At 40.1% G+C, this 72089-nt stretch overlaps 2 long non-coding RNA genes across 2 annotated transcripts; both read right to left on the bottom strand.

Annotated features, from left to right (window-relative positions):
• Positions 1-18375: 18375 nt before the first annotated feature.
• LOC307224087 lies at positions 18376-54099 on the bottom strand. The gene is made up of 3 exons (XR_013842416.1): positions 53865-54099; positions 20655-20745; positions 18376-18448 (listed from the first exon to the last, which is right to left on the bottom strand). It is a non-coding gene; the product is annotated as an uncharacterized lncRNA (long non-coding RNA).
• On the bottom strand, positions 43741-46338 carry LOC307224143. Its single transcript, XR_013842440.1, has 2 exons — positions 46129-46338; positions 43741-43866 (listed from the first exon to the last, which is right to left on the bottom strand). It is a non-coding gene; the product is annotated as an uncharacterized lncRNA (long non-coding RNA).
• Positions 54100-72089: the final 17990 nt, after the last annotated feature.

The raw sequence follows: 72089 nt of genomic DNA, 5'->3' as shown, positions 1-72089 counted from the left end.
AGTGCATTCCCCACCAGGGAGAGAAGATGAGGCAGGGCTGACCACGCCTCCATCAGAAAGTCGGACAACGGAGGGGAGGTCAGATCCGGCCAGTATCCCGGAAGAGGGAAGCAGTGACCGAAGTAGTGTAACGGTTAGGAGAAAGGTCACTGGGTTGGCGCGAGAGGCAAGTTCAAATGTACAGGAGCGCGGGACAGCAGAGAATGAGGATTGGGAACCGGGTCCTAAAGCCCGCAGGAGGGAGGGGGAGGAGCTAAGCGACTCAGCGTCGGAAGAGTCCAGAAAGGGCAATGCCCCAGCGGGCAGGAGGACCCAGAAGAGGAGAGAGCAGCTGAAAAGGTGGAGCAGGGCTAGGATCTTAAACTGGTGTCAGAGGGGAGGAGACTCAGACGGGACTTCGCCGATCTAGGGTTTAAGATGTAGGGCTGCGCGCTGCGGCTTTAAAATGGAAATTGAACTTCAATAAAGACTTTTGTACATTACGACAGCCTAGCGTTGGTCCTCTGTGAGCTGGGACCTAGAGACAGCTCTGACAGCAGTCCTTTTGCCCCCTGCCCCAATACCTGGAAAGAAGACTCATGAGACAAGAAATGGGATGATTGTTGTATTTATTAAAACATAACAATTTGAAGGAACCATAAGACCAACTAATTAAATCATCCACATTCAGGTGATGGGGAAGGAAGGATCTCAACTGTATGAGAAGGATCCCTCCAGACCCATGGGCATGTGATGCAGTTGCTAGCTATGGCTGTCTACACAAAGATGGGAAGGAAATGCTTCCCACTTGCTAGGCAAGCCTTGGGTACAAACCTCAAATGAACACCCAGGTCTTGCTGTCTAGCATCAACCCAAAATGTTTGTGTCAGGCCTAAACAACACCCAAGTCCCACCTAAAGGGTCTTTGCCAGGCATATTGCACAGGTGGATCCCCAAAGGGTGTCCTGAACCAAATAATGCCTCAGTATGTGCTTTGAAGACACTTGAATTCGGGATGCAAGGGAGAAACGTGCTAAGAGGAAGGCATGCTTGGCAAATCCTCACCGTGATCAGCTCCCACCCAGAAACCTATGTCCCCACTGTGGAAGAACGTGTGGATCCAGAATTGGCCTCCACAGTCACTTATGGACTCATTGTTAAAACCGTGTTTATGGAAGACAATCTTACTCAGCTATGAGGATCGCCAAGGGAGATACTGACAGCCATTATGGAGCAGTGGTTAGAGTGCTAGAGTAGGACCTAGGAGACCAGGCTTCAACTCCTCACTGAGTCATGAAGCCCAGTAGATGGCTTTGGGCTAGTCACTGTCTCTCAGCCTAACCGACCTCACAGGGTGAAGATAAAATTTTGAGTGGCAGAAGTGTGCACACCACCTTGGGCTTTCTGGGAAGAGGTGGGATATAAATGTAAGGAGAAATAAAATATTTTCCTATCCCCACTGATTTACTTGCCCAGATGCCATTTCAGACCATAAAGCATGCTCTGTCACTCCAGAAAGCCAATCTAACTGAGCAGAAAACCTCAAACAAGGAAATCAGGAAGAAGCAGAAGCTGATGCTGCTTAGAGGGAGGGAGGTTGAAGCACCTTGAAAGGAAGAGGATTTAGGGGAAGGAACTGGCTAAAGCCAGACACCAACCCTTTTCCCAACTGGCCAAAAGGACACCAGGGACCTCACCTCTACCCATTCTCTTCAGGAGCCATCTCTCCCAAGTTGTACTTCCGAAAGGGAAGGGGCAAGGGGCCAATACACCATCTCTGGAGGAGTGGCAGCAACATTAGCCTCAGCTTCTGGATTGACCTGCCTATAAACAGACCTCTTAGCATAAGTTAAAGACCTTTGGGCAGGCACTCTTGTCACTTCCCATAGTCTCTACAGCAAGTATATTTCTGTTGTCCAGTCTGTGGTAGTGGTTATAGTGTGTTGCCTTAGAGATCCAATTTCAAAGCCTGATTTATCCACAAAGCTGGGTGACATAGGGCTGGTCCTTATATCTCTCAGCCTACCTCACAAGGTTGTTGTGACAATAGACTGGGGATGGAAGAGCTCTGTGTGATGCCTTGGGCTTCTTGAAGAGTGGAGTTTAAAATGCCATAATAATATCTGCTTGTAAATATTCTGGAGTCGGGATTAGTTTAGGGAAATGGAAGCCATCAGGTTTCACCCCTGTACCACACAGGAATATTATAAAGAAAGGATAAGATTACTAAGGCTGCACTTTCTCTATCTACACACACATCCCTCTGGTATAGGAATGGGGAATTTGTGGCCTTCATGTGTTGATGGATTCCTAACTCCCATTAGCCCCAGCCAGTATGGCTAATGGGCAAGGATGATGGAAATTGTAGTTCAATAACATATGGAGGCTACAGGTTACTCATTCCCGCTCTATCCCACAGCAAGGTATTCTGAGGACCATGGGGGCAGGGAATGTCCTTCCTTTTCTGTCCCACTTCCTGAAACTCCCAAGGTAGAGCAATACTATCATGCTCCTGTTCCAAGATTAACAGAAGAACCCCTATTAGGTTATAGAGATAAACTGACATTTTGTTGCAGGTCCCAATTGAATGAATCCTGATCACTAGTTAGCTTTCTGGAGAATAGCAGGATCTCTTTCAGCAAGATTCTGCAATAAAACCTCCCTCTTATTATGCAGTCCAATTGAATGAATATGAGTCCTCTACAAAGCAAGACATTGAAAACAACAGGAAAACCTGTCACTAGATTATTACTTTCTAAATCCAAGTATTATTTATAACTTGTTCTCTGCTATGTGGCCTCATCTCAGAGTGCTGACATACGGTGCCTGACATAAGGGCTTTCACTTGGTTTAGATGCAGTGATCAAATTGCTTTGCCATTGCAACCTACCACAAAAATAACAAACTCTTCAGCAGCCATACACTGTAGATTATTAAATGGAAAATTTCCAAATAGCATATAAACTCAGTGGCAGTCAGAAAGCATTAACTCAGCTGCAGGAGGGCGAGTGGTGAAATAAGAGCAAGCATTTTATGTGTACATGTATTTATTTGGACAATTCAAAGATTGCATTTTCACTTTCTGCTTAGGTGTAATATTACGGGCTGCAGCGTAGTTTCCTTTGTTTACTCTTGGCCACATTTTTGAAGCGCATATTCTACAGAAATAGTACAAACTGAAAGGGCCATTCAGGGCCATTTTAAGAGATTTGAGAGGTGTTGCCCATGTTAATCATCATCATCATCCTCCTCCTCATCATTCACCATAAAGTCCCAGGGCAGATTACAACAGTGTACAAATACAATATTGAAATCAGGTAAAACAATCTACATTTGTTCTAATATATGTATCTCAAGTTCATATCTACCCCTCCGCTCTCCCCAATAATTCCTGAGCTCATTCACTGTAGCTGAAATTAGTGGTGCTGAAGCTGTAATTGTTTGATTTATAATAATATTTATCATATATTATTTACTAAACTTATATAGTTCTCTTCATCCTAGGATCACAGAGTGGCTTACAGTATAAAAATTCAAAAATGCATAACATAATAACAAAACAATACCTCCCATAATACATTTTAAAAGATTGTTTAATTCACCAAAGACTTGGGTAAAGAGGAATGTTTTGCCTGCCGCCTAAAAACATGTAATGAAGGGACCAGGTGAGAGAAAAGATTATACAATAGTATTTTTTTTACCACAAAGCCTTAACCAATAACCATATATTTTGTTAGTTAACTTGGCAACATTTTTGTCACTTTGGGACACAGACTAACCAAACATATCTTGATTAAAAAAAACCCATTTTGAGTGCCATCTGCCTCTATTTATTAAGAAATCTCCCTTTGATAAAAGAAATGGTAGGACTTAAAAGCAGAAGTGCTTTCTAAACCATCACCAACTATCTTTCCCCACACATCAGAACTCCTGTTAGTTATAGAAAGTAAGGCAGTGTCAAATATATTTTTACTACTTCATTTTGTTTTTGGCTTTGCCAACAGTTGCCATTGATTTTTCAGTCCCGTTAACTCCCACTTTCAACTGTTTTCAGCATTTTCATCCTTACAAAAACCCAGAAAGCCATGGTCCCATTATGAACTGACATCATGGATTATGGCATTTCATCACTATTAATGTGCACTCACTGTGATTAGCCAATAAAATAAATTATGATGGTGTTCATGGAAATGAAAGACCATCCAGCAGAAACTGAATCAGCAGTCGTGGTGGGAGAGCTAGTGGAAACAGCATTTTAACTATCCTACTGAAAACTGAAAATTATTGGGACTGTGGCAAGAAGTTAGTGCTGGACCGAAAGGTTCTTCTGTGCTTTTCCAACCATTCTCCATCATTTAATGAGAAAAGAACACAGAGAGGTTACCTGTCATGTACCTGACATCTGTTCATTGATGTTGAATTTACTTTTTTTTTTTTACTTTTAGTTAATATCAGACCAGAAAGTTTTATATAAAAACAGAAAAGAAAGGAGTCCCATGGAAACTCAGCAAGCGCATCAACTTCATATCCTCTTTCAGGCCCATGTAGATCTTGTCTGAGACCTGGGGAAGGCATCTTGTTAGAATAAAGTCATAAACTCAAACAAGAAGGCAGCTGGTCTCTGGTGCACTCTCCCTGGCAGGCTTAGCCCTCTGAGGCCTGGGGCAAATTCTCATTAGCCAGCTGGCCTGGTTCCTGTACTTTAGTTCACAGAACAGAGGGAAGATGTCACGAGAACTGGTCCCAAAAGGCTTTTTCAGATCAGGAAGTGGTCAGGGAGGCTGCAGAGCACAGGAGAAATGTCTCGTGGAAGGAAAAATGCACACAGCACCCTCAGTGTCTGTACAATGATAAGGGAAGCATGACCAAGCACACAGCAAAATCCCAAAGAAAATCTACAGCATCCTCTGAAGGTGCAAGAAAAATGGAAGGCTTTTTTTTGGAGGAATAATTTTTTTGAGAAATTGGAGCAGAGGTTAAAGCATAGCACTAGTTTGAAATTTCAGAAAACTGGGTGAGGTTAAGGTTTTTAATCCAATTTCCTTCAAGTTTCACCAGGAATGTGAAACCATTACTTCTTTCTCTTTATTTGCTCCAGCTCTAGTGGGAAGGGTCAGCGACCATTCTACCCTTTTAACTTGGCAATGTTGGTTTTGTCATCAAATTTTAAAATAGTAATTTTCCAACTGTTTACCTCTAGTAATTGATTCTGCCTGAAGTTCTGTTCCTTGTTGCATTTTTCTCATTCAGCTTCCTTCTACCCCAAGTTTGCACTGTACCAAGGCCCCTAGAAGCCTAGGGTATTGTTCCTCCTCTTCTCTTGCTTTTCCACTCTTTCCTCAACAACAGAGGCGGCAACAACAACAACAAAACAAAAAAAGACTTGGCTCTCTGTGCACCCATTAAAACTTTTGGAAAAGCAAGGCAGAGTTCAATCACTAAGCAGCATATCAATGTGAATATAGTAAATGCAGAGCCAAGGTATCATTGGAAACAATTGAAAAATATCAAGTAAATTAATGTAATAACTGCTGTCAATAGGTTACGGGAATTGTAGCTGGAAGGCTACCAGGACATGCAGTTAATACTTGTTTTAGCTAAACCAAAGCATAGGCAAAACAATGGAAAGAAAAACCAATCCATCAGCAGCTGCCAGATTCACTAATGATGAATGGAATTTAGTAAAAGTTGGACAATTTATTTTTAATACACTTTGGGAATTTGCTTGAGGTTAATTGGAGAAAATGCTGAATATGATCCAAAATATGTTTCTCTGTGCTTCATTTATTTTTATAGAATATAGCAGAGGCACTGGCTTTACAGGCTGCTGAAACTGCTTCTATGCAGGAATCAGGCTTATAATGTTCCTGCATGCATATTCTTTACTGTTAGTGATACTCCCAGTGAAATTCACAGACATGTAGGGACTCTCAGGCATTAGGTGGAACATAGGCCCATGGTTGTAATGGGTGCCCTAACGTTTGGAATCTGAAAGGTTGACGGCTTCAGAAGATAAGGACCAACAAGTCATTAAGAACCCAGAGACAAACACAATTCATGACCAGGCAGCATTCAGGCATGATGCTGTGGAGGAAAAGCAAGCAGTAGGCAGGAATGTATAATGGGGCTGGAGGAAATGAGGAAGATACTGGTGATGAGTTAGGAAGTCAGGGATATGCTGAATGGAAACTACAGCACAGCAGAATTTATTGATCAGACCATGAATAGAGTTGTCAACTTGCCAATACTGGTGTGACCAGTTAACTGTGATCTGGCAATTAGGCTCTGAGAACTCAGTGACCTTTAGGGGCACCTTGCTCAGTGAAAGAGCACAACTTTCCATGCATTCACAGGTTCAATCTTTAGCAGCTTGTTAAAAAGATCCTCACAGTAGAAGGGTTTTATAACTACTAGTTCCTTCCCTGAGACCCCTGAGATCTACTCCTTATTAGGAAAGACAGTAATGGGCTAGATCCTGGGGAATGGCTGGATCCTGAGTTTGCTCATCCTCAGTGGGGCCACCCACCTGTCTTTGTCTGACATCACCATGATGGCACAAGACCCATTTTTTCCTTGACAGCAAGGCTTGATCTCCAGATACTTCAGAGTGTAGCCAATCCCAGCAGGGCTGACTGTCATTGTCTTTAACTCCCACTTTCAACTGGGATTGGCTCAACTGAGGCACTTTGACTGGAGCTCCCAAGAAGAACCAATCCCAGCAGTGTTTGCATTTGGCGACAATATTTAAAAGGCACCCAATATAAGTCCCGCTTGTCAAAGAATAATCAGGAGTGTGTTTCAGTGTTCCCAATTGTTCACTTGAAGCCATGGCTGTATCTGCTGCACACTCCTGGTGTCATTTATGTCAGGTAGAGGAGTATGGCTTGGGGAAAACACCCTCAGAGATCTAATCAAGGTTTGTTGAATCAATGGCTTGACTTGATACATGTTTCCTATATTTGACATGCAACCCAGACTCGTGTATATATATATCAGACCAGCCAGGTTCTATCCATGAGAACTGACACATTAGAATCTTCTGTAGGCCCTGCCCAGAGGAGAGAGTCAGTATTTTTGAAAAGAAAGCTTGCTGTCTGTAAGCCTAACTGAATATTCCTGAGGGGCTGTGATCCAGATGTGGTAACACAAGATGCCTCTGCCTCTTTTTGATGCCCAATCTTCACATGACATCCCATAAGCAGAAGAAAGAGGAAGGCCCAGGAAGCCATGGTGTTATTTCTAGTGTTATTTAAGTTGCTAGGCTTCGATCTAGCATTTCCCAGTTTGAGACCTCCCGTTATCAGCTTTGGATTCAGTGTGCAAATATATCTCCTTCATTTAATACTTGTCCTACTGAAGTGACATGACAGCTTGTGCATTCCCAGGAAATGATTGAATGCATCTGGTTCATTGTGAGGCAACAAGCCCAGAGGCTGAATTATTTCAACTGTCACAGAAATATATATCCAGGGTGTCTAATTGCAATTAACGAAGAATGGAAGCTAATGGGAGAAATGGTTGTGCTTATAAAAGTATTTGGATTTACTGACCTTACTCTGACATCATAATTAACCAACTGGGTAACTCAGTTATGGTCCATCAACTTCTCAAGCCAGTTAAACTTTCTCTCTCGCTCTCAAATATTGTCTTACCACATGAAGCTGGCTTCAAGCCATTTACCAGCAAGACAAACTGGGCTAGTAAAATCCTTAGGTTTAGCAGAAAGCAATAGGCACTATTTTTGTAGAATCTGACCAATAAAATACAAAACACAAATCTACTTTAATGGGGAGGAGGATTTTGGTTTGTTTTTTTTTTTAGCTAAGTATCCCTTTCACTTTTTGTGGATTTTAACTATTATGAATAATCTATTGTACACATTGTGGGTAAGCAACTCATGCAGAAACACTTTGACCATATTAGAGCTGTAGCAGAAGCTGGAGAATTATAGCTCACTTGCAACATTGCTGTAACTGCACAATTAATACGACTAACACAATTCACATTGCAATGCTGATAACCTTTCTATAATTTTCATGAAAAATTAAGTACAAACTACAATCAATGGCAGTTTTGCATATCCCACCCTAGCTCAATGGTACAGCATCTGTTTAGCATGCTCATCCTCATTGAGTTTGGTGCAATGAGTATATCTGACACAAATGGATCCAACCCAAGGCTTAGACTACATGTTATATTGGAGCAATCATGTGTTTAAATGAACAGCTTGTTTCTGTCACCAGCTAATGTATTCCTTTGTCCAAAGCGAGGAAGACTACACATTTGCCAGATTGGAAAAGAGTTGTCAAACAATATCATGGGAAAGGGAGAAGTATTAGCTTGTGAAAAAAATAATAATGGATTTATTTTGGGTTTTTCACCCACATCATTTCTGAAGGGTGAGCAACAACAATTTCAAATTAGAATCAAAACACTATAGAGGCAAAACAGATCTAACATCAGTGACCTGTGTCAAAAAAACTCATTTTCCCTTTTCCATTTAAAGCAGTCTACAGAGTTCTGAATTTGACTAAAGCAGAGGCACTGGGGAAGCGGATTAATCCACCATCCCACTCCATTTCCTGGATGTAAATGATCCCCATGAAGCTACTATGAACCCAGCAGCAGAATTGTTTTTACAGGTATCTACACTGTACGTGTATATTTTCCCACTGACGGATAATAACAGCATGGAAGGGGATTTAGATCTGGAAAATAGTATGGAGATATGTCTTACCACATTCTCACAGACCTCTGCCGCACCAATCAAAGCTGGAGTTCTGTATCACTGCTTAAAAGTGTTTTTTAAAAAGTTGGGGCAATTTGACCATTAATCTCTTGCATCATGCCTGTTTCAATGGTCAGCTGTTAAGAGAACCCCCTTTTCATTCTCCATCACAGAAAGCTTTGTTGCAATAAATAGGTGATACATATCCTGAATTGTTGCACAGAATCAGATTTAGTTAGGACTCTGAAAGAAAGGCATTCCAAAGCTGGGAAACATTTAACCAGCAAGAACACTTCTGTCCCAGTATAATCTGATTTATGTCTGCTGTGAAGGAAGTCCCACTTAATTCAGTGGAACTGACTCCTACAAAAGTGTCTCGGGACTGTGGCGCCTATGCATTTAGCCCAACTATAAAATGGTGATCTTCATCTTTCCGAGGACACTGCCTTTCGTGAGCGACATCAAATGAACAAGGCTATAAAAACAAGAAAACACCATACCCAGAGATTAAACTCTGCCGCCAAAGTATTTGTTGCCAAGTTGTATCATCTGCATGTGATTTTATCAACAAAGTAAACCACAGGCGAGAGGCCATTTACACTTGGATCAGGTCTTCAGGAGATGCTACGAAATTGTTAAAGAGAGCTCCCCCAACCGACGCACTTGTGCTTTTCTCCTTAGCCTTTCCTTTTGAGAAGCCGCATCTCCAAATTCAGAGAGAATAAGAATAGAAAGGCAAGCAAAAGGGAGAGGCGGGTGAAAAGAGAGGATATATATTGACCTTCTCCCCAATGCAGTTAGAACTGTCTTTCCTATTTGTATCAATGGGAAATAGAGATTGGTGCTCTTATCTCTTCATCAGAATAAGATAAGAACTGGTTGGGGGAGAGGATTCAGAGCCAAGCTTGTGTTTCCCTTAGCAATAGCTGCTGCCTTTGTAAGCAGGCCAACATTGCCCTTTGAGAACAATGAAACAAGAGGAAGTCAAGATCTCTGGCTGGCGTGAATGGCAAACTTACACATCTTCCACAGATCAGGCAAAACACAAGAGGTGGGTCAACAGGGTAAACACCATCTGACCTGAAGGTTATATTAGCACTCAGCTTCTTGTTCTGGCAGTGGTTTTTACAGTGTGGAAATTGCTGATGCACAAGGGGAGTGTGGGGGAGAAAGTGTGACATATTCCCACACTGCCAATTGGATGAAGCCAATGATATAATGTGATAGAGCTAAGAACAGGCATCCTGTGATGATGTATAAACCATTTGTTTATTTTGGGTGCTGATGGAAATTGACAACTGTATCCAGCTTCAACTCACAATAATGTATAATACCTTAATCTCTTTGTATGAAACCCTTCTAGAAAGCTGCTATTACTATTTGCTTTTTAAGTGATTTTTCTATTAGTACCGAGAGTTTAGGCTTCATTGTTGTCCTTAATTCATGAGATAATTTACAGTGTCAGTTTGACTTATTGTTGTCTACAATCAGACCTCCTAGGACTGTTCTGCTTCAGAATGCAGGGGTGGGGACCACAACAGGATGTCGCCCTGTGGAGCATCCCTTTGCTATGCCCCAAATAAACAGTCAGCCTTCCCCATCTTCATTGTGCTTCATTCCATTGCCCCTCCTTCCCATTCAGGTAGCATTCTATGGCCACTGAGCACTCTCAGTCCTCATTGGACTGCTTTGAGGATTGTTCACTCCATAGGGCTTTTTCCTAAAGATTTGTATACTTCTGCAAACTCTGGCTCCCCTCCCTGCACCAGATTTTGGACTACAACTCTCATTAGACCCAGTCAGCATAACATACTCCTTTCCCCAGGAATGTAGTAGGATTAAGTGGATGATAGAAGCAAATGCATGCCCATGAATGTTAAGGTTTCATGTCATCTAAAGGTAAAAGGTAAAGGACCCCTGGACGGTTAAGTTCAGTCAAAGGCGACTATGGGGTTGCGGCGTTCATCTCACTTTCAAGGCAGAGGGTGCCGGCGTTTGTCCACAAACAGCTTTCTGGGTCATGTGGCCAGCATGACTAAACTACTTCTGGAGCAACGGAACACTGTGATGGAAACCAGAGTGCACGGAAACACCATTTACCTTCCCAGTGCAGTGGTACCTATTTATCTACTTGCATTGGTATGCTTTCGAACTGCTAGGTTGGCAGGAGCTGGTAAAGAGCAACGGGAGCTCACCCCGTCGTGGGGATTCGAACCGCGAACCTTCCGATCGGCAAGCCCAAGAGGCTCAGTGGTCATAAACTACAGCTAATGAGGTTTATTTTGAATTATCAATTAACCCAAATAATAAATACCACCTTGGTTAAAAAAAATCAGTGGTCAGGGGAGGAACAGAGACTTTACCAATGTGGAATTGGTTGTGTATGCACTATACATTCTTTTTCTAAAAAAATTCAGGAGACTTACACCAAGATCCTTTGGGAAAGTGATGTGTGTGCGTACTTTCTCCCTTTATGTCTCTTGTAGGGAATAAATGTGACCAGAGGTAGTGGCACCCTTGGCATTTGCTCAAATATCCAAATATGCTCATAAGCTTAAATAGGTTGACAAAACCTGATCTTCTTGGTTCAATTAACATGCCAGTGCACTAGCTCCACCCTCCAGTTACTATCCATATCACTTCCATAAGTTGGAGGGTAACTGTCTACATTGGACAGTCTCTTCTACTCATGTAGGCTCCCCGAATGATGTAGAATTCCAATTTTCCAGCCAAGCATCAACTCATAGAGTTATGGTGGTGGGATGCATGTTGATTTAACCCACAATACAAATGCCTGAATAGGGCTCTGGACTTCAGCAGAGCTGATTTCCAGGTAAGTGTACATAGAACTGCAGCCTTAGCTAAGAAACTCAGGATCTTGAGCCCAGAGGAGCAGGAAGTGAGAATGCTGAACAATAATTCAAATATAGTAATTCAAATTCAACAAAGACATCTAATCTACAGGCAGGCCCATTGCAGACTGTGTGGTAGGCTTATCTTATATAAATAAACACAGCAAGCACTGCTGATTCACAGCGGTATGTAAATTCATATAATAAGGAAGACATGAGTTTGATGACATGTATAATCCCTCTGTGAATATACTATTCACCCAATGAAGAACTGCAGCTATTTTTCAATTATACCAACATGTAGTGCATTCAGAAAAGGGAAGGGTGGTTGAATAAAAATACAATTAACTCTGTGTCTGTCTTTGCTAATTTATACCATCTGAACATATGGGCCTCTATTTCTTTGTCATGAGTGAGATCTCTGTAGAAAGAGACATTATTCTAAATATCCTATCTTTTTCTCACTTTATGCCTTAATAAGATTACAAGCAGCTTGTGCTCTTTTCCACATAAAAATATGTACTCTCCCAAATCAGTACATATGTCTATCATAAACATGCTACCATACTATATGTTCCTTTTGGCCTGATCTTCAGAATGGCAATTTAAAAATAAATAAATAATTTATCTGTCCTGCTCCACACATGAAATACCATATTTTTCGCTCTATAAGATGCACCAGACCACAAGACACACCTAGTTTTTGGAGAGGAAAACAAGAAAAAAAATATTCTTAATCTCAGAAGCCAGGACAGCAAGAGGGACCACTGTGCAGTGAAAGCAGCAATCCCTCTTGCTGTTCTGGCTTCTGGGATAGCTGCGCAGCCTGCATTCGCTCCATAAGATGCACACACATTTCCCCTTACTTTTTAGGAGGGAAAAAGTGAGTCTTATAAAGCAAAAAATGCGGTATCTCATAGCAAAAGTAATCATAGGTTACCTTGAAAATGAAAAGAGGGAAGGGCTCTGAAGAGAGCAGAGGAGGATTCTTACAACTCTTTTTTCCCATCAGGGGAGTGCAGAAATGGAATGGAATGGTGAGTAAAAACATGCAAAAGAGATATGGATTAGAACTCAATCTGTAAATTCATTCTTCAAACACTGTTTATTTCTTATGTGTTCAAGGATTCAGTGGCATAACAAGGTAATTTTAGACTCTGTACTTAATGTTCTTATGTGGGTATCCTTTAAGCATCCATGTGTCAACTACAGAACACACCACTAACATGTAATATGCCCAGCCAACTTCCCCCTGAGGATAAAACAATAGTACGGAACGTGTAACCCATCTGATGATGCTGGACTACAACTTAGAGCTGCCATATGTCCAGATTTCCCTGGATGTTACTGGGATTTCAAAGCCGGAATTGATGTCCCGGGGGAATTTCCGAAAGGTGGCACTTTGTCCTGGATCTTAGGCAAGTCAATTGGAAAACAACTTTGGAGTTTTCCTTTAAAAAAGCTCCATGATTAAAAAGGCTCAACAACTTTTGGGGTGTCCTGGTTTTTACTTTTTGAAATATGGCAACCCTACTACAACTCCCATCATTCTTGATGTTTGGTCCTGCTGGCTGGATCTGATGGGAGTTGGAGTCTAGTAAATCTGTAAGACTACAATAATTATTTTTTAAGGTTACTGTTCTTTGTTGTTGTTTAGTCGTGTCCGACTCTTCGTGACCCCATGGACCAGAGCACACCAGGCACTCCTGTCTTCCACTGCCTCCCACAGTTTGGTCAAACTCATGCTGGTGGCTTTGAGAATAATGTCCAACCATCTCGTCCTCTGTCGTCCCCTTCTCCTTGTGTTCTCAATCTTTCCCAACATCATGGTCTTTTCCAGGGAGTCTTCTCTTCTCATGAGGTGGCCAAAGTATTAGAGCCTCAGCTTCAGGATCTGTCCTTCCAGTGAGCACTCAGGGCTGATTTCGTTAAGAATGGATAGGTTTGTTTTTCTTGCAGTCCATGGGACTCTTAAGAGTTTCCTCCAGCACCAGAATTCAAAAGCATCAATTCTTCAGCGATCAGCCTTCCTTATGGTCTAGCTCTCACTTCCATACATCACTCCTGGGAAAACCATAGCTTTAACTATACGGGCCTTAGACTGCAGCAATCAGCATCAGCCCAGAAGGGACACTGGGGAGAGCTGTGCTCCGCAACTCTGTTCTTCAGCTTTAAGTCCAGCAGTAGCACTGCAAAGATTGTGCCCAATAGGACTAAAAGATTACATCTAGTAAGCGGTCCAAACTTGAAACATAACTAAACAATGAAAATATTTTTTTACATCCTGAAACTACTGAAAAACCCTCCAACAAGCTTAAAATAAGCCTTGCACTTCATATTTCTAAGTCATTGGCAGGAATAGTAATCTTACACAGCTTAATGTACACTATTAAATATGAGTAATAAACATATTGATCATTATACTTCTCTTAGCTGATGAGGCAACTTTGGTGGATGAAACCACAATGCCATATGGATTCAATGTGCTTAATATAGTTCTCCAAATAACCACCATAAATTCTAATTAAAAATTATACAGGGCATTTAATAGTGAATTCCAACATATTCGTCTAAACTGCCATTACAATAATATTACTGCAGGTGAAATGCTGTTTAAAAGGGGGACAAAGAAGTATTTAAATGCTTACCAGCTAACTACAGTTTATAGGATTTGGAGTGACACTAATTTTAACCTTTATGTCTCACAATATAAAGCGTGATTAATGAATGCTTTTCATTAATTGGAAATGACACCAAAATAAAATGAATCGTTTCTCTAACTGTGTTCAAATTAAACTAAAGCAGTGCAGTTTTTGTGCTGTGTGAGAGCCAGCATCTTATTAGAATTTTAAATGGAAACATTCTTTTGACAACGAAAGCCCAGTTTTGGCAAAGGATGAGGTAATGGATGCTTATAACTTAAATTTAGAGGAATCTTAATCCCAAACTGCTGTTTGCCAAGGTAATGCTATATGCATTCATTTCCCAATGTTTATTTGTCAACAAGTTAAATGATCCTGGTGACTCAGTCTTCAGAATGCATTGGCACTAAAACTAGTTTCTAAAAGAATGCAAAATTATATGCTAAATACAGATAGTAATAAGTTAGTAGGTTAGAACAGATATACCTGATGTGGCAGAAAACTCAAGGTTTCTTTTGGAATCTGGTGGGAATAAGTCAAGACACCAGCCAGACTTGCTGGAACCAATAGTTCAGCTCCTGGCTAAAATGACTCTACCTGTCTTTGTTCCAAGGTAAGATAATTACTTAAGAGACATTAAAAAGGGATTTTTTTTGTCCTCCTGGAAATCCAAGTGATCAGTAAAGGTTACTTTGCAATAAGAAGTTTCTATTCTACCTCTGGCCAAAATTCCAGTCCTCTTTCTTAATCATGAATTGAGCTTTGGACAGGCTGTCAACCTGGCACGTCTTTGAAATTTAATCTATAAATTTATATCTATATAATTTTAATCTATCTTGCCACTATCATTATCATCCACATCATATTTACACTGGCTGCCACAACCACATCTAGTGGCTTGATTGGCTCCTCGGGTGATTCTTGGCCATAGTCTGGGGAAAAGAGCACCTTCTCTCATTTACTGTTGTAGGAGATGATTTGGTTCAGATGAAGAAGTGCTGGTGTGGTGTAGTGGTTAGGAGTGGTAGACTCGTAATCTGGTGAACCGGGTTTGTGTCTCCACTCCTCCACATGCAGCTGCTGGGTGACCTTGGGCTAGTCACACTTCTCTGAAGTCTCTCAGACTCACTCACTTCACAGAGTATTTGTTGTGGGGGAGGAAGGATAGTGATAAAGCGGGAAATCAAATCCAAACTCTTCTTCTTCTTCTCTTCTTCATGCAGCATAGAGTTGAACTTTGGAATTTGCTAGCACAAGATGTCGTAATCACCACCACCTTAGATGGCTTTAAAAAAGGGATTACACAGATTCACGGGGTGATATTGATCTTAGCCATATTCACTGAAATTAATGGACTTGTTAAACCAATTGATTTTAATGAGTCTTATAGGAGTATGACTAACATTGGATATCATCCCATGGAACGTAATGGCTGCTAATCATGTTCTTTCCTGGTATATGAATTCTATGAAACACAAGATAATGTATTGAAAGTCATCTAGCACAGAAAAAATGAAATCCAGTATTTAAAATTCATGACATTCAAACCACACATGGTCAAAATTAATGTTTGCAAACCTTGCCCTCTCTAATATTACAGTATTTGTTACACTGTGAACAAGTTTATTGTCTATAAATGTCATGCTTGCCATAATCGTGTTTTGAGATCTGTGGTAGAAGATCTGGTGGGTAATTTACGAAAATCCCTTTATGCTATATCTAAAGGACTGTGGGAGATTTGAAACACTTGAGGCTTGTTGCTTGGCAAACCTCTGGAAAATTACAAATTTTACTGGCTGAATAATACTCAAACCCTTGTCTTCCAACCAAAACCAAATTTTACAGTATCCAGGAATCATGAGATCACACATTATGCCTAATAGCGCCTCTTAAAAATCAAGTATTAGGTTCCAGTTTTAAGCTTGTAAATTCATATATAAGATTGATAGACAGCATAAGGGCATTTGAACCTATAAAAATATAACACATGAATAAATACATAATCACAACTTAAATGCAAGATGAGAAATCAAGATCCATTGGCTTAGATGTTGGAAGTCAAAATGATGCCATAGCTAGTAAACAACACCGAACTACAGTGACACATAAAAATAAAAGATTAAGAGTGGCATTTGAAGAAGGATGAAAAATAATTACACCAGGACTGAAAATTTATTTCTTGGCATTGCAAAATATAACTTTTTAAACATACCACAAAGTTTGGAACATTAAAATGCTAAATATGTGCTGAAATTTGATGGAGTCCTTTTGAGAGGCAATGGACTTCATCAATGATTGGACGTCCATACAACATTGAATTGGTTTCATACAGCAGTGACATGTGAATACACACACAAACAGGTTTGTGTCAGATCAAATGTGAAATGATGGTTCCCTGCTATATGAATGATCCTGCATGATCCTCAGGCTTGCACACACACCCTTTTTATGCATACCAGAGGAAGAGATTCAAAGATCTCCAAGATGTCTGAACATGAGGACCTGTGGTTTGGTTGAACTGTGATTACTGAGAAGAAGCCAGGATCATGGGGAACTGGTCCTTGAAATTCATAACAAAGCTGCACCTAGGTCCCCTAAATTCTGTTTTGTGCTTGATTTGTAGGGGGAAATGCAAACAGTCCTCCAGCCAAATTTCCAATATCACTCAGCCATCAGAGGATTGTTAGAGCCAAATAGACCTGAAATAAAGGCATGCAGTTTTTACTTTTATTTATGTAGACAAATGCTGAGAAGCTACATTCAACTCATAGACCAGCTGTAATGCTGGATACTTACATAGCTTGCTAACTGCCTACTGTAAATTCATGCTGAGCAGTAATCCATCTATCATTACAGTTACAGGTGTTTGGGTCTTGCCTATAGACGGGATCTGTAGTACTGTCGGCAGTCACCATATGGAATATCTTACATGTTGTTTGCAGTGGTAGCAAAACTGAATTGTTAATCACACTGTCATAAAACATAAAGCCATGGAAACCAAATAAAGCAATAGGGGTCCAGCTTTGAAAACTGAAATTGTGCAGGAGGTATGCTTTAAGATGTGCAGAAAATTCATTCCTTGATAGATTCACTGTGCCGAGTTTGATGGTGAATGAGCAACAGACCTTGGTTAATAGCTTGAGGGCTACAAATTATTATGATGTGACGGGAATAATCCACAGAGCCTGAAGATAAGGTTTTCCTGAGCTGGTGCCCCAAAGTTGAAAACATTTCTGCTTGAATGTTGAATGTGCCTTATCTTCAGAGCACTCTTACCATACTTGTGCAAAAACATTTTATGCTTGTTGGGAAGAGGGATGAGCTCAGAGTATTTAGTTGGAGTTTTCAAACCACTAACTACAAAGGAGTTCTCTACAGAGGATCAGCTGGAAACTATTTACTCTGAAACAAGTGTTTTGCAAAACACAACAATATATTAGTTTTTCCTACATAAACCATGAGACTCCTTATCAGCTTTCTCCAGATTGTTTGGGGACTGTGATATCAAAGCTCAGGATGTTTGACTGTTGTAACGTTTTTGTATGCGGCTGTCATTTTTTGGGATGTGATTTTCCCTGGCATAATGAATTTGTATGATATTTTCACTAACATATGCATTTATATGCACACTTTACACAAGTATATGATTTTTTGTACACGTTCCTTGTCTGGAGAACTGGACTGCAAAATTCAGAGAAGTGAATTTTGGAAGGATAATTGTGTTTCAGCAAGCATCTTGTTGTAGAAAGTGCAAATTAAGCAAGTTCTCTTTTAAATGGGAACTGTTTCATATTTCTCCTCCATCTCTACATATGAGTGGAACCCAGTCTTCTCCTGCTTGTCCGCATTTGCATTTATCTTAAACAGAAATACAGCATTTTTGCACAAATGCAAGCTTCGTACATGAGATGTTAAGTTTAAGTGCTTTGTTTGCATTCACCTATGTGCAAAAATATGAAAAAGAGAAACCTGTTTCTCATGTATTAACCCTCAAAAAGTGTAAAAATAAACAATAAAATACAATTAAAAATAAATATGAATATTTAATGCATACATGCCACTCACCACCTGAATGAAGCTCATGGACCACTGGTGGCACCCAAAACACAGTTTGTGAACCATTGCTCTTTGTGAAGGGATGTCTCATCTAAAGATAAAGATCTATATGGAGGAAGGGCCTTGAAGAAGAAGGGCGATGAATTTCCCATCAAATTTTCATAGTTGGACAGCAGGCTAAACAAGCACAGCTGGGGTGGGAAAGAGTGTTACCTGATGACAATATATACCAATATAGCCAGTTATATATTTATATTGTAATTTGTATCTCTGCATATATTATTAGCATATGCAAACTTTATGCAAATATGTGTCTGCATTTATTTTCTTTTTGAGCAATATATATCTTCTTTTATGGTGATAAGTGGCCACTCAAGTTTTCTAACATGAACATACCCCGTGCTTAAATTTCTTCCACTTTCGCTTGCCTCAAATAAATAAGGTGATCGTGCAGGTTGGCAAACTCTACCTGCCTATAAGTTGAGGCAGATAGAGTCAGCTGCTAAACTGTAGGATGATGTAAAGAAATATATGCTGCTCAATACTCTTTTTTAAATGGTTGAGTTTGTGCTGAGTCTAAGTATTCTTTGAACATATCAATAATTCAAAAGTTATTCTTAGAAAAGTCTGATTTTCATCTCTGTGCAAAGACTGCTTGTAGACTGCAGTGCTACTATTCAAGGCTTGTTACTGATAAAATTAGAGAGAAAAATGTCATAGCAAAAGATAGAGAGTGAAAACGACAATGCAAAGAAAATGTGCAAAGAAAGTTGAAAGTAATGCTGGAGGAGTTTATTGGTAAGTGGCATTTGAGATTTGCTCCTGTTTATTGGGGGGGGGGATTAAGTGTGTGTGTGTGAGAGAGAGAGAGAGAGAGAGCTACAATGCTATTTCCTAGGCAATTTTGAATGTGGATATGCTTACACACAAATAAGCAATAACTAGTTTTGTTTGACTGGAGGAGACATGGTTGGCATTCCTGATCACTGCAGGAACTCATAGATTACATCGGTGATGAAATTTGTGAACCCCACACTGAGCATTACAGCAGAAGCAGGGAATTAGATATGGAAGGCATTTCTGCTTATAAGGTTCTTGCAAAACAATACTAATCAGCACTGAAAATTAGCAATATCAGAATTTTCTGCTGGATATTAAGGGTTGACTGTTAAGGACTTTTATTCCTCACTAGCTACGCACAAGCAGTCTCATGCCTAGCATTTCTGAGAGCTAAAGAAATTAAAGATCCTATTAAACCTTGAAGGAGGATTACTCTGAAACTGATGGAAACTTTGTTCGCTAAAGCATTTCTGCAAAAGGGTATGGTGGTCTAGATCTGGGGTGGGAATCCTCCATGTCCATGAACCAGATGCAGCCCTCATTCTAATCCCATCCACCCGACAGTGTCAGAAGGGGATTGGGTAGGTTTCCCCCCTTTGTTTGCTTTTTGACAAGGATTGGTAGGCCGCTTTCTTTGTGGTAGTGGCACAACTGCAGCAGAGGCTCGCTGGGAGCAGCTTTCCTCTTGCCTACTCCATCTGCAAAAATCTGGCTTGTCTCTTACTCTTGAATCCATAATTCCAGTGTTAGGTGCAGTGATGAAGATGGAGGGAGCTGAGATGAGGCAAGGCAATCAGCCAGACCCAGGACAGGAGGAGGAGGTGGTTGAAGTAGAGGTTAGCCAAGGATCTTCCTCTTATCCTTTCCCATCACTAACTCTGTGCTTTTGCATCTCAGGATAAAGAGGAAGAGGAAGGTTTCTTACATCTCTGCCCCCATCTACTTCCCAAAATCTTTCTCAATTCCTCAGGCCTGAAAAAGAGGAGGGATTGCAGCAAGAGAAGAAGAGTGGCTTCACCCATGACCTGCTCTGCTCAGTGTTGGCTCCTACCCTTGGTTTACAGTCCCCATGGATAAACAAATCTTCATGGGGTGTGGGAAGCCGTCTGGTGCTAGTCTAGAAATCCAGGCTTACAGCTTCAAGAACTGAAGTTCATGAGCCCCGTTTACATTATGAAATCTTTTTGTGGCCTTAGGGAAGTAATCGTGTCAGGCCTCTGTTTTCATCGGTGCAACCTGAATTATACTAGCCTGCCTCTATAGGTTAGTTAAGGTGAACAAGCATGAGAAGTTGAAATGACCAGTAGTCAAATTTAACATTTTGGCAAGACCGATCCAAGGCAGCCTGCTATCCATTACCTTATTCCTGGAAAAAGAAAAGTGGCCGAGCCATTTGTTTAATGTTACCCATGTTTCAGCAATGGTTCCAAATGGTGAGTGTGTGTGAGATATGTAGTCATTTCAACCTTCTTTTAGTAAGTTCCTCCCCACCCCTTCTGCACTTTTCTTTACCTCTGCCCCATCTCCCATTGCTCTCATATTTCCCCACAGCTTTACCTTATGTGGAAACCTCGTCCATGTTCATATGAATATGGAAACCTTCCAAAATAGCAGTGCTGAGATGTACTTGGATTACTCCCTAGAGCACCTGAAATGCCAGGAAAGAAAATCAGATATATTTGGCATCAGATCTGAAACACAAGGTCATTATATGGACTATTAAATTTTGATAATATAGGATAATAAAGATGGAACTAGATCAGAGATCACATGTTTTAGAGAACTTATAAGATGTATTTCAGGTGACTTCATTCAGGCTGAAATAATAACCAGAGCTATTGTATGAAGGGCTGCTGAAGCACATATTTGGGACCAAAAAAAAGTGGATTCAGACCTGAAAAGAGGAACATGACTGTAATCATTCCACCTTCTTTTGTTATATCCAGACCCCTGCCATTAGCTGAGCATTCACATCAAAGCACCCTTACAAATATCCTTTTTTATTTTCACGGAACTCAACAGCTGCACAGTAATAAAGGTTTTCTTTGCATTGTACAGTCCCTCTCAAGGCCCTTGTAAACCTTGGTGCTGTTGGAGCTCTCCCGGGATTATTCTTGATCTAGACTGTGGGGTGGGTGCAGGAAATTGAATGTATGAATACTGTTTCATATTAGGGATGGGAAGACATTTGGTTTGGTTTCCATTTTGATGTGAATGCACCTAATTTACATGAGCCGAACCAACATGCGGACTAAAGCACAGCTCTTTTTCGAAATCCATATACTGTATTCCAAATCTCTATGATGCAGTTCTTCAGCTAAATAATGCGTACAAGAATCTGCATATTAGGGGGTATTATGCTTTAAAATGTGTATATTGTGGACATGTTAAATAGCATTATATTATTGATTGATTTACCAGTCCTATATGTTGCCCTTTGGTGATAAGTATACCTCAACAAAAACATAAAAGCAATACCATAAAATACAGTTGAAATATAATAAAAAAAATTCATAAATGTAAAACACAATAGGAAAAGGCAGCTTTGAATTATTTGACACTTCCAGATCAGTCCAATTGTATATCAACTAACAACTCTTCACCGCATCCCCTCCAAAAGTCTGCTAAAGCAGACACAGCTCAATCTGTTTCCTGAAAGAATAAAATGAAGAGGCCTCAGTGAGGTGGGAATTCCCCACATGCAGAGTCCTTCCCTTGCGCTATATGTACCTCCCCCTATGAAGAGGGCCTTGTCTGCAGATCTCAAGTCATGGGCAGGTCTATATGGGAGCAGGCATTCTCTCAGACATTTGGGCCCCAGGGATTTGACTGTAAGGGTAAGCATTTTAGAGGAAATTACTTGCAAAGATGTGCATGTTAGCCAAAAGAACCTACAGTAAAGTGTATATTAAGAGAAATGCACACTAAAGTGCTGACAGTTTTTTTTATGATGACTTTAAAAAAACCTGATACCAAAGCATCAAACTCCACATAACACAAGCCTGCTCTGAATCCCTTTTAGGACTCCATTAATCACTAACAAAATATATACAGTGGTACCTTGGTTTACAACCATAATCCGTTCCGGAGGTCCGGTTGTAAACCAAAACAGGTTGTAACCCAAGGCGCACTTTCGCCAATGGGGCCTCCCCCCTCAAAAAAAAAGGGTTGCAATCCCCCCAAAATTAGGTTGTAATAAAAAAAGGGACACACACTTCCGGGTTTAAACAAAATAAAAAAAATTCCTTCCCAGTAGCACCTTAAAGACCAACTAAGTTAGTTCTTGGTATGAGCTTTCGTGTGCATGCACACTTCTTCAGATACCACATGCACACGAAAGCTCATACCAAGAACTAACTTAGTTGGTCTTTAAGGTGCTACTGGTAGGAATTTTTTTATTTTGTTTTGACTATGGCAGACCAACATGGCTACCTATCTGTAACTTCCGGGTTTGACGTGGTTGTAATTCAAAATGGTTGCAAACCAAGGTACCACTGTATATTATTGAAATTAACAAGTATTAGTTGCAAGCATTTTTTATCTGTGTGGCAAACCATTTGGCTTTCATCTTCATCAGCTGCTCTGATAAAAATGGCACAATGTTGTTTCCAAGGTGGGAGTTATAGAGATTTGAGAATGGGATGCTCAGAAAGGCTTTGTTTGCTGAATGCTCAGTCATGACGTCAACGTTGATGAGCACCATAGTCACTTAGCATCAACTACCAACATAAAAAATCCTCTGTTTTGTTCATCACAAATATTCATATATACGTATGAACATTAAGAGTTTATATGATGATGGGAGGGGGTTATTTCTTTCTTTTATCTATATTTTGACTTCTCACATACGTAGCAGAGAGTTTTGCACCCGTGGGAAACATACTCTGAGTTCAACTGAGGTGTTGCATATACTGGGATGCTGCATTTAACACTGTGATCCTGACTCTAAAAAAGTTGATGAGGTAATGAAATTCTGAATATTAGGGGAAACATAATGTATGTATTTTTAAAAGATAAGCCATTGGACAATGGGAGCAGATTCCTGAAAAATGTTGCAGATTACCTATCTCTGGAGATATCTTCTTAAAAAAGAATAAATGTGCATCTGTTAGGAATGATGAAGCTAAACTATCACCATCAAGGGATTGAACTAGAGGACCTTCAGCAATGTTTCCAAATTTATGATCCTGCAATTTTTCCCTTCATGAAGGAAGCCTGATTTCACCTTTTGGGGGATCCTTCCCATTTCTTCTCATGGACACTGTTTGTTTCTCTCCTGAATGCTCCAAGTCCATATATCTTAAATGGTAGAGAATTAAGGTGGTATTTAAGGGGGGGGGATCTACCCTAATTGTTAATCCATATATGATGCATAGATGATATATGGATATTTAAAAAATCTGTAAAAGAAAGACAACGTCTCACAGAAAGAGGCATAATCCTTTGTTATGGAAATCAAAAAGAGTATTTTCCTCTTAATATTATTTTCTTCAGGTGGCAGATCATAATTGCTATACTAGATGTGTCAGTATGTGAAAGTTTCCCCATATTGCATACATACAGTTCCATTGATAATATTCCAAATTGATATATAGCAGTGCCTTCTGGTTATGGCACCCCAGTTATGGCACTCTCTTTCATTAGAGATACATTTTTCCTCTTGTTGATGCCTTTTAATTGCCTATTAAAGTCATGTGGTTCATCTGGCTTTATGCCTCATGTGAGGCTTCCTTCAGTGATTTATAATGACCGCTCCCCACTTAAAACGGGGGGCGCCTTTTGCGTGGACGCGTGCAGCCCTGGATCTGGAGTGGCCCCATCAGCATAGGCTTTGCCTTCCCTCAGGTGGGATACCTGGAGGTCCCCGCCTACCCCAGTGAGTTGTCCAATCCCACCTGGGGGAAGCGTTGCCAGGGAAACCAGGCCAGGTAAGGGGAGGGATTACCTGCCCACACAATAGAGGGTGGATCTTAATTGTTAATCCTCACTTGGCTCCAGAGCTTCTCCCACCCTACCCACCCTCAGTTAATGTCTTTTGCAGGTTAACTTTTCTTCATAGGTTTTGCAGGTTAACCTGTCTCCACAGGTATGCGGGCGCTGCTACGATAAGGTCGCTGTTAAAGGGCCGGAAAGGAATTTCCCTGCATTGGCAGGTTTCGCCTTTCCCGTAGCAAAACGTCACAACTTTGGCGGTATCAGGCCTTGGGCGGAATCCTTTAGTCCATCTTCCTCTTTGCGGCGGCGATACCAGGGTTCCTCGTTAAAGGGGTTTTTGAAGGGAGGCTTTGGCTATACGCCGAAAGGTCGTCATTGCTCTCCCCTGCGGCGGCGTAACGGGGGCGGCTATCTCTGCTTGAACATATGTTCTCCAGAGCCGGCCCATCCCCCCCCACACACTGGATAACCCTGATGCTCCCTAGGTCCCCGGCTGGGGACTAGGGAGGGAGAACGCCCAATGCCTGAGCCAAGGTCTACCCACATTTGAAATTTAATAAAGTTGTGGCCAATTTAATCCCATAGCACGTTGTCTAGAGTCGTTATTCCACATGATGGGGGGGACCACTCGGGATCTGGGGACTCCGCCTGTCCACGCAATAGAATTTTATGGTTTTGTTGTTGATTTTATGTTACATTTTACTCTATGCCTTTATGCATCCTGAGACCATCAGTTGAAGGGCAGTTTAAAATATTATTATTATTACTAATAAAATAATACATAAATGCACACATCCTTAAGTGCATAATACAGAAAACACCTGGTAGAAGCTCAGCTAAGTACATTGGATTTTGGGAGGTGTTTTTTTTTTTAACACATTAGTTCTGAAAACTCTAATGAGCATTTCATAAGCACTTGCTAATAGTGCCAATTAAAAAAAAAAAGAGTTGTCAACATTTCTTTTTCACATGCCAAAATAGTAGTATCCCACTTGAATGTCTCTGTATTCTATTTTAACAAAATGCTCTGTTCTAAGAGAGAAAGGAGTTCAGAAAAGACAAATGAAATTGCTGAGCTTACTATGTGGCTTTTTATTTACTTTTAATACCTCTGTATATAAATAATTCAGCTCTTCAGTTCCCCAGCTGTTTAGTTTTCATATCCAGCTACAGGAGCAAGTCGTTTTTGCCTCTGCTTTTGTTATACAAACACTGTCAAGCACATACTCTGAGTTTCCTTTTAGTGAGCTACTAATTGCAATAATAGTAGTCTGAATGGTAAATACTTGCAATGTGATCCATCAATGTTTCGCAGAGCTCTGATAGTCCTATGGAGCTGTGCATGAACCTTAGGCCTGTCCCCTCAAACACCATCCCCATTCACATGATTGTTGTGAAATCATCGGGTAATCCTTGCTGGTATGTTTATAGATAAGCAAGCAGGAGCAAGAAATAAGCTTGAACTTCTGAGCTGACTTTAAACAAAACCTTTCTTCACCTTGAGATGTTTCACAATCATGTCTTTCTGCTACATAGTTCTTCTGCACTGTATTCTTAATGTTTAGATCTTGCACTCATATTTATTTATTTATTATAGTTACAGTATATAAGATTGCCCAATTACATTGTTCACTAATTTTCAGGGCGACGTAACACAATATAATAACAATTAAAATACTAAAAGGTTGTGTCGTAAAAGGCAAATATAAAATAACACCTTGCAGCCTAAATGTTTCCAGCCGATGGAATAAAACCAGATGACTAAATTACGCAGCATATAAACGGTGGTTCAAATCTGTAAAATGACAATTTGTTGTTGTTTTTTGAAGGCCCAAGAGTATGAATAAAAATTCACCTGGCACTAGAATGTCCATAAAGAAAGTGCCAGATGAGCCTCATAGCAAAGGACAGAAATGCCTACTCCAAAGAAGAAATGGAGCATGGCAATTCTTTTACTTAATGGCCTTTGCCACCCAGACTAAGAAAATAATAGAAATAAACATAGTTGAAGTCAGCAATGGCTCCCTGAACTAACAAAGTCAGTTCCAGTAGAAAGTCGTGATTTCATCCCGGTGGAAAATGGTCACATGAGCAACGTATTATATCACCCATTTCACTGTATGCACATACTTACAATGACTTTTAAAATATCCTGTGGTCAAGTGGTTTCGTTCATTTCTCCTATATTGAAGCCTCCAAGGGTACAACAGCAGCCTGTGGTTCCAATTATGAATCCAATGTGATTGGCAATGCTCAACAAAATGTGGACATAATTTGAAGAAAGCTTGTGGCTTAAAATGTACAATCCTTTGGTTCATGTTAAACATCATAAGGGACAAAGCAGTCTCTGAAGGTATTTGGGGATGAAGAGGCAGAGGGGATGAGAGCCAAGCTAGCAGGGTGGCCCAAGGAAGCTAGGTGGGCAGGCTTACAGATGGAGCTCCAAGTTGTGTTGGGTCAGATCTGTTACAAGTAGGCTGCCACCTGTACTTTAGCCATCTCAGACACTTAAATTCTGGCAGCTTAGAAAACCAAGGAACTGCTTTTTTCCTAGCCAGTGGGCAAAGGCGGTAATCCCCTGGGTCAGTTTTCCATTCCACAGGCCAACTGGGACTTCCAACAGGGAGGCTTTGTGGGTCAGCTTGAGGCATTTGGGCTATTGGGTTCTTGTTTTTTATTTTTATTAGATATTTTGTGGTTTTATACCAGGTATGGGGTAGTATAATAATAATAATAATAATAATAATAATAATAATAATAATATCCAAAGGATCCGACTGCCTCTCGTTGGACCATCTTAATAAGTCCTCAAAGAAGGCACCAATAGCTCTTCCAATTACTTGTTCCCTTCTTCGGGCACTGAGCACCGATGTGTGACATCAACAAGGAGCTCTGAAAATCCTTTCCATTTAATGTTTTTGTGTTTAATTGCCTTGAACTGTATGTGGCCTGTTCTGGGACTGCATGGTGAATGGTGGGCTATAAAAGCCTATGAATAAACATATTAATAAATTGTGAATGGTTTCTGAATGAGAACTTTGGATTGCTTTGCAGAAAAATGGGCTGAATCACCAAGTCATGAACAACATTCACAAAGTCAGAATCAATCTTTCACCATCTCTTAAATGGGGCGAGGGTGGGGAGGAGCGATTTGGCTTCCTCCTGTAAGGCAAATACATGCAGATATTTAGAATGGGTGATTTTAGAGCTTTTCTGTCATACTGGTAACATTGTCCTTCAGTAGAACAGAACAATGGCTTTCCCATTGTGTTCTTTATTATAATGTGCATCCATTGTACTTGGCATGTAGTTGGCTGCATCCTTTGTATAAATATAGGGAGAGCTGGCAAGAATATATGACATTTTGAATTGGGTAAAAAAAGTATATATTTTGTCACGAGAATTTTTTTGGGTGCTATACCTAACAATCAGTCCATATATTCATATTCTCTCTCTCTCTCTCTCCACATCCCCTCTCCCACCCTCTTTACCACATGAAACAGGAAGGGCAAGTGACTGAACACTAACGGCTGAAACCTGATTACGGAATCCGAGGAAGCACTAAAATACTATCATTCTACATCTGTTTAATCCTTAGTGATTGACAAAATAGCTATAACTCATGGCAGATTAGTACTGCCCAGTCTGGCACTGTAGGTCAGATAATTTCTTTCACGTATCTTTAAACTTCATTACAAGTCTGCTTCAGTAGATGATGTGAACTCTGTTGCACTGAAACTAGGTCAGTGGGTTACTGAGTAATAATGTCACATGGAATAATACTGTTGCAGGCTGGATTAATTATAATTATGTGTGATTATTTTCCCCCAGTATATGCAATCACATTTTCTTCTAGGAATTACCTATTATAGGAATATAGGAAATTCCCTTATACTGAGTCAGATCTAGCTCATTTTGGTCTACACTGACCGGCAGTGGCTGTCATGGGTTTCAGACAGGTCTCTCTCAGCCTGACACGTAGATGTTGGGGATTGAACCTGGGACCTTGTGCATGCAAAGCATCTTCTTTGTGGCTGAGCTATGGTTCCTTTCCTAAGGGTGTATAATGTTATAACAAGCTGACCTTCCTTCAATAGGAAAATGTCTTGCTAATAGACATGGGTGATTGATTTCCTCGGTAGGAACTAATGGTAAGTAAATACAGCTGGAGATTTGTCTCTAGTGTTTGAAACAGGAGATCCATCAGACCTTGGAGAAGGTGACGCCCCTAGGCTCCCAGGTAAGAGTAGGGGCCAGGTGTGTAAGTAAGCACTAGTCAAAGAAAAAGACAATGGGGAGTGTTCAATATTATTGTTGAACCTTTTGGGCAAAGGTATGCATTTTGTTGTTGTTGTTGTTCCATTGTGCTCATAAAGATTCTTTATTTGGTATATGATTTGTGTCTGTTTTCCATAAAGTTTGATCTGTGACAACAAATATGACTTGAGTAAAATTGTACTCAGTGTGTTTTTATTTGTTTCTGGTTCTTTTGTAGAATGAGCAACTGCTGCCCAGTCAAGAAAAGGGAACATGCCATGTGATGTGTTTCGAGAGAACTAATTCACAAGAAGGTGCTTTATTCATATAAAATATGGTAATAATTATATATAATTCCATCTTTTGTTACTAGCATTTGAAAAAATGGAGATGACTTTTCATATATTCCAATACAGATATCTTCACCATTAATTTAAGTTATTAAGTTATCCCAATTGGGAAAGAAGACAATTTAATACTATATACCTGAAGGCCGATAGATTTCTTTCACAATTAAAGGCATTTTTGAACCTTTAATTAATAGACATTCTGTCATAAACAGCAGTATGCATTCAATGGTTGTGTGTGTGTGTGTGTGTGTGTGTGTGTGTAATAAACAGACAAAACCAGAACAATCCCTTTTTCATAAAAAAAAAAATCATTGATCTGAAAAACAGATGGAGATAAAATGAAGATGCATTCACAGAGAAAAACAATTACTTCAAGATGGACCACATAGGTTGATAAAGGAGATACTGGATAAATAATACTATAAATTACATATAGTCTGCTCCAGCCCAGAACTCTTGAGTGCTGTCTAGTAATCATAAGCCAATTCTTTAAAAACCAATCTATTGAATGTAGTCTTGATGTTGTCAGGTAAACCTTCTTATTTCTGGCTTTATTTCTTTCAGCTCCTGCTCAAAAGTGGGCCTATTGTCTTACAGCCAGATACTTAAGTTTAGTGATTCCTTGTGGTTTGAATGCAGAACTTGAATTCTATTTGCTAGTGATCCTTTTCTGTTGATTTCAATGGAGGAAGTAGAGATGCATGTGAAGGCTTGGTTAAGTTGGCCTGGCCAACCTGGCTTGGCATGAACAACACTTTTGGTATGAGCAAAACTAGCCTGACATGGGCAAACCTTTGCTTCTCAGTCTGTGTGGAGCTTTATGCTGTTAACCACAATTTAAAGACAGGTGGACTATGCAAAGGTACGTCTGGACTGCAAAGCTGCCAAGCTGATGTTTGAACTAAATCAAGGAAGGCCATGCAGAGATGGCACGATTTGGAAGGAGCAGAAAGGGAAGCATGATGTGTGTGTGTGAGAGGAGAAAAGAGCAAATAAGGGATATTCAATCTGGGTGATCAGAGGTACTAGAAAACAGCTGAAAGACAATGGCTTTAGTTTACAAGTTAGAAATGCTTCCTCCTTCACCTGTATGCTTACAGAGACCATTTATGCAGTTATCACACCACATAGATGACAAGTGAAGAAATAATGCAAGTGTGCCATGAGGCCTTCAGCCAGTTTTTGCAAGCACAAGGGATGGAAGATTCTAGCATAAGGAGAAAACAAATGTTATAAAAAAGCAAGAGAGAAAAAAAACAGAAGGTAAGCAAATGAGAATATAGGATGCAATTAGTTCAAGTTGTGTCAACTGAAGAAGAGACTTTGAAGTAGAACTCAGTGGGTGACATAATGCAGGGTGGCCTGCCTGTTCCATAGATGACGCCTTGTCCTGGACTGACAGGAGAAGGTCCAGAACCCACTTCTGCCTGAAGATCAGAGGACTGGTCATCCACCATTTGCTTTCAGTGAACCATCTCTGATTGGTAATTATTATCCCCTGTTGTGGTTGACGTCCCGTGGGCAGTTGCTTTGAATTTTAGTATTGAAACACTGTGGGCATTTGCTTTGCATTGTATTTAGTAAAAGCCAGTCATGCTTTCCCCCCTTTTTTATGGCTTGGATTTCTGTTCCTGTTTACATTGTCTGTAGGAACCTAGTAAACCCTCATGCTGACCTATGTTACATGCAGAGATGAGTGCTAGCTAATGGGGTGGTTCATTGGGCAAAAGTGGAAGCTGCCCAGCATGGCAGTAGAAATATCTTGTGGTGCTGAGAGGCATCAGTGGAGGTGTGAAGCTGGTGGATGTGTAGACTACTGATATAATCAGGGCATCCACTCAGCAACCCTGCAGTTGTACCATCACCACTGTCACCTCCCAGTATATAATGGAAGGACTCTCCTGCCACTATTGGTATGCTGTTGTGGCTGGTGGTTTTACCTGTTCCTTCCACTGAAGTGAATCTGACAAGTTGCATGTACTATGAAGCCAAAGTGAAGCTTCTGGTCAATACAAGTGGATTAGATTCACTTGTCCCTATCCAGCAAATGATATCTAAGTACCCATAGCTCTGCTGTAGAGCTCATGCTTCCAAGTTCAGTGTGTGGCATCTCTTGGTGAACTAGCCAATATAGACAATACTCAGCTAGAGGGACCATTCAGTTTAAGGCAGTTCCTTATGTTCTTCCTGTGTGTGCTTTACTAAAGCACCCCTGGGCTATGATAGACATCCAGGTTGGGGCATCATTTTCAGTTCTGTAATTTCATTTTTAATTTGATGGCAATCAATGCTATTACAATCCAATAATTGGAAGAAACGTAAGACAGAAAATTAATTTGCATTGCTACCCAATTTAAACCTATGCAACTAAGTCAACTTAGTACCATGGAAATCAATGTAACTAAATCAATACATGCCTGTGCATGGTATTTTAAGTGATTTTTGGCTCCCACTCATTTAGGTAATGGGTATTTAAAGGAAATACGCAAGCTTCTAAAGGGAAAAGTGTTTTTGTTTTTATTTTAAATAAAAATGGTAAAAGGTTAAGGCTATTTTTAATTGGGGGGAGACATTTTCTGCTTATAACAGTAATCTGTAGATTAATGTTTCCTGTGTTTTTATGATGCGTTCTATATAGCACCAGAAAAATAGTATAAAAAGGTATAATTACAGCCATTCTTAGACTGCTGGCATGTAATGACCTTCACTTCAACTCTGCAGGCTGGACAGAAATCTGTTCATATTTTTTAAAATAAAATTTATAGCTAGTAATTTGAAAAAGCATCAAGTACTTTTCATGTGCCCTGTGGACTGTTACAGAATGGAAAAATGAATAGTGGAGGTGGAGCAGATTTCTGTGGTTAGATATGAAGCTTCTTTTTAGTTGACTGTAAGAGTGTAGCACTAGCAGGCACATTTAAATTTGAACAGAGCCACTGCTTAAACAAGACCCATGCCTCACCACTGGCTACTCTCTAAGGCATATTCCTTGAATTATGAAGGGAACATGATATCTGAGTTGGGCGCATTGTTGGTCAATGGTTCTTTTTTAAAAATTGTATCTTTGTGGTACCATATAAGTTATTTCTTCACTTCCATTACCAAAGCTCCTATGGTTCCAATGAAATTTTTGCTGTAATAACCCTAAAAATAAGAGGCAAAGAATTAAAAACAGTTGGCTAGTAAAAAAAAAAAAGATTGGCTGTATTTCTGGAAGGTACCTGTAAAAGAATGAGTGGAGAGCGCATGTCTGTCTCTCTGTGTGTACTGGTTATATCAGGATATACCAATTATTTTCTTCTGGCTTTATTTAGGCTTTTAAAATTGGCTACATGCTCTTATTATTGCCAAAGTAAAATAAACCAAGAGTTTCTTTCACTACATCTTGCAGTCTTTATCAGCCCAATAAATGTACACGAGGAAACCAATGAGTAACTATTGGTCGTCTTTCACTGCAAGAATGAAACAAAAACAGACATTTTTCTAGTTTATGAGAACACGTAAAGCGATAGTTTCCTGAAAATGTCTCTAGTTGTAACTGAAAGATCAAAAAGTTCTGTTTGGGATATTTTACTAGTTAAATGCAAGCCACAAGCTACATTCATGGAACTGGGATCCACTTCACACTTATCATTTACTGAAGATACAGTGACTGAGGGGGGGAAACGTACACTGCACTGCTGGCATAGCAACGTTATGTCATTCATAACCAACAAAGTCAAGGAAAAGTCTCACAGATGGATCACTGTCCATTCCTTGTTCCTTTGAAAATCTCTTTCATACTTTTTGACATGTCAGCTATTTAATGCTTTGCAATGCTGACACTGGATATTTTCTGCAGAAAAGAAAATGAAACACCTGCTGGATATTAGGGATGGTCAAATTTGTCAATTTTTGTTTCTCTTGGGTTTGTCATTTTGCCAATCTTAAGGTCAGTTCCCCACATTTCTGCAACAGCTTGTGATTTTTATTTTATTTTAAAAAGTCCACAAATTGTTGTGTAAATTTATCTTAATGTACACATATTTGCATGCTATCATGCCTATTATAATGTCTTTTGTGCTATCTTCTCTATGCATTTTACACACATATATTTTCTTAATATACACCTGTTTGTGTACATTATTTGGAAAAATAGACCATAAAATTCAGAGAAGTGCAAATTTCAAAAGATAGCTCCTTTTACATATTGAAAGTGGAACATAATAGGAACATGTTATGCTCTTCAGCTTTATGTTATTGGCCCATGTAGCTCAGCATTGTCTGTGTTGACTGGAAGCAGCTATCAGAGGTTTTTCAGACAAGAGTTTATTTCCTAGCCCAATCCTCTCTGAAGATGCCAAAGATTAAATGTTAGACCTTCTCAAACTATGTGCTCTACCACTGAGCTATGGACCTTCCATTATTTTTTTTTTAACCATTGAAATCTTATTCCATTTTGTGGATATACCTTTTTTTCCCCTTCAGTGGCATCAGCAACATTGTCAATACATTATTGCATGCATGTTAATTTGGTTTAATAATTTTGTGTGGATTTCCTTTTTTAAAAAAATATATTCCATCTCAGCTCAAACTTTCTTTCATTGCCTACATTTTCTTTTTAGCAGCTCATCTGACACTGGATGTCTGACCCCTGCTACCATAATAGCTGCTAATGGAAATTTCACCTCATGCAAAGATAAGATGGATTTTTGGCAGCTGTGGGAGATTATGAAGAGTAAGAACAATCTTAGCTGGAATCACAAGAAAAAGAAGACATCTGTAGCTTGAGAGCTACTCATCTGGTTTTTATTATACACCAAGCCTATATTTATTACAAGGAAGCTAGCCAAGAAACTGAAACCGATAGGCCTCTGCTCTTGGAGTGAGGAGACCAATATCAGACTGATAAATTCTGCCTTTTAGAGTCATGTGCGTACAAGCACATTATCTTGTAGATGCATGTCATGATGAGATCCATCTGATATAACTTCTTTAAAGATGGCATTTTCCCAGTTCGCTAGTCTTCAAAGCCAGCCCAAGACATCTTGCTGACTGAGATGAGGGACAAAATGGTCCCCTCCTATTCCATGTACAGAAGCTAACTGGACTAACAGTTGAATCTTCCTCTAGTATGATAAGTGGATAGTGTCATCCACAGTGTCAGGCTAGGTATGGGGGTGTAGAACCAGCCATAGGGCACACACAGTTCTATCATTCAGCAAAAGTGTACAGCCAAGGGGTTCAGGAGGAACAGCCTCACACTGCCTAATGGAAGGACTGGCTGAGCTGGTCTTTGTTCTCATGGTACTGGATCTAAGTCAATGTTTTGTTTTGTTTTCAAATCAGCTTGTGTGCACATAGTTATTCAGCCTTCCCTTTCATTGTGTTTTCATGTTCAGTTTTTGCCTTGTATATTCTCACTTCTGCCCCAGCTCACTGTCATGCTTTATTGTGCATCCATCAACCTTGCTGTCTCACTATCCCTTGTTTCTTTGCTTTACATCTTTTTTTGGTGGCCTGCTCCTATTTCCACCCAAACTTGATGGACACCTATGACTCACATGGCCACGTTTGTGATACAATGATTAAATTGTAGGGATTGTTGAATACCTACAAGGGAAGGATGCACAGGTTGCACAAGTCTTAATTCATATATCCAAGACTGCCCTTTTGATTTAGCTTCCCAGTGTGAAGATAAATGCATGAGTGGTTGCAAATAGAAAAAGCAGAGATTTGGGACTAGAGTTGACTGTTCCTTAGATACATGTTTACTGGGAAGGATGATCATATGCAACCAGGGTTCATAGTTTTCATTGGCTTTATGCTGTTAATTTTTAAGAACCTGAACAAGCATGGATATATTTGAGAACTTCTGGGATCTATCTGCACTCAGATCCCACCTGCTGCTTTTGGAGACCTCCCCACAGCACTTAAATTTGACAAATGATTATTCATTTGTTGTGGTGGGTCGTACAGCATAGAAATTGCTCTCTTCAGATATTTATCTCCCCCCCCCCCTTGCCATTTCTAAAAAAGCACTTGAAATACCAATGCTTTCAATGCACTTTTAGGACTCTATAGTTAGTGTATAATTCCTTCCCAGACTGCTCACAGTGTATTTGTTCTGTAAAATGTGTTAGCTTGTTGGAAGTGAGCTACAAAAGCTCACCATCACCACCTCTATCATCCCCCCTCATCATCCATATCCTAATTTGAGACAAAAAAGGCACCAACTTCAGTGTTCCTCTTCAAATATAATTTCCTCATTTTGCGGCTTAGCTGAAAGTCTTCATAAAATAAATGCCTGTCCATCAGTATGGTGAGTTTGGTCTATGAGGATGTTCAGACAGCTGGCTCATCAAAGCACTCAGGCAAGAGAATAAAGGAGAAATTCCTCCTCATCTAAGTTCAATTATTTCAGAGAAGGTGGACTAAAAATGACACTTGGCCATGGTAGTCTGATTTGCAGGAAATCTCTTACAGACATCAAAGTTCTGTGCCTCAAACAGGACTTGGTTTTGCTCTTCTTACATCCTGATGAATAGTGCCTGGAATTTAAAGGGAGTACTTTTGTTCCTCTTTCTTTGAAAGCAGTCAGAGTATTTTTAGAAGACCAGATAAAAGCTTTACTTGAGAATTAACCGAATTAGGGGTTGCTGGACCAGATGCAAATCAAACAACAACTTGTACGCAAAAGCATTAAAACAACAGTTCCTTGCTAAAATGGCTAAATATATTCCTCCCTAACATTAAAGACTGCTATGTTTGTGCACAGCTAAGGTTTCCCATAAACCAGTAAACACACAGACTAAACAGTTATATGCATTCCTCCAATGACTGTGGCCTTATCTTCTTCAGAGGAATTAACTAGATTGATTTAAATATAACCGATATATGTTAAACTAGGCTTTATAAAAACTTGATTTGCCTGATCTTTGTGTGGTCAAGACTCCACAATCAGCTCACATTTCACAACAGAGACATTCTGCATGCAGAACACCTGCTACACACATGGTCAGTCAATTGGATGCTGCTGCAGGTATGAAAAGAGACAATCCAGAGATCAACTCTCTGCAATCATCAACTGAGACTGCTGTACCAGTCAGGAAGCCAAGGGAAATCAGTATAGAATGGGATGCATATGTCTGTTTTTGCCTGCTATTTGAATGGTTGATTGCCTTTGAATTCCAAGCACCTATCTGTCTACTAAATATTACTATACACTGTACTAGTAGGGCAAAATACATTTTTGCCCATTGCACCATTGTTGTTGTTTAGTCGTTTAGTCGTGTCCGACTCTTCATGACCCCATGGAACCAGAGCACGCCAGGCACTCCTGTCTTCCACTGCCTCCCACAGTTTGGTCAAACTCATGCTGGTAACTTCGAGAACACTGTCCAACCATCTCGTCCTCTGCCGTCCCCTTCTCCTTGTGCCCCCCATCTTTCCCAACACCAGGGTCTTTTCCAGGGAGTCTTCTCTTCTCATGAGGTGGCCAAAGTATTGGAGCCTCAGCTTCAGGATCTGTCCTTCCAGTCAGCACTCAGGGCTGATTTCCTTAAGAATGGATAGGTTTGATCTTCTTGCAGTCCATAGGACTCTCAAGAGTCTCCTCCAGCACCATAATTCAAAAGCATCAATTCTTCGGCAATCAGCCTTCTTTATGGTCCAGCTCTCACTTCCATACATTGCTGTTGTAATCCAACGGGGGAACACACCTAGGTTCTGGTGGCAATTGAAGGAACTATGTATTTGGTGCCATTTAGAGTCGTGTGTGTGTGTGTGCGCGCGCGCGCGTGTCACTAAATCCACTCCAAACCAAAATAGACAAAAATCCCTCTGGGTAGTGCTAGGTCCTGAATCACCATACAACCATCTCTTGCCACCCCAATTCTTCCAACTTACCTAAATGAGTTTTCAGGCCAGCAGGAATGGGAAAGCAAGGATGATTTACACTAAATATTAACTCTGACTTTTAAACCTGCTTCTGACACTGCAACTCTCATTTGCAACCTTCTGGTGAAGGGTGAATAATAATTACACACACACAAGTTCTCTTCCTTAATTAAAATAATCTTATTACCAATTAACCAAGCTGCATATTGAAAGAAACATATGAAGCAATATGTGAGGCAGGGCCAAATGGAGCTAAAATCAACATTTCCCCCCCAATTTGTTTATTCATTTCCAGACGTTCTTCATTTACTATCTTTGGAAACCAGGACACAATCTTAATGTTTTTTCCCTCCCATCATTTTCTCAGTTGTTGGCAATGGTGTGTTGCCCCTTCCAAAGCCTGATAATTGACACTGTCTCTTGAATATATTCAGAGCTTCCTTCACCATTAGCAGAATTACCTCTAGGCAACACACATTCCATACTTGTAAATCAAAACTGTTCTTTCCTTTATTTGTTCTGCTGTGGGAGCATCTAAATCATAATTAAAGCTGGACATATTCAGTTTTATGACATGTACTTCATAGCCTCCAATATTTCTCCAGTGAAAAGGGAGACATCTTACCTTACCCTCCAACATTTTCCCAATGAAAATAAGGACATCCTAAGGAAAAATGGGACATTCTGGGATCAAATCAGAAACTGGGACAGCTTCTCTAAATCAGGGACATCCCTGGAAAATTGGAACACTTGGAAGGTCTGGTACCGGTGCAGTAGAAATAGTGGGCCTATACACATATACCCCACATGTCCTCACAGTTATTTTTTATAAAAAGACAATTATGCTGGGAACTCCAAGCACAGAGTTCCATTGTAATGTATTTTTCTTTATTAACTAAATTTGCTACATGCCCAGTTACTCTCTGGGCATCATACAAGCAGGAGAGGAAAGAAAATGAGAGTGAGGAAACAAAAACCCACATCAGCAAGTATGAAAGCAGTTTCAAAAGATTACAGAAAGAAGCTAAAAACCAAGTCAAATAGTAAAGACAACCTTAAATAGCCACAGAAGAAAAACACATTAAAAACTACAGAAACAGTTAATTTAAAACAGGAAATTTAAAAGCAGTGGGTTTAAAAGCTTGGGAGGAGAAAAAAGGGAATGCCTAGTGTTGAAGCACTCCCTCAGGCAGCACATTCCAAAAAGAAGGGGCCATCACCGAGAAGACTGTTTCTGTGGTATTTCTACTATACCTCAAGCTTGTAGGGGCACTAAGAGAAGGTCTTCTATGGTTGAACTCAGGACATTATTATGTATTATTATTATTTAATTAAAATAATTCTTGGATTCCGACAACATATGGGGGGCATCACATTGGTGACCAACCTCTTTGCCTATACCTCCCAACAAACACTACTAGAGAGACAGGATCACTGAAAAGAGTCTAGCTTGTCTGTTTATACAAAAAGTATTTCAGTCCCGCTTGGTGGAAAATGGCTCAAAAGGGACAGGTCTCAAAATAGTCTGATAGCAGGAATTATTATGTGGCTATTTCAAATGTTCCAGCACTTGGGCATCAGCTGTTCCTCTTCATTATCACTGATAATTTGATACTAGGATTGAGGCAATAATAATAATAATAATAATAATAATAATGTAGTTAACACCATCTTCTCCTTATGCAATATAAGTTTAGAAGTGATTGTCAGAACAAAAGCAAAGGCTAATGTAGTACGCTTTTGCTGCTGTTTATGTGCATTTGATCGTTTGTGTGTCTCTCTGTATGGGTTTCTATCCATCATTTATCTGTCATCTGCTGGTCTGCCTATCCATCTGTCTAGATCTATTGTGGTAAAGGCCATGGGCATTAGGTCTAAAGACACTTCATTGAGCAGAAGCTGTTGGATTATACATGAGACATTCTACCAAACAAAATGGAAGATGTTTAAAACCAGACTTTCCATTTAGCAAAAGCTGTGTAATTCTAGCCATGATAAAAAAGCAGCATTAAGTAGCTTTGGAAAAGATTGTAAACAGCTTTCAAAAGAGGAGTTTCCATTTGGCAAAGGGAGCTCTATTAATAAAAGAGTTTCCACTATATTATATAAATACAGCTTCTGACTCCTCTGTTCCATTCTACTACAAGTGACTGCTTACCGTATAAATTGTTAATGACATGGGGCACAATCCATCAGTGTAAGCCTCATTGTAATGAATAGAAGCTGTGCAAGAGCATTTATCATATCCCCATCTTAGTCATTTTATTTATTTCTAAATTAAAATAACCCAGCTCTCCTTTTTTAAAAACTTCATATAGATGAGGTTATATTTTCCTGATCGTTTTACAGACCACTATGCCAGCATATAATAGTCTTGATCCTATATACTTCTTGCCTCAGGCTGAATCAAGTACAGTGGAAGCAAGTCAGCATGCCAACACCAACAGCCATCCCACAGCGTTCCTGACAACTGTGCGACTAACAACTGATTAGAATGACAGTCGCCAATGTGTATCTGAGTCTGATACAGTAGCCTCTTGATTCAGCAGTCAGCGTCAGCTATTTGATGACCATTCTCCTTATTTGTATGCAGGAAGAAAAGTTGCTTTCAACAAATACTTTTTTTTTAAAAAAAATAATTTTTATTAACTGGCCAATCACATCAAATTAAATCACATCATATAAATTCCGAATTACAAAGCCAAATTTTTAAATTTTGTTGGGGGAACCCATACTTCAAGATCCAAAGGGGAATTCAGATCATCTTCTTATTACTGCGTTAATGTCCAAATCAGTCCCAATCAGTCCAAACAAAGTTCATAATTCTATCCAGTCTTATCTTGGTGTTGCCACATCATATCTTGTTCGTATAATTTCTCTTTTTCCTTTACGATCTCTTCTGTTAGTCTCCTTAAGCCGATAGCAAGTGTAATAATCCTGTGTGGATTTCCCGTTCCTCCACTAAGTCCAGATGGTTTCCATATATCTCCTTCGTAGATAACATCACTTTATCCATCGTAAATTTTGGCATTTGTCGCTCTTAAGTCCCACCGAGGAGTTGATTCACGATATGTAAACAACTCTATTTCTCTCTTTCTCCTCCCAGACCCAAGAGCTCCCACAATGCCTCACAAAATGGCGAACGGCATTTTTTCCTGACTGCGTCACTCCAAAACTCTTAGCTTTCCAGCTTCATCTTGAAACATTGCTTTGGATCGAAAGTTTATCTCCACACAGCCTTAAATCCACAGCTTAAGTCCTTAATTTCTGACTCATTAGGGGAGGGGGATTCTTGTTAAATCACATAAAAAGGTAGAGGCAGGTTTTTCCCCCCTCCCCCCTCAGTCATTACCGTATCTTGACGTTCTTCTCGTATTTTATTGTTGTCTTGTTATCAGAGATCTCTTCTGTCAGCAGTATTTACTCCCCTTTTTCCTTGATGTATGTGCAATTAATCATGTCCAAATTATTTCTTTTAAAGATCATTGCAACCAGCGGTGCGAATCGGGGACGGCGTCGAGGAGTGCCGAAAATCCCACAGGAGGGCTTTGTGCATAGTGCCCCCACCCCCACAAATTCGGGGGTGGTATAGGGCACAGCAGGCAAGGGCCGTCCCCCCCATAATCCTGGGGGGGTTAAGGAGGCTAATTACCCCCATCATAGCCTCCAAATTACCTCGTGTGGGTTGGAGAGATGTTATTGTCAGCCATCTTCCGATGCGCCACCTAGTGGCCCCCTGCTTTCAACAAATACTGTCCCACACTTTCTATCGCATGTCCTCATCATTTTCTTTACAACAAAACATCCAGTTTGGGGTCAGGGAATGGTTTTGTTGCCCAAGAACTATCAGCTTCAATTGTGCAACTTGAATTTGCTGGAATATGACAGAATCCCACCTAAAATAGTGAATCTGAAAGCATCCTCTGTATGTTTTCTAAAATCTTATTTATTGATTTCCCCCCAAAAGCATCCTCTGTATGCTTGTGTGGTGTGTGTGTTTGATAAGAGTTAACATGCATGTGTATATTTGTGATTGTGTGTATGATGTTGAGAAGAAGAAGATTTTTTTATTTATACCCTTCCCATCTGGCTGGGTTGCCCAAGCCACTCTGGGCGGCTTCCAACACATTAAAACATAATAAAACATCAAACATCAAACATTAATAGTAACAATCTGATCCAATACTGTATAAAAGTCACAATAACTTAAAAATAAACAACTTATATCATATAAAGCAACATTCAACAATGCATCGGAATCTAATAGTAAACAGTAAAATGAAACATCAGCAAATAATTAAACAGTTCACACTTATCAACCGCAATAAAGAATTACCAATCTATAATCAATAAAAATAGCAGCAAATCACAATGCACAAAATACCACAACACATACAAAACCATGTAAAAGGGTCAAATTGAGAAACAAAAACACACAACTTAAAAAACATATATATATATATATATATATATATATATATATATATATATGAACTTCTCTTCCCAGCTACTGCTGCTGTTCTCAAAGTCATCGACTGGGAAAAGCTGGGTGGGCTGAGGCAGGTGGAAACACCATTGCCTGATTATGTGAAGTGTGTGTACGTCTATAAGGTGTGTGAGATTTTCTATGTGGTGAGTGTGAGATTCTATAAATTTCTGGCCTTGAGCATATTTGCGTCTGGCCTTGTCCACTATAGTAATGTGTCACCCAACCACTTTCTCCTGATGTAATGTGGCCTTCAGCCCTCCAAAATGTTTCCCACTTCCAACCTAGTTGATTGGTGAGCAAAGTATGATTCCCTTCAGTTCTGCACTCCACAGGCACCTGGCAATTGGAGTCAAGTTTTCTTGCTGGCTAGGATAGGGAAAGCATGCTCCCTTCAACTGTTCCTTATCAGGCTGATGGATGGGACCAGATTTGTCTGCTCCTTGCCATGATTTTCTTCCTTAGATACAAGGAGTGTAGCCTCCCAGTAGGTTCTATAGCTGATGGTAGAAACCAGAGAGTGAATCATTATCTGGGTGGGTAGGTGTAAATGGACTAGGTGCATTCCTGTCTAAAATGCACTTCCAGTAATCATTGGTCTGAGAGAGTACCTATCTACTATTGCTGTGGCAGGCCACACTTGTAATATTCCTAAACTAAAAGAGCAAAGCATTTCTGATGGATTATTCTTAGCAACTAAGATAAAAGTGGGTTTTAAAAATACAGATATATACATTCAGTATGATAATTTTGCCCCATGTTGCGATAGGGGCCTGATCTAGTAAATGTCCACTATATCTCATATGTGCCACATACGTTTTTAATTAATGGTAATAATGACTGCATGCACCAGGGCAGATATTGCATCAAAATATTGTAACTATTATTTGCTTAGTAATTATCATTTGTTTGCAATTTATTTTATCTTTAAAAAAAGTTTGGTCACATTATACAGAAAAAAATTAAGAGATAGTTTTAAAAATTGGTTCATGCGGTTTCATCTGGTATAATTTTAAACCCATAATGTAATGCTAAACAATACACATCTCCAAACCTTTTCCAAGGATGTTAACTCAATTTTTAACCAGATGTTTGCTATTAATAATGGATTTAGGTAAATTTATGGAATAGTAAGCTTTCTTTGAGAACTCAAGGTAGATGGAGGGAAAAAATCATTGTTTGAAGAATTGGCCTTCATTCCAGCATAAAACCCTATAGCAATGAGTGATCACATGGACTGGGGGCGGGGGAACTTATCTCAATGAAGAGTGCATTTGTCTTGCTCTTTAAAAAAAAGTTGAACTGAAATTAAAGTAAAATTTAGATGATCATTGCAGAAATTATCCCAAATAGAAAAGAATAGGAGATAAAAATCTGATAGAGGATTAGGGTAATAAACATCAGAGAGCAAAAGGATAAATTTAAAAGGATAGAGTCAGCTGACCCAATATCATAAATGTTCAATTTAAACAATTTTAAAAAGCCCATGGCTTTCTGTTCACTAATCCTTTTTCCCCCTTGCCAGACATTTTGGCACAATTTTCTAGAAGAAAAGACAACTAAGTTTTCCCCACCCCATGAGTGGCTCTCACATGCTGAGGCTGTGGTGACTAGTGTTTATTGGGACTGGTAGGGCAGAAGCAGGGAGGCCAACAGTAGCTGAAGCAGAGTCAAAGGCAGGTAGACCCAAGTAATTCAATTTTTATCCACATCATGGATGTGGGTCCACATCCACATCATGGGCTTGGTTCGCCACTCACTGCACCTCCATTGGAAAGAGCCAGGTGTGCCAACTTGAATAAAATATTGCAGGGGCCCAGGTAAGCCCCACCCCGCATAATCAATCACATGATGCAGTGCACACAGACCATTTGAATGGGAATGCCCATTAACTTTGTGGAGGCCTAGCCCTCTCAAATATTTTATTGCTGGGGCCGAAGCCCCCATGGTCCTTAGGCACTGGCTCCTATGGAAAGAGCCCATGGAAAGGGGCTTCAGATGATGAACACAGTGCCCAGCAGTGGCAGGTAAAGTAAAAGGACCGCTGGATGGTTAAGTCCAGTCAAAGGCAACTATGGGCTCATCTTGCTTTTCAGGCCGGGGGAGCCAGCGTTTGTCCACAGAGAGCCTTCTGGGTCATGTGGCCAGTATGACTAAACCACTTCTGGTGCAACAGAACACTGTAATGGAAGCCAGAGCACACGAAAATTCCATTTAACTTCCTGCCACAGCAGTACTGGTGTGCTTTCGAATATCTAGGTTGGCAGAAGCTGGGACAGAATGATTGGGGCTCACCCCATTGAACTGCCAACTTTCTTATCAGCAAGCCCAAGAGGCCCGGTGGTTTAGACCACAGCACCACTAGCATCCACAACGTCAGCAGTGGCAGACCTTGGGGTCTCAAATTTCAGTAGTGCCCGATGCGACACAAAAATTCAATGTGCCCACCTCTTGCCTTCCATTCTACATCACAGTTGTACATCATCTTCGAGGCTCTGCGCCCAGTGCAACCGAACCAGTTGTGCTCCCCTAAATCTGCCTGTATGCCCAGATTTATTCATTTGGCAAAGGTGGTCTTTGAGATATTGAACCACATAAGGGTTGGCTTTTACTACCAAAGGTTACATACAGTCTTGCTTTATTCTTACAAACTTGTACATAGAGCACATGTGTACACACAAAGACTTGTTCTATTGTGCATAGTCTTTTTTCCCATCTGCAAATGCATATTCAATGCTTTTTTATTAGAACTATGATTTATTGTAACATTCACAGGAAAACCACAGGAAAATTACCTAGAAGACCTCACATGAATTACTTGCTTCTTGACTATATCATAGTTTTCCATTTCAGTCAAGATGATCTAAAAATACAAAGGTTTTGCCAAAGTGAAAAATGCATTTGGTGGAGGCAATAGATATTTTATTGAGAATATGCAGAATTTGTCATTTAAAATCTGATAGGGGCTTTAGCTCACAAATATCATAAAGCTTTATCTACAGGTACAATATTTTTTGCTTTTATAATGTATTAAATTGGTGCTAGCCACAGGTTAATTTTGAATAAACGTGAGAATCTTGTTATGCTGTTATAACACTTAATGAAATACCAGCCATAGGCTAAATCAATAGAAGCCCCACCCTTAGTCATATGTCTGAAAAATATGTAACAAAATACTATTATATGCTTGCATTTCATGTTGGGTTATGAAAAGATGACCCATTTTGGAAGGTTGCCACCAGCAACAATATGGGTTTCTTTCTCTTTTATTTGTGCCTAAAATATCGTGGATACTGAGAGGATTTAATAAGATATATTTTTCTTTTAAGGCAAAAGTATTAGTAATGTTGGTAATCTCAAAATGAGGCACCATTCTGCAACATGGTAACTTTCAATTACAGTGGTATCTCAGGATGTGAACAGGATCCGTTCCAGAGCCCCTTTCGCATCCTGAATGGAACATAACACACGACGGCGCATCTGCGTATGTGTGGGTCGTGTTTTGCTGCTTCCGCGCATGCGCGTGACGTAATTTTGAGCGTCTGCGCATGCGCGAGCGGCGAAACCCAGAAGTAACGTGCTCCGTTACTTCTGGGTTGCCACGGAGCGCAACCCGAAAGCCCTTAACCTGAAGCACATTCAACCCGAGTTATGACTGTAGTGCTATTTTTCTAGAAAAAGAGGTGCCGGAACTCACCATGAACACCTCCCTTCTTCTCATAGAATGGCAATGGTGTCCACCCGAGAGGGGCCAGAACTGAGTTACAGTGAGTTCCAGCTGAACAAAAGCCCTGCTTTTAACAACTCAAACTTCTGCATATCTCTTGTCAGTCTGTCTGTGGACTCCTCCCCCTTCACCATCATTTCTGATCATATAGCAGAAGCCAGCTGTGACCTTGGCTGACCATTGAGTCAAGACACCGCAGTCTCCACTGTGCCTCATTCCCAAAAGGAAACACGAACCCTGGAAAAGTGCCTGGAACTGCTGGAATCTCACACTACTTGGAGGTAGGCGTGATGTGCAACTACGTTTGCCTTTGCACTATTCACCTATTCATACATTTTGGGTCAAGTTGATTTTTAAAGCATGTATACATTTTTTTAAATTTTTTCCAACCAAACCTTCATTTGAAAACTTTTGGACATCCACCCTGAATGATGATGATGTGAAAAACTGCATATGTTTTTTTAATTAAAGCAAGATAGAATAGCTGTAGCTGTGGTTCTGGCCATGCTACCAGACTTAATAAGCCTCAGTTGATCTAAGAGACCATCTTAACAATCTTTAATAGATGCAACTGGCCTGTCCCTGTTTTTCATCCAAAGTCAGCAGCCCTTATCTAGCATGAAAGGATTGCATGAGAAGGAGAGGCCCACCCAACGAGGAAGCATTGCCACTTTCTCTACTTCTTGTCAACCTTTTCCCTATCCAAATCCTACCTTTCCAAGTCATTTTAGTTTGAGATTGAACAGAACATCAGCTAAAATATTTATGGCTAGGTAAGTCTCTTACTATGTGAATTTAGTCAGTGTCAGACCATTGGGAATATAAACCAAAGTCTAGATGAGTCTTTGGGTGAGTAGAATGGGATTATTAAGAGCAAACAGAGGAGCCAAAAACAACACTCTGTTTTTCATTTATGTCCTAGTTTAGCCAGATTTCAGTCTTCAGACAGTGTTAAATTAATCTTCAGTAGCTATGCACATTTTGTCTATCTCTTAAGTTTCAGCTTTTGGTACCAGTGTCCTGAATGTCCTAAATTTAAATATTGCTATCTCTCTGTCCCCCTCATCCAGCCCTGCATACAATTTTCATCGAGGCACTTTCTGTTCAGAGTCTTGATATAATTTAACAATTTAATAATATTTATTCATAATTAGGAGTTATGGGTTTGCATATGGCACCTAATTATTCTGGATGCTTATATTCCAAGCAGACAGTGAATAGCACCATAAAGCTTTCTCATCCTAACTGTGTGAATGGGCAACAAAATAGGCCATAGAATTCAATAAAAAATAAGGAGAAAATAAGACACATTTGTTTCTGGGTATGACTGTTGTGGTGTCTGAACTGGCATTTTTTAAAATCTTGGGGTCATAGTAAAATAACTGCACAAGGACACACCTTCTGTTCTAGCAACTCACTGTTCCAACTGTTGCTTGTTTTGCTCCATTACTTCTTCTGATGGATGCCAGCAATTCTCACAAGATCCAAACAAATACAGGGAAACAATTTTCTATAAATATCCTCAAGTCTGATTTATAATTTAACCTCATCTTATTTCCTCCATAGTAATGAGGTTGCAGACTGAGCCAGAAGCCTTTGGGCCCCGGTAAGGTACTGTATTTTTTGCCCTATAGGACGCACTTTTTCCCCTCCAAAAATGAAGGGGAAATGTGGGTGCGTCCTATGGGGCAAATACAGGCTTTTGCTGAAGCCTGGAGAGTGAGAGGCTCTCGCTCTCCAGGCTTCAGGAAGCTCTGCGCGACCCTCCGGAGCCCGGCGCCAAGCCGCGCTGGCCTCCGGAGGGTCATGCAGAGCTGCCTGCACTCCCGGGCTCCACACAGCTTTGCGCGTCCCTCCGGAGCCTGGCGCCAAGCCGCACCGGCCTCCGGAGGGTTGCGCAGAGCTGCCTGCATTTCGAAGCCTCTTCAGCACGCCCGGGCTTCGCACAGCTGTCCTCAAGCCTGGGGAGACCGGCGCGGCTCCCTAGGCTTGTGGATAGCAGGCTGTTCTGGGGGCTGGGGTCGGGGGAAGCTCGGGCTTCCCCCACGCCAGCCCCGTGCCTGGGGGGGGATAATTTTTTTCCCTTTATTCCCCCCCCAAAAAAAACTAGGTGCGTCCTATAGGGCGGTGCGTCCTATGGGGCGAAAAATACAGTAACCTCTTCCAGCAGGGCTTGGGCACTGGAGTTGGAGCCTTTTCTCTCTGTTTGCACATGTGTTAGAGATTTACAAAATTAAGCATAGTAAGAGTTTGAATGACCAAACTGCAATCCTATGCACAATGGAGTAAGTCAAACTGAACTTAATGGGACCATACTAGAGAGGGATGGGGAGAAAAAGAGAGATTTAAGTAAAAGTATGAATTATATTTTCAGAGTGAATAAAGAAAATAGTCTCATTCACAATATCGGTGATTAGGGTCATCCAGTGAAATTAATTAATAAAGCTTAAATGGAAATACTTTTTTCAACATACAATTTTTTCCCCTTACATTGTTCTTCCTATCTGAAGCTTGTCCTATTTGAAGCTTTTTCTCAGACTTCCCTATTATTTTGCCATTTGCAAATTTTAGGAATATGTTTCCTTTTTTCTGGCCTTGAGGAAAGAGTTCTGCATGTAATATATACTGGAACCTACTGAAATTTACTGGATATTATATCAACCCACTCATTATTCTTTAGTTATGAATTTTCAACCAGGTGTAGAGCCACACATCTATTTGATTCACATTTTTTTTAAATGAATATGTTTTTCGTACCTTGTGTGGCTTCACAGATGCTGATGAGCTGCTAATTTGTGCTTTGTGCTTTGTGTATGAATTTCACATGTTGTCACAAAATATTGTTCAAGCAAAGTGAATGTTCCCTCACCCCCACCTCCCACCTCCCATCTTTCTTTTAATAACTCTGCATGAACCCTGCTCAGTCTAACATAATGTGGCTTTGTTCTGAAAAAGACACACATCCCACCAATTACCACAAGTACTATGAATGTACCATAAATACACCTTTACTTTGCAGAAAACTTTTAAAGGCTGGGAAAGAAAGGAACAAAAGAGAAAGAAAAACAATGAGGAAAATCAGTAACGATTAGCTGATAATTCCACTTCTGATTTTTATTTCAGTTATATCATCTGCTAAGCATGGATTTGTCCCTCTCTCATAATACTAGAAATCCAGAGCCATCTGAAGAAGCTGAACAGACAAAAGAAAGCAGTTCTTCACGCTATACATAGTTAAGCTATGGAATTCACTCCCAGAAGATGTAGTGATGACCACCAAGTTGGTTGAGTTTAAATATGGATTAGACAAATTCATGGAGGATAAAGCTTTCAATGGCTATTAGCCACAATGGCTAAGTTTTTTATCCCCACTTTTGGAGTATGTCACTGAATATCAGTTGCTGGTAATCACAAGTGGGAAGAACACTGTCATTCTTGGTTTCTCTTTGTGGGTTTCCCATAGACATCTGGTTGGCCACAGTGAGAAAAGAGAGATGGGCTAGATGAGATTGTGGCATAATCCAGTATAGCTTGTTTTATGTTCCTAAATAAAAAACCTTTACCCTTCTATTTAACTTGGATTTCCAGAACAAAGTTTCATGGGAAGTAGGAATGAGCATTGTTGTATCCAGCTGGTGGTTCCTTTGTCAACCAGATTACTTGTCAGTAATCTGGGCCAGGACAACCAGTTGATGTCTCATAGAAAGAGGTAATGGTTAGAATATAATTGGAAATGTCTTATGCCACTTTTCTTTTTACATTATTGAGCAAACCAGATATGATGTTAATTTTTTTTTTTTTACATTCAATAGACATATTTTAAATACTGGAAATAGCAGCTGATGGTGTGTCTGATAAAAATTGGGATCACAGCAGGTAGGGAAGGAAAGATTAACTTTCCTCCCCTGCTCGGATCCTGCTCCTTTGAAGATGTTTTTTGCATTGGAAGGAAATTTTCCTTTGCAACATACAGATGCAACCCATTTTTAGATGTATGTGATAAACCTATAAATACGTATTTGGGATTATATCCCATTGAACAAAGAATGAATATTGATCTGTTTATTTTTTTGTAATTATTAGATACCCATATTTTTTTTTTAAAAAAACTCCTCTATATTTGTATACAGTCTGGAGAGGATGAACATTTCCATTGTCTCAAAAAAATGACAGATTTTAGATAATGGGGATAGCTCATTTTCAAAACAGAAATCAGATTCATAGTCTTTCTGCGTATAATTTGTATAATTTCCACCAGGACTGGATTTAATAAGTAAACATTTAATAAGTTTATTGGGTAAATATATGTAACATGTTTGTTTCTGTTACATTAAGACTGGTAAAAATACAATTCGCTTCTTAATATTTGAAGCGCATTTTGAAAACCACATTTATACTACTAAGATGTCAATCACTTCTTAATTTATCCTGAGCAGAAATGTATGTGTAAATGACCATATATAAACATACAAATGTTCTTTAAAAATGTTCCTTACAGCATAAAACTGCCCACTGTTCTTTTCCTATTATTTCAAGATTATCCATAGAAACATCTTTTACGAGGAAAAATAAATCAAAATTAAATTTATTTTGCAGGTTGGCAGCAAGTGATTTCTAAAACAAGATGAAATCCAGCGATAGTAAGCATATTAAATGCTGTCCAGTCAAAAGAAGAAAACCAATATCATACAGTGGAAGGGTTTTTTTTTTTAATTCTAATAATATACAAGTCAGACATTTCATTTTGAAGAAACCTCTCTTTGGGTTGCCGTATATTTTGATTAAATAAATTGGCAAGGAAGTATGTATAATCATATACAAAGTAGCTTAAGGGATAAGGCACAAAAGGAGCAGTCGTACTTTGCACCTGGGAGCAGTGGAGTTGCAAGGAGCACTTCACAGCAGGCAAAACAGTTTCATTCCATGTTTTGCTTGTTCCAGACTGGAACAGCAGAAACTCCCAGATCAGTCCCATTGCTGGTAGCTGGACCAGTTTATGATCCAGTGGATCCTTGGCTCATAGCTGTCAACTTACAGATTTGAAAATAAGGGACCAGCAGCCTTGAAAAGAAGGGATCAGCAGCCAAAATAAGGGATTTTCCAGGCACAGGTATGTTCAACTTCTGAGCCCCTCTGAGCCAAAGGCAGAAAGCCCAGCCAGCAGCCAAATGAAGCCTCATCAATAAGGGACAGCAGCGGGACATGGCGCTGGGATAAGGGACTGTCCCGCCAAATAAGGGACACTTCACAGCTATGCCTTGGCTGCACCAGTTCCACTCATTCCTCACCCAAGAAATGCTCCATTTGGGGTGCTTCCCTTGGATACTAGGGGAAGGAAACCACTGGTGGTAGCTTTCATCCACCTGTGTTTTCTGCATGTACAGCATGGACCTTTACCATGGTCGAGGCTGCCCCCCACAATGCCCTGTCATAGCTCAGTAGAGCAGCCAACCCCCCTTTCAGCATGGCAGCATTGTTCTGTGAACTTTCACTCACAGACATGAATCTTTCTGGTGCTGCCTGGAGCCCTAATCAGTTTGGCTCTGACTCTGATGCTAGCAAACATTTCTTGAAAGAAATACAAGAAATACACCACAAATCTTGGGACTGTTTTGATATCTAAATGAAACTGGAGTCAAGTCAATTCCTCTTTAATAAAAGCTGAAGTAGCTGAAGGTGAGAGAATGCACCTCTCCCAGAATTTTATTTTGATGCTAAACTTGGCTAGATATGGCTTTTTCTGAGCCACATTTTCGTATCATATGTAGCTTTTGTTCTTCTGTAATAATTTAATGTTTATTGCAATGGGCACAACACAGAAGAAGTTACATAATATACTGTAGCCCCATTAAAATCAATTATTTCAGATTTCTTTTAATGAGACTTTAATATATTTGATCATTTTTTTTCTGGGTTGCACCCAAAATGTTCTTTAGGCTAAATCAGTTATTTCAGAGAATGAAATAATATATGGACTACATTGAACATGTATGGGGGGGAATCACTATGCTGATTAATTATACCCAATACTAATTTGACTTTTTAAAAGTCTAGTGCATTGCATAGTATCACTTTTAAAAAAGAAAGAAAGCGCATGAAAATGATAGTGATACCTGATGATAACTTGCTTTTGTAAGTAATGTGGGGGAAAGGCACGTCACCTTTGGAAACAAATAAAGAATGCTTTATGAAGATCGCTTATTGCTGGGCTGCTGAGTGACCTAAGATAAGGAGAAAACAAACCTCTTTTACAGGGTTGCTGTGATTAACGAAAGGTCCACCAGTTGGCAGCCTATCATCAATGGAAGCTGGCTTAATTCAAATATCCCTCTTGCTATTAGTACATTTTCTGTCTTGGTGGCTGGCACATTACTGAAGTGTGTGAGTGTGTTTACACATACACACTCTCTCACACACTGACTGTAGGCTTGAAATTTTCACCGCAGTAATAACAAGTGTACCAGTCCCTGTGGCAGGCATCAGATGGGCTGCTGCCAGGTCTTTGAACTACAAAAATAAATACAGAATAGAACAGCATTGTAGTGGCCAAGCCTGAGGCCTAGTCATCTGTCTTATAGCATGCTCTGGTAAGAGTGTTTGGCTTGGACTTTTTCCATCACATGTGGTAGCTGTGAGAGTCGAAAGGTGGGAGGGAGAGAGGAGGCAGTAGAGAACAATGTTAAGACAGTGCATTTTAAAGTGTGTTGCCTTTACAACCCTCAGGAAACGAAATTCTCACAGGAGCCATAGCGCAGAAACTTCTTTTGTTGTACCTCTGCGTGTGCAAATGTATAGATCAGTTTGTGACATTCCCCCCTCCTCTTCCTCCCCCGGTTCTGAAAGATTATGATGAACTGGTACGCATACTTGCACACTGTAACATGTGGTTATAGCTAGGCCAGGATTTGTGATGAGTTGTGTGTGCACAGTCTTCCTGGTAATTTTAACATTCTTGACTTATGGGGCTCTTTTCAGTGGAAAAGCTCAAAACCAGAGAATGTGGAATGAGGGGTAGCTGGATGTTTGTTAGTTTTGGCTGAAACATATTCCCCTTTTCTTTCCTTCTGTGGACAGTATAGAACAAATTGAAGTGATATAGGGCCCTCTTTTCCTTTCTTTATATGTTTCTAATAAAAAAAGATCTCTCCCCAATCCCCTCTTATTTATATAATGCATGTGATTTCCCTCCTCCACAACACAGATAATGTATGTGGAAAAAATATACAATAGTCATCAGCTGGCTGCCATGGTGAGAAAGCCCACCATTTTGCGCTGATGAATTTTCTTCTATTAGAGATTGCATGGAGCAGCAGAAAAGTATTTTTTTTCAACACAGCAAAACATATTTCTGCTATAAGGGTAAAGGGACCCCTGACCATTAGGTCCAGTTGTGGCCAACTCTGGGGTTGCGGTACTCATCTCGCTTTACTGGCCGAGGGAGCCGGCGTACAGCTTCCGGGTTATGTGGCCAGCATGACTAAGCTGCTTCTGGCGAACCAGAGCAGCACAGGGAAACGCTGTTTACCTTCCTGCCAGAGCGGTACTGAGGCATCTAATCATAAGCTTGCATTTTTATTAAAGCTTATATGTTTAATCAGGGCTTGTATTTTAAGAATGAGCTTAAAAATGTTCTGTTTCATGCCAGGCAGAAGACCAGCTGCCTAAAAACCTTGGCAAGATGTTTTTACTCCTAGACAAGGGGCCCCCCTGATTTATAGCAGAAAACAACTCTCAAAGTCGTAAAAAGGGAATTACAGGCTGACAGCCAAGGTTACACTGACCCTACAAATTAAGGGTTGATAAATAGTAAAATGAGCCATATCTTCTTCCTAAGGTTAAAAAGGTCAAGAGCAGTGAAAAAGCATCTAGCTGGCAGAAAGAGAACATTTTGGGAAGTCTTTTCTAAAGCTGTTTCTTTCTTAAACTAAGATCCTTTTAAGATTTCTTTTCCTTTTAAAAGGTTATTTATGTATTAAATATATTAGCTTAAATATAATTATGCAAAGGATTTAAGAAATGCTAGATTCTTATTTTATATAGTTGGAAGAGATCACAGGGGCCATCAGCCACCAGCCCCCCTTGCCAGACAGAAGACGCCAATCGAGCACTCCTGATATATGGTTGTCAGGCCTTTTGTTTAGAAACCTTCAAATGAAGGAGATCTCTCAATGTTGATGTGAACTCAATCCTTGACATATGTTTAAGATAAAAATTCAAGATTAATCATCTGTTTTGGAAGGCAATAGGGCAAGGAGGGCAAGAGGTGAGCTGGTAATTAAGATTCCTTGTTGAGACACATGTAAGATATATTACTACTTATTTGTCATTTATAGATAGAAGAATATATAGCTTTTTGATTCCCATAATAGGGCAAAAGGAAATGGGTGTATCTTTTGTGATTGGTTCTAGCAAACAGCCAATAGGAATTTCAACCAGGCTGATTGGACAGAGGCAGCCACAGGAGGAGCAAGGGGGCTGGATTAAGGAAATATAAGTGCTGGCCAGAATGGCAAGAGGCCAGGCCAGAGCTTGGTAACCATATACCACTGTGCCTCATATTTATTTGTCTGACAAATAAATTACTATTTTAATTTCTCTATTGCTGCGTTGAATATTTCATTCCAGCTAAGCGTTAACCACAAGCAGGGTGCTACAGTACCTATTTATCTACTTGCACTTTGATGTGCTTTTGAACTGCTAGGTTGGCAAGAGCAGGGACCAAGCAATGGGAGCTCACCCCATCGCGGAGATTCAAACCGCCGACCTTCTGATCAGCAAGTCCTAGGCTCTGTGGTTTAACCGACAGCTATATAATAACGAATATACATTGATTGTTCTGTTCTCACAGTGGCCAACCAGATGCCTGTGGGAGCCTGTGAACAGCAGTCTGCCCAGCTGCTGATCCCAGCAATTGGTATCCAGAAGCATAATGTGTCATGTGCCAAGAGTCAGTTTCACCTGCTGAACAGCAGCCTGAAGGGGGAGAAGGTGAAGTATCTCTACCTGCAGCTGATCAGCCTTCAAGGACTCAGAGGAGAAGGCACTGATGAGAACCAGCTGGCTTCAGCCTTCTTAAGCAGAGCTTCCAGCAGCAGGCAAATGCTGGTGACAATACTTGTAGTTCCTGGCCCTACCTCGCTGCTTCCTGCTTGTCTTGACCCCATGATCATTGGGTTCCCTGGACAATCCGACCCCATGGATTGCTGTTTGCTGGACCCTAGGACTGGACCTGATTTTGGACCTGGACTCTGCTTCCAGGCAAGTAAACCTCAGAGACTCTTCTGGTTGGCTGGGCTATTATTCCACGTTGTTGCTCGGCAATGAGACTATGACGTAATGTCTCTGACAGTGGAGGTATAACATAGTATCATGGCCAGTAGTCGTGCTCTCCATGAATTTGACTTATCTTCTTTAAAGCCATTTAAGTGACACTCCTATTTTGGAAGGTTTATGGGTATTGCTGAACAGCTGCAGCACTGTTTGCAACTCTAGCTATGTCTATTAAGAAGTAATACCAATTGTATTCAATGGGGTTTATTCCCAGGTAAATAGGGTTAGTATTCCAGCTGAGTAAGGAGGAAACAAAGCTTGGGGAAGGTTCTTTTAAATTTTTTATTAATAATTTCAACAAATTTTATTATTAAAAAACCATATCATCCTTAAATCCCCCTATTTTTCCTTTCTCCTCCCCCAAAACATAACCCCCCCCCAAGACTTCCCTCAGCTCCTCTTTCTGGTTTATCAACATATGTTATTTTCTGCATGTTACAAAACTGTACAGATCCTTAATTTATCTATCTAAATGTTATCAACAAGAAGTTTGTGAATGTTTATTCAAAAAAACTTGGGGAAGGTTCTGATGCTTTCCTAACTACACAACAGTCAGTCTGTTTGCAACATTTTTTCCCTCTGAATGACCTGTTTACATGTTCCAGAAGAAAATAGCATTGCTGTAGTAAAAATAAAACATGATGGCAGATAATTTATATTTACAAATAATTTTGTAGAGGCCTGTCGGGAAGGAACAAAGGAATTGTGATGGGAACAAATACAACCCTTTCTTTAACAAATACATGTTGGAATAGAAACTGGCAAAATGTAACATTGGTACTCGGAGTAGACCTGTTAAATTGGCTCTTCTGAGTGAGACCAGGTTGCGCTCAGGCTGCCAGGCCCCACGTCCACCCCCGCCTCAGCGTGGTGTGGGATAGTGTCCCGCGTCAAGCCATTTGCCAGGCGGCCAATCAGGGCTCTGCCGGGGCCCATTTAAACCCACAGCACAACCCCAACGGGAACCTGGGGGAAGATTGAGTTGATCCACATCGGCGGGGATCCCCATACTGGTGGTTTACGCTTCTAGACTTCCTGCAAGGTTGGCAGGAGTCAGATATAGTCTGTTGATGCCAATGCCTAAGCCAATACCGCTCACATTCTGTAACCAATAAAGTTGTGGCCTAAATATTGCCCATTAACATTTACCTAAATTTTGTGTCCTTGTATCTTTATTCTCCTGGGGTGGCTTAGGTGTCTTGAAGCACAAGTAGACTTAAGTAACCTAAATCAATTGATCTATTATGAGTATGATTTTAGTTATTTGCTGCATTTATTTTCCCTCTTTAATTCCAAAGAACACAAGATGACAAACATGGTTCTTCTCCCTCCCCATCTAATCCACACTACAATTCTGTGAATTAGATTAGTTTGAGAGGCAGGGATTGGACCAAGGTCACCCTGTGTTCATCATGACTAAGTGATTATTTTTATGCTGGTTTCCCAGGCCCTAGTCAGACACTGTAACTTTAACCACCCCACACTTTAATTGGATATCCTATATTGCGAGAATGTAATATTTCTGGACATTTTTCTGAGCCATGTGGTGATACCAACAGGCCTATATTAGCTTCTTTTCTTTTTACCTTTTCTTTTTAAAAATATCTTATTCCCTGTAAAATTCTATTGATTTCAGGTCATTGATGCTTATTTGGGACTTTGACCAAACTATTCTGGTTTTAATTTAACATTGTTTGACGTTGCATTCCCCGCCCCCCCCCGCTACAATAATTTGCATGTTTAAAATTCCATCACGTAAGGAGAATTTAAATTACCTTCATGTATCTTTCCCCTACATTTTCATTAATGCATAAGGAATTAAGTATGTGCCAAAGGGTAGAGGAAATTTATTCTCTCTGTGTTGCTATGTTCTTTTTCCCTTGCTTCTCCAGGGCAACACTCTTAATTAACTGTCTTTTAGGTGCAGCGAGGTCAATGAAACTATCACTGCATGTTGTGTAACATTATTATTATTATTATTATTATTATTATTATTAATAATAATAATAATATTAATAATAATAATATAAATAAATAAATGTATATTGCCCTTCATCTGAAGATCACAGAGTAGTTCACAACATAAAAATACAAAATAGAATACAACTGAGCTAAACACCATCTTGCCTAATTTTGTTTTTCTTAGGCTCTGCTAATGCATGTTATATCTACTCACTATACTAATGTACAGTCATACCTTGGACTACAGATGCTTCAGGTTGCGTTTTTTCGGGTTGCGGACCGCCCAAACCCGGAAGTACTGGAACTGGTTACTTCTGGGTTTTGGTGGTCATACATGCACAGAAGTGCTAAATCACACTTTGCGCATGCGCAGAAGCACCAAATTGCAACCCGTGCATGTGCAGTTGTGCTGCTGCAGGTTGCGAATATGCATCCCGCACAGATCACGTTCGCAACCCAAGCGTCCACTGTATCATTTATGAGGGAAAGGAAATTCTTGTGAGTTATTGTCAATATTTGTTAATTTAGCCCAGTGAACAACTGGAATTCCTGGCCCATACTCACATGAGCCTAAAGTTATCCATATGGAGGAGATTCATTGTACATGGGCAATTATTCAGTGGTATCTCTTAGGCTTTGTCTAAAAAAAGAAAAATTATGAAAATTCACCAGCACTTTAGAGCAAATTTCTTCTAATAAACACATTTTATATGTGGTTTTTATCAATGTACACATTTTTGCAAGAATTTTTCCCAAATTCAATCTTTTTTCCCATGTTATATTTGATAATAGCTTCATTTTTATACACACATTTCTCTAATATATGCATTTCTGTAAACATTGCCTGGAGAACATCATTGCAACATTTGGATAGGGATAATTTGGATTGGATAATTTCGAAGGATAGCTGAGTTTATGTCTGCATTGTTTCAGAAAGTGCAAATTGGTGGATTTCGCTGCAGTGCATACTGAATCAATTTTCTCCTCCATCCCTATATGCCTAGTTATGTCCCAGCCAGGGGCATAGCCAAGGAGGGGGGAGCAGGGGCGCAGCCGCCCCCTCAAATCAATACAAACCTGAGGTTCTGCCCCCAGCAAAAGCTTGCCCCCCTCCAACAAAAATCCTGGCTACCCACATGATCTCAGCTCTGGATTTTGGAGGGTTCCTTTTCTCCTTAGAGACAAACACAGCTGTTTTTGCCTTTCCGTTGAAAGAGTACTCCACAGAGTAGATACCATCATGATCCCCAATCATCACTCAGCTCTCCCATCAGTTAAGTTTGGGACAGAGAACAGTATTTCCCCACCAAACTGATGAAGTGGAGAAGCAAATATGGGAAGAGGCAGCCACTAAGGAATGTATTCTTTAATTTTCTTTGTTGTTCACCCTACACTCCCATTCCCAATGCGCTCCAATGACTGGGTCCAGTCAGCTTGTTTTCTTCTATACGGAAAGAATCATGTTCCAAAGAAACAATTTCATTTTTTTAATAAAAAAAATAGCTCACTATTTTTTGGCAATGATACCAAGTAGGGAGTTCTAGCTAAAATAGACCATATACTAATCTCTAAAGTATGGTTGACTCAGGATTTTAACTGTGCCTAATAATGACAAAGCAGGAAGAAAAATGGTGAATGAGACAAGGGGAAGAATAATTTCAGCTGATTAGGGACAAAATAGATAGTCAAAATGAAAGGGGGACCCTTTGCCAAATTAATTTGATGATAGAAGCAAAAGGAATGTTATGGGATTTATTGTCTTTTTGTTTTTTTCTCAAGGTTCAGCACTTTTCTTCAGCACTGTGTATTCTCTGAAAAGAATGCCTTGCCATACAACAAAATGTCAGAGAATCCCAGAAGGTCAGCTGTAGCTTAGTAGATATCAATATGGTGAAACTGTCATCAGACTGACAGAGAAGTGAAAAGTAATTAGATCTTGTTCCCTCCTCTCAGGGGACATGGCCTTATCTTCATATTAATGTCTAGGGTTCTTTTTTTATTATTAACTTCAAAAGAAGCTATATCACACGCAGCTGCCATATAAAGAATCAGAACTTATCTAAAGCATGAGGGCATTCATTAACTGGGCATCCAAATGTCTTAGATAGCTTTGATTCATATTATTTTCAACAGAAGATTAAAATTTGTATTAATCCTTTCATCCTAACCTTAAACACATTACTTGGAAGCATGGCCCGTTGACTTACCGTATTTTTTGCTCTATAAGACACACTTTTTCCCTCCTAAAAAGTAAGGTAAAATGTGTGCGCTTCTTATGGAGCAAATGCAGGCTGCGCAGCTATCCCAGAAGCCAGAACAGCAAGAGGGATTGAGAATATTTTTTTTCTTGTTTTCCTCCTCCAAAAACTAGGTGCGTCTTATGGTCTGGTGCGTCTTACAGAGCGAAAAATACGGTATCATTTCAATTCCAACAATTTATATTGAGTAGTTTTTGTTTGGGTAATCTTCCACTATAGAAGTGCTTGCAGGATCAATGTCATTTAGACGGATTATTAAGCCCATTGGTGTTCATGGGCTAGACTGGAAATTCCTGTCTCGCAATCTGGCCCAATGTGTGGATGACAGATTTGCTCAGTTCCTCCTCATCCACCTAGTGTGCTCGCACTGCCTCTACCAGCTCCACATGTGTGCGTAGGACTTAAACTTTGGAATTCAAGATTCCTAATCATGAAAGCAGCTGCTTCAGTCTTCCGCTGAGTCCCTACATCAGCTGTTAATTGGCTCCATGGAAAAATATACAAGCAATCTTTCTAAGCATACCTTCTATACCAGGTCTAAGTGGTTTAGTCCCATAGCTGGATGTGGTTTATTATAGCAGAAGCCACAACCCAGCCTTCTGTCCTGATGCTGACAGGAGAAAATTGAAAAACAAAACAAATAAATACTCTGAGAATACTGTCCGCTGTTATCTCTCAAGATGATTATTTGCTCAAGATTCCATTTTAAAAGGTGATGATAAAACTGGAGAAATGCAGCTTGAGACAACAATATTGAATGGTTTCTCAAGTTTTCAGTCATTTTGACTGAAAAAAATGTAGCAGAAAGCACAGACTTTTCTCTATTCAAATAAACTTTTTGGTAATTCTGATTTATTTGGACTCTCCCCTCCCTTATGGACATAAGAAATAAAGCTGTATAAGCAGAAATTGCTTAATGTATTCCAGCAGCCTGATGGACCTACTTTATAGGTAGGAGATGGCAGACCTTTGCACCTATATAATTTTAATTTTATAAGCCAATCAATTTAATGACTACCTGTATTGTTTTAGATAATTTTTTTATGATTTAATATTGTACCTCACCCTGACAATTTAGGATATGGCAATACAGAAATGCTTTAAATAAATAAATACAGGGGTCTCCCTGCTTCAGACATCCACCCTTGCCCTCTGCCAACCATGTGCTTGAGGAACACTGGATCAAATGCCTGAAAGTGGGAGGGAGGGAGAGAGAAGGTTATAATGCCTTGAATAACCATTTTATATGAACTAGTTCAAGTCTGGTTATTATGGGTGAGCTCTTGATATTGCTGAACCCCTCTCCTAAGATTCTTTTCTCCTTCTCTGGTGTCCTGCTTCTTCTCCCAGGCCTCTGACTTCTTGCCTGACCTGTGAGTTTTATATATAGGTTTCACTTATCAAATATAGATTGACTAGTTTTATTCTGAGAATGAAGAATATATAAACAAACCAAGCACCTCACAATGAAGACCCACCATTTACTAGGGGCAGCACACACATACGGCTGCTATTAAGAAATTGACCCTTGGGAACTCAGCAACCTTTTTAAAAAATATACCTGCTCCATTGTTTGCCTCTTCTGAGCCGGGATGCTCTTGTTTGAACTGCTCTGCTGTTGCAGTGGGTGAGTACGACTCTTGCAAGTGACTCCTAAGGCAGGCACCTGCCTGGCACTGACCTTGCAAGCCTCTCTGTGACATCTGGGAGCCTGAGGGTGGCCGAAAGTGCCACAGCCCTCCAGGCTACGATTGGCACAGCTGCTCTGGTGTCACAGAGGGGCCAAGGGCCAAAGAGCGGGGAATGTAGAAACCTTAGAACTTAGCGAGGACTCTGAGTGGCATTTGCTCAATTAAACGCCATAAGTATCACTGTATTTACACAATGAGCTTTCAAATAATACTTTGTTGGTGGAGATCAGTTGGAGCCATTCCCAGAAACAGACAGAAAACCATGTCTGTGAATGCATGTAGCCCTGAACCTCAGGCTTTAGTCTCCCTATTTCCTATAATTCTCTACCAGTCCTTTCTTTGACTGCCTGAATGTCATGTGGTATTATGGGCTTATCCCTGTTTATCTGAGTATTACCTGGAGGCAGCTAGATCTAAGCCCTAAACCCCACCAAACTCTATATAAAGAGTCAGACGGGTTTTACACCAGACCACAGAAAGGAGTGGTTTTCTTTGTTGAGGGATCTAGGTTTAATGTCCAGATTATTCCCACTCGAAGATATAGAATATTTTTTATGAAGCTATTCTCCCTGGGCTGTATTACTTATAGACTAATATTGTGGGTATCAAATTGTTTCTCCACCTCCCCATCGGATAGCAATTCAGAGTGTCCTAGAATCGCTTTCATGACATGTGCTTACTTTATTGTTATATCTCATTACATGAAGTAAATCAAGCTATACTTCAAAGGTGAATTTGCTGCACAAATAACAGCTGACACACAGCAAGTTGTTGTTTTTACAAATTCAACCAAGTGAGTTCCTGTTTCCAGGTCACTTTTTGATTCCCTCTCTTAACTCAAGCATGGATAAGTGTAAACGGTACAGGAACTTTGCACTGTTCATGTGAGCAGACCACTTGCAGAAGGAGTAACGTCCAAGGGCGAGCCAGCTGCAGTAACATCTGCACCAACTTTGAATTATTGCTGTAATGTAATGTTAATGGAATAGAAGATTCATCTATCTAGAAGCCCCCCGCTGGCCTATTTTACATTTTTAAGGGACAGGCCCTATCACTTCCTGATCACTTTGAGAACACCCAGTATGCAATTGCCCATAGGACACATGATTTGCAACTTATGTACAGCTGTGGCTCTCTTCCCCTGGACACTCAACAGTGAGCCTTTTTTTGAAATACTGCAAAGCCTTTATATTTGGCTCTGTTTTGGTGGCAAGCTCCAAAAAGGGCTTGTAATTCTAGCATATAATTTTATTTTATGTGACTGTACTGTAACCTACATTCACTCTTGCTCTCTGTTTGCTCAGTTCTATTGCTTCCATCACTTAACAATGAGATGTATTGAAACCAGGGGTGGGCAAATCTGTCAATTTGGTTTTTTTCTCCATTTCTTGTTTTTTCCAATATTAACTTCTGCTCTCCACATCTGTAGATCACGTTGTATTTACCCTCCTTTTTCCTTTTTTTTTTTTAAAAAAAAACCCCTCATGAAAATTTGTCAGCATTTTAGTGTAAATTTCTTCCAAAATACAGGATCATATGCTAATATATTGGATTTTGTTATTTTCGCTAATATATGAATATATGTATGCTCCTTTTTTCACGCATTACATGGCATTGCAAAATTCAGAGAATTGTGAATTTTGGAAGATGAATTTTTTTTGGTTCTCTTATTGTTCTGGAAAGTATGCATTAGGCAGGTTTATCTTTAAATGCGAAATGAATCTAGTTTCTATTTCATAGCTAGATGGAAATTAAATAAATGAATGCAATTCTTATTTACTAACTCACTTGGAAGCCATTCTGTTTGAGAATTAGCACTGAGGGCCATTTCTGTCTTTTGGCCATAGGTAAGATTAGGTAGCTGGCGGGGGGTGGGGAATGCGAGAAGCAGACTTCCCTGTAGTAGCACCATGACTGCCTCTCTCTTCTGGCTTCTCATTTGATGGATTTCTTAAACATTTAAATATGTGCTAACAATAACCGGTTTTTATGCCATTCTGAGACATTTTAGTACTGGCACTTTTGCCTCTTGGTGTATTACTTTTGATGTTTTGCTATAGATTTTCTTTTTATAGTTCTCTTTTCATGACTAATTGAAGTAAATCCCTCTGATCTCAGATTTACTTCTGAGGACGCGGGTGGTGCTGTGGGTTAAATCACAGAGCCTAGAACTTGCCGATCAGAAGGTCAGCAGTTTGAATCCCCACAAAGGGGTGAGCTCCCGTTGCTCGGTCCCTGTTCCTGCCCACCTAGCAGTTCAAAAGCAAGTCAAGTGCAAGTAGATAAATAGGTACCGCTCCGGCGGGAAGGTAAACGGTGTTTCTGTGTGCTGCTCTGGTTCGCCAGAAGCGGCTTAGTCATGCTGGCCACATGACCCAGAAGCTATACGCCGACTCCCTCAGCCAATAAAGCGAGATGAGTGCCGCAACCCCAGAGTCAGCCACGACTGGACTTAACAGTCAGGGGTCCCTTTACCTTTACCTTAAACATTCATAGGATTCAGCTACAATGTATGCTTAGGACTGCAGCTACTGTCTAATTGTTGTAGACATTATTTGGTTGGCACAGATCTGGATTTTACAATAAAATACTATCATATTTAGAATAAATAGATCACCCTTGCCTGGAGTCACACACAGCTGCAACTGAAGGAAAGGGAACCTTTTATGGTTGAATTGATTCCCCCCGCTATAAAGCAGAAATAAATGTGCAGTTAATTGAGTTATATCATAGCGGTAATAATCCAAATTTATTGCAATAAAATTGATGGCAAGCCAGATGCTTTTTAAAAGCCTCCTTAAATTAAATTTAACAACTAACAAGGAGAAACCATAGTTGAGAAAAGAACATCCAACTGCTAATAGTCTAAAAATATGACCGTGAGTATAGATTGTTTAAAAGGGACGCAGGTGGCGCTGTGGGTTAAAGCCTCAGCGCCTAGGGCTTGCCGATCGAAAGGTCGGCGGTTCGAATCCCTGCGGCGGGGTGCGCTCCCGCTGCTCGGTCCCAGCGCCTGCCAACCTAGCAGTTCGAAAGCACCTCCGGGTGCAAGTAGATAAATAGGGACCGCTTACCAGCGGGAAGGTAAACGGCGTTTCCGTGTGCGGCTCTGGCTCTGGCTCTGGCTCTGGCCAGAGCAGCGATGTCACGCTGGCCACGTGACCCGGAAGTGTCTCCAGACAGCGCTGGCCCCTGGCCTCTTAAGTGAGATGGGCGCACAACCCCAGAGTCTGTCAAGACTGGCCCGTACGGGCAGGGGTACCTTTACCTTTTTACCTTTATAGATTGTTTATGGTCAAGGGGCTGGGGTAATAAATAGCACTAAAGCTTGGGAGAACAAGCTGCAGAAATAGTCAGACTTTCCCTTTTATATAAATCTATTTTATTCAGTATTAAAGTTCAGTTCCCTGACCATCTGGGGAAGCTTTTCAGGGGTTTGGGTGTGAATAGGTATGTAATTTGAACATTTCCTATGGTTTATTACTGTAGATCATGGATTGAGTAAAAAGGTTGGCATGTGAAAAGAGATCCCCATTATGAACTTTCTTTTTTTTTTAAATTTTTATTAAGATTTTTTAATACAATACATAAGAATAAACAGTATAACATATATCTCAGCATAGTTTCACCACTTCTTTGGACTTCCTCTCATCTCCCGCTCCTACCTTCATTCCAATAAAATTTGCCAGCAATTTATCATCTTGATTCTACTCTTATATCTAATTTTCTGGTCTCCAGTCCCCTTTAACCAAATCTTAGAAATTTAACTATAATTTAATAATTATTCAAAAAAATTTTAATTGTTTTAAATTGTTACATAGCTTATCTTCATTACTCCATCTAGTTTAGTGGTGCCAAATTATTTATGATCCAGCATCCTTCTTAACATTCAACCAAATTACAATGTTTTTGCAAATAAATCTTGAATTTCTTCCAGTCTTCTTCCATCCTCTCCTCTCCCAGGTCCCCATTATGAACTTTCTTGACTCTGGTAGCATTCTTATCTCAAATGTGTCTTATCTCAAACAGGAGACACCCTGAGCTCCTAATACCTTGTGTAAAAGGTCAGCATATGTAATCTAGTTACTAATTCCTAGCTACTAAAATCTAATCAACCATCCAGATAACTTTAAAACAGGAAACAGTTCAGTCATTGCTCACTATTCACCCAACTTTTAATTAAGCAGAAGAAGTAAAATGAGAAATGACAGGAAACTCTAGGAAGAGACAATAGAACAATAGAAATATTGGAATTATAGGAATTGCTCATCTCAAATCCCCCCTCCTGTCTCCATTGGGATGTTTTGGCTAAAATTACAACAGCTGTATACCACTCCAATCTCCGAGCTCTTCAAGATTCCAGGGGTTCCAAGTGCTTACCCAGGGTTTGTGTTTCCTTGGAATGAGAGACAGAGGAGACCGTGGTGTCTTTATGATATATGATTTATTCATGCATATATACAACATGAGTCTATGATGGAGGGGTTCACAGTATTAACACCTCCAGAAATCAGACATAGCTTTGTATCCCAGCTGCACAGCCTGCCAACTTCTAGCTCACATAACTTGACTCTCAACTCTGGCCATTGTCTTTCTAACAACCAGCAAGCTGAGGAAAGGGAGTCCACCCTACTCACTTTCTGGCACATAGTCACTTCTGCTGTTTGTACTGAGGCCCCTTTCTCTTCTGTTACAATCAGACAGTGTATACATTTTATGAAATAATAAATGATGCCACCTCTGGTGCTGGAGGTAATACAAAGTCATCGTGGCTAGTGACCATTGATAGCCTCGTCCTCCATGAATTCCTCTAGAGCTATTTGAGTTGGTGGCCATTTTGTGGTAGAGAATTACAAAGTTCAGCTATGTACTGTGTGAAGAAGTGCTTCCTTTTCTTTGTTGCGAACCTTCCACACTGCTCTGTGTTTTTCATGATTGAGGCATACATTTTGGCTGAAAAGCAGATTAGAAACTATTAAATGACTAAAAAGAATTTTCATCAAGGTACTCAAGAAATAATGGAGGATGCAGAAGAAAATGGCACCTGCCAAAGGAGCTTTTCTGTATTTTTAAACTCTTTTTTTCTCTACCTAGGCCAATGCAGAGTGGCTGGCAGTGAGTCACGGTTGGGAGAGAGTGGATGAAAGAATAAGGGAGCACTGAGAGTGTGTAAAATAATAATATGAACATTTCTACAATAAATTGCACTTAATTTATGGCTCTGGAGCATTAAAATTTATAGCTATATACTCAAGCCATACTACCTTTTCAAAACTCCAGTTTAACATGTATCAAAGGTGTCCATTTTACTGCTCCAGTGCCTTATGTTTTTATATTTCCAGGTGCAGCTTGATTTGAGATCTCTCCCCCGCCCCCTTCAATTTTCACTTTAATATTTAGGGACCAGTCCAAATGTTAGATGTATACTCCAACATGTGAACCATGCTGCAAATTATCTGTGTGTTTTTGATGCTCTGAACTGTAAGGGGTACAACCTTAACTGGTGTTGCTGACGGTGGATGGAATTGCCAAAAATTGGGTTGATGTGCACACCACATAGCTGAAGCTAATGCTTCTGCCTAATTTGTTGCAATTGCCCAATCCCATGCAGCTCAGGCTCCCTGGAGAGACTTTCTATGGGCACTGGGAGCAGATGTGGAGAGGAGAGCAGAACCTCTGTTGCATGAACAGCCTTCTACTCATGGCACTTTAAAGGTAAAGGGACCTCTGACCATTAGGTCCAGTCACGGATGACTCTGGGGTTGTGGTGCTCATCTCGCTTTACTGGCCGAGGGAGCCGGCGTACAGCTTCCTGGTCATGTGGCCAGCATGACTAAGCTGCTTCTGGCGAACCAGAGCAGCGCATGGAAACACCGTTTACCTTCCCGCCAGAGTGGTACCTATTTATCTACTTGCACTTTGACGTGTTTTCGAACTGCTAGGCTGGCAGGAGCAGGGACCAAGCAATGGGAGCTCACCCCGTTGCGGGGATTCGAACTGCCGACTTTTTGATCGGCAAGCACAAGGCTCAGTGGTTTAGACCACAGTGCCACCCGCACTTTAGATCCAGCTAATTGAATAAAAAGCATACATAATGAAACCACTGCCCATTTTCTCCTGTGGTATCTCAGTCAAGACTGTTTGGGGAAAGAAATCTACATAAAACTGAGGTTAGCTTCTATCATATTTTAAGAGTTTGATGGCAAGAGCTTACATCATTCTTTCATGTGGTTCTGTTCTGATTTTGTGCTCAACTTAGAACATGGTTCTGTAAGGCAGTATTGATTGTAGTGCAGTAATGAAAATCGGACAGTTTTCGACCTTGTGTGGTTTCTTTGCAAATTACATTTTCTTTCCCCATTGCAGCAGTAATATTTATAAGTGTTATTTATTCACCAATCTTGGTATTACGTTAATTACATAGGTTTGGACAAAAGAGAGGCTCCCAGCTCTCCCTCCGTTATAGTTGCTTGCACTTCTTAGAATTCTCTTATTTAAAAATGAAATTATATATATTATTTCTGTCTGCATAAAGCTGTTGCTTGCTTTATATGGTCTATGGCAAATTGTCCAAAATCTCTATCACTCACAGCATGCGTAACTGCCCAGCACAATTACTATGGGGAAAAATCCCTCTGGGCATATTATCTTTGTCATTCCGTCAGCAAATTATTCCTTTAATGATGCCATGTTCCACAGCTGCCTCCTAATTGCAGACAAGCCATATAAAAAGACAATAAAGAGGTCAAGCTGCTCTGATCTTAGACTTTAATCTTCGACCACATAAAGAGATTATCAACAAATATTCTGAACAAATGTGGATCATGAGGGGGTGAAATGCTGGAAATTACCAGAATACAAAGAGCTAAAGCTCTCGTGCAAGTCAAATAATATAATTTCCATTTTCAATTTGCAAGAAAATTGTATCACAGTGGAATGAAAGCACACTAAAAGTATATCTGCCAGTTTCTAAACCATACCATTCTTTGGAGGAAAGGTATATACAGAAAAATAGCAATACCCACAACAACAGCACTTCAATCTCATTACAAATGAGCAGGAAAAGGCTTACTTAAATGTAACATTAAGCATATAAACTGAGGGTCAAGCTAGACATTAGGCTAATTGCATGGGTAGCAACCCTATCTGGGTGTGTGTTGTTGGTTTGTTTTTTTAAAAAAATGCTAGGCATGGAGGGCAATTTTCAATTGAGCTATTCCCCAACCCGAGAGAGAGAGAGAGAGAGAGAGAGAGAGAGAGAGAGTAAGTACACACACAGAGAGACAGAGCTTTTTTCTGGGGGGCTGCAGGGGTACGCATACCCCTAAACATTTTGTGAATCTTTGTACTTTTGTCCATTTAGTGTATTTCTTTTTCCCGATTTGAACTATAAAATGGTGATTTTCTTGAGTCAAAATGAGAGTACCCCTGAAAATATTTTTTTTCGGGGGAACAGTGTGTGTGTGTGTGTGTGTGTGTCTGTCTGTCTCTTTCTATCTTTCTTTCTATTTTTCTATTTTTCTATCTATCTATCTATCTATCTATCTATCTATCTATCTATCTATCTATCATCTATCTATCTATCTAGTACTTCTGCAAAGGTTGAGGTTTCCAAAGTCACCTGACAGGGCCTTATCTCCATGGCAGAGCATGTGCTTTTCATGCAGAAGACTTCAGATTCAAACCATAGCATCTCCAACTGGGGCTGGGAAAAGACCCCTGTCAGAAACTCTGGAGTGCCAGTTCCAGTCATTGCAGACTAGGAGTTGCCAACCCTTAGGAGCCTATGGGCATATTTGCAAATAAAGAGAAACTGTCCTGGACACCACATGCATAGTGTAATCATGCACAAACTGCAACCTATTGTAATGATTACAAGTTAATGCTTGTTCAATGACTCTGAGGGAACCAGGGAAGGCCTTTGCAGGCACATGTGTATCCACAGGTACCACATTGTAACCTGTGGACTACATAACATATAGGGAGCAAGTCTAGACACTCAGCCCCACCAGGGATTGCATTATCAGTCAATCCCCAGACCCTTCAAGATAAGGACTCTCTTGACATTTCTGCACATCCTCACAGACAAATCATATCTCCCGTGAGAATCCAGGCCTGGCTTTTATCTTAAAGGACTGATTCTCTTGCAAAGAAACTGGATTTACTTAGGGAAACAACATCATGAGGTTGGGAGAATGCAGCAATAACATCTACATGGCCAGAAAACATGCTGGGTTATTCAGATGGCTCAAAACGCTTCAGAGCACTTTCGCCCCTTGCACTGTAAATTCCCTGAAGTGCACTAATTTCTATGGAGAAATAGTAACTACTATTTTGGTAACATAACTGGTATTCGTTTATGAGCACACAAGACATAAAAGTGAAGCCCTGTATATCAATGGCATTGAACAAAGCTGCTTTTCATGAGATTTGTGTTGTGTTTTCCTTACCCCATTCCTTTTCCCATCCAGTGTTATTTTCCAAGAATTGAAATGGTGTGTGTGTGTGTGTGTGTGTGTGTGTGTGTGTGAATGTTTAAATTTTCAGAGGGCTGGTGTGTGGTCCCTTCATCTTTAGCAAATGTAGACTCGGACTGTATTGTTAAAAAATGAGAAATGTTTCAAAGTCCTGACTATTTCATTCAGACTAAAAAGTTTTAAGTAGTTTGATTTACATCCTTCTTGTTTGAATTTTGCAGAACTTTGTTACTAAATTTCTCAAATGTCTCAGTAGCTTCTTGTGGGTCTACTAAATGGAAGAAAGGAGAAATCATGAAGTGTATACAAGGGTAACCAGGATAAGGTAAAGGGAGGTGGCAAAGCTCAGAATGATTTTAGGCTTCCAAGAGGGGTTAAAAACAATAAAAAGGTGTATTTGGCTATGTTTGAAGCAAGAGGAAGAGCAAGCAAGTAGCAGGCATTCTGTGTGGAGAAGATGAAGTGCTATTGGGGGAAAGCAGTGGCGATCTTTGGGCTCTCAAATTGTAGTGGTGCCAATGGATTCAAGTTACAAGAAAGGAGATTCCGACGAAACTTCAGGAAGAACCTTCTGACTGTAAGAGCTGTTTGACAGTGGAAAGGTCTTCCTTGGGAGGTGGTGGACTCTCCTTTCCTGGAGGTTTTTAAGCAGAGGTTGGAGGGCCATCTGTCATGTATCCTTAATTGAGATTCTTGTATCATGGGGGGGCGGTTGAGCTAGGTAATAATCAGGACCCTTCTAACTCTACAATTCTATGTTTCTATACTAGTTTGGTCCATCAACTGATATCATTTTAGTTAAGTCACACGATTGCCCAGAAGGTAACTTTTCACAGAACATAAAACTCTATCTAGTCATAGAAAAGGTACACCAAGCCTTGGACATGGTGTGCAACGGGAGGGAAAAAGGAAGCAGAAGTCGCATTTTGCAAGCAGAAGTTGGTTACATTTGAACAATGTACAGTGATGAATCCAACACATTGTATTTTACTGCTCTGATACTGTATGGTGCTACTTATGACTGATACGGCCAGTGACATTGTAACTTCTTGTATTGTGTTCTCATGCCTTCATCATTTATTTCTACCCCACTTTCCCATGGTATGCCATGTTCCAAGTGGCTCCCAGGTTTACATGTGGCCATTCACCAACAATTACAAAACACAATAGGATTAAAATTGTCATATAAACCATAGGCTACTGGAAAATATCACATTACTGAATGTTTATTAACAAAATAATAATAAACCACGGTGATCTCTGTGAATCGAATGGAACAGTGTGCTATGATTTCCCACAAAGGCTTCATTTGCTTCCTTATGGAAGCTGATGGAGGAGGCAGAAATGGGGGGGAAACCTATTTGCTGACTTGATGCAAAATACTCCTTTGCGCTCTAGATGGGTTTTTAGTCTTGCAAGAATGCAATTCTGTCAATATTATAGCGAGTAACATTAGAAAGTCAAAGGAGAGCAATAACTTTATCTTCTGGAATTTTAATATCATTTAGATTTGGTACAATCCCCACGCCGTCAATATTAAAAGCAGAAGGATTCATTCCCCTTTTCCCACGTGCCCACTTGAGGCTGCCTGGGTGGCATTAATAAAACATGCAGGAGGAATAAAAATAATCTGTGAGCCTATGGATCTTGCCTATGTCTAAGTGAAGAGTTACTGCCAGTTCTGAAGGAGAAGGATACTAATATTTACAGTTTAACATTTCCTTCTGACTTGTGAAGGACCTGAGTGTTTCTTTCTTCAGTAGCTAATTTGTCTCAAGATGCACAAAGGGGTGGCGAAAGGTGTAAGATTTTATCACCCGTGTGCCAATGCCAAGTAGTTCAACAGATGTATCAACACTTCAGAAAGAAAGGTGATTGATGGCCTCCGAAAAGCTGACGACGGTGTTAGGCAACAATGATTTTTTTTTCTCCCCATGGTATTCCCTTCCCCTCATTTTTCCTGAACTTTAACTCACTCTCCCTCTTTTCATTGACTGCTTGTTGATAATTTGGACTGGAATATTTTGTCTACAAAGTTTTTGAAAAAGAAAACATATTGGGGTGTGTGCATGTATTGGGAAATTTTCGCAAATGTGGATGGCGCATTCTGGGTTTTCTTTGGACAATTTCCCAGACAGAGCTAGAAAATGATGTTTTTTAGCTTGAATTTAAATAAATTCAGCTTGGGTAGCACAGTGCATTCTTGAATATTCAGCCCAGCATGCTGTGATCACTGGTAGCCATTGGGACTGGTGGGCAGAAGGCAAAGAAGCCAACAGTATGTAGAACTAGAGTCACTGATGGGCACAGCTAACTAATCCTAGTTTTGTCTATATCCACCTCTCTGTTGCATTATACAAGGGGCAACACTCTATGGAAAATCGTGTTTTAAAATTTCCTGCTCTCTGGTGCCATCTGATGTTGTATGTTTATGGCGCATTCAAATAGCTGTTTCTTTATTAATGTAGCTGAGTCCGTAGTTGGAACTTGGAATTACTTTACGTATTCATTGACTGGAACCAGATAATGCAAGGTTGACAATTGAAAGGCATAGGTGGGAACAGTTTAGAAACACTCACAATACTGGGCCTCACAGGGCCTGGGCTTATTTGCTTTGTCTGAATAACAGTGTGCATTCAAATAACGTTTAAAAGTGACTGGATTAGTTACCTTCTACATGCTGTTATTATACAGATCTTAGCATAGGCTGTCTTGTCCCACTGACACTCATGTTAGATATGCATCAAGCTACAGTCTTCTCTATGAAAACTGCTTCCACCCTGTCACTATAGAAACAGACATTTTATTTCATAGCATGTTCACAAGACCTTGCTGTGGAAAAGGCTGCTTGCTTTCCAAGGAATGCATTTTCAGTGACATACTCCATTTTCATTTATGTTTTCTGGGCATCGTTCTCACACACAAATAGACAAAGTATCACTGGGGAGATGTTAATTAAGAACCATTGGTGGTGTCACTGTTAAGCTCCCAATGGCTGCAAGAAAAATCAAGAGAAGCCCATGAAGATTCTTTTGACAAACCCAGTGTTAACTATTTCTCCCAAAAAGTGTTTGAAAGCTGGACCAAATAGGAAAGTGCAACGTATTGGGAGTGGTGGACAGATCTGAACCCTTGCCTTTATGAAAATATCTGGTTCTTCGATAATGCCTCTTTGTAATTACTCCTGGTAATTCCTTTGTGGATAACTGTTTGAAAGTTGCATTTCTTTAAAACGTGAGAAAATATTGGAACCTGAGCAATTGAATTGTCAGCATTAATAGCAGTTAATGTTGTTCTCCCTTTTTTCCACAGAAAGGAATCATTTGTTTTGAACTTTTAAAACTAATGACCAGTCTTGAATCTGTGTTGTATATGCACCACTCACCCATGATTTATGTAGGTTAGAGCCTTATATTAAGTCATGGTTGAAAAGAGCTCCAAGGGTGGCTGACCAAATGGCTTTTCTTTGATTATTACTGATCCTAAGCCAATAAAATGTATTTAATACAACCAATGAATGTGTTTAGATACAAAGGGTCTTTGTAATTGTTGGAGAATGCAATTTATAATTGAAAACTGTTGGTCTGTATATAGTTAGAGATTCTTAATTGGTATCCTTTAAGGGGGGAAAGGAGGGAGAA

This window comes from Podarcis cretensis (genome assembly GCF_951804945.1).
Source record: "Podarcis cretensis genome assembly, chromosome: 9".
In the NCBI taxonomy this organism is placed as follows: Eukaryota; Metazoa; Chordata; class Lepidosauria; order Squamata; family Lacertidae; genus Podarcis; species Podarcis cretensis.
This window is presented reverse-complemented; position numbering and strand designations above follow the sequence as displayed.